This window comes from Oncorhynchus kisutch, unplaced genomic scaffold, assembly GCF_002021735.2.
Source record: "Oncorhynchus kisutch isolate 150728-3 unplaced genomic scaffold, Okis_V2 scaffold3465, whole genome shotgun sequence".
Taxonomy (NCBI): Eukaryota; Metazoa; Chordata; class Actinopteri; order Salmoniformes; family Salmonidae; genus Oncorhynchus; species Oncorhynchus kisutch.
In genome coordinates this window covers 306,418-378,175 of record NW_022265410.1, presented here as the reverse complement: position 1 = coordinate 378,175, position 71,758 = coordinate 306,418, and the positions used below count along the sequence as shown (strand labels likewise).

Genomic DNA, 71,758 nt, shown 5'->3' with positions numbered 1-71,758 from the left:
TTATTCATTATTCATATTTTGACAACTTTTACTTTCACTTCACTACATTCCTGAAGAAAAGAAGGTACTTTTTACTCCATACATTTTCCCTGACACTCAAAAGTACTCGCTACATTTTGAATGGTCCAATTCACACACTTATCAAGAGAACATCCCTGGTCATCCCTACTGCCTCTGATCTGACACACTCACTAAACACCAACGCATCATTTGTAAATGATTTCAGAGTGTTGGAGAGTGCCCCCGGCTATCCGTAATTTAAATTAAAAAAGAAAATGGAACCATCTGGTTTGCTTAATATAAGGAATTTTAAATGATTGATACTTTTACTACTTAAGTATATTTTAGCAATTACATTTACTTTTGATACTTAAGAATATTTAAAACCAAATACTTTTAGACTTACTCAAGTAGTATTTTACTGGGTGACTTTCACTTGAGTCATTTGCCTTCAAACCAGTCAAGGGAAGTGAACATGACGACATAGAATAGGAGCCTAACATAAGGCAGAGTTAATACATCCTGATCAGCCATTCATATGACTGATCTACTGTAGTAGTCTATCCACGCTTCACTACTCGTTTTGCTCCACATACAATAAAAAGCATTCATCTGTGGCCGTGCTGGTCCAGCAGTAATGCTGCAGCCCCCAGCACACATAGGCCTGTCTGCAGTGTTGTCATAGGTCCAGCAGTAATGCTGCAGCCCCCAGCACACATAGGCCTGTCTGCAGTGTTGTCATAGGTCCATCCAGCCTGCAGCCCCCAGCACACATAGGCCTGTCTGCAGTGTTGTCATAGGTCCAGCAGTAATGCTGCAGCCCCCAGCACACATAGGCCTGTCTGCAGTGTTGTCATAGGTCCAGCAGTAATGCTGCAGCCTCCAGCACACATAGGCCTGTCTGCAGTGTTGTCATAGGTCCAGCAGTAATGCTGCAGCCTCCAGCACACATAGGCCTGTCTGCAGTGTTGTCATAGGTCCAGCAGTAATGCTGCAGCCTCCAGCACACATAGGCCTGTCTGCAGTGTTGTCATAGGTCCAGCAGTAATGCTGCAGCCTCCAGCACACATAGGCCTGTCTGCAGTGTTGTCATAGGTCCATCCAGCCTCCAGCACACATAGGCCTGTCTGCAGTGTTGTCATAGGTCCAGCAGTAATGCTGCAGCCTCCAGCACACATAGGCCTGTCTGCAGTGTTGTCATAGGTCCATCCAGCCTGCAGCCCCCAGCACACATAGGCCTATCTGCAGTGTTGTCATAGGTCCAGCAGTAATGCTGCAGCCTCCAGCACACATAGGCCTGTCTGCAGTGTTGTCATAGGTCCAGCAGTAATGCTGCAGCCTCCAGCACACATAGGCCTGTCTGCAGTGTTGTCATAGGTCCAGCAGTAATGCTGCAGCCTCCAGCACACATAGGCCTGTCTGCAGTGTTGTCATAGGTCCATCCAGCCTCCAGCACACATAGGCCTGTCTGCAGTGTTGTCATAGGTCCAGCAGTAATGCTGCAGCCTCCAGCACACATAGGCCTGTCTGCAGTGTTGTCATAGGTCCATCCAGCCTGCAGCCCCCAGCACACATAGGCCTATCTGCAGTGTTGTCATAGGTCCAGCAGTAATGCTGCAGCCTCCAGCACACATAGGCCTGTCTGCAGTGTTGTCATAGGTCCAGCAGTAATGCTGCAGCCTCCAGCACACATAGGCCTGTCTGCAGTGTTGTCATAGGTCCAGCAGTAATGCTGCAGCCTCCAGCACACATAGGCCTGTCTGCAGTGTTGTCATAGGTCCAGCAGTAATGCTGCAGCCTCCAGCACACATAGGCCTGTCTGCAGTGTTGTCATAGGTCCAGCAGTAATGCTGCAGCCCCCAGCACACATAGGCCTGTCTGCAGTGTTGTCATAGGTCCAGCAGTAATGCTGCAGCCTCCAGCACACATAGGCCTGTCTGCAGTGTTGTCATAGGTCCATCCAGCCTGCAGCCCCCAGCACACATAGGCCTGTCTGCAGTGTTGTCATAGGTCCAGCAGTAATGCTGCAGCCTCCAGCACACATAGGCCTGTCTGCAGTGTTGTCATAGGTCCAGCAGTAATGCTGCAGCCCCCAGCACACATACGCCTGTCTGCAGTGTTGTCATAGGTCCAGCAGTAATGCTGCAGCCCCCAGCACACATAGGCCTGTCTGCAGTGTTGTCATAGGTCCAGCAGTAATGCTGCAGCCCCCAGCACACATACGCCTGTCTGCAGTGTTGTCATAGGTCCAGCAGTAATGCTGCAGCCCCCAGCACACATAGGCCTGTCTGCAGTGTTGTCATAGGTCCATCCAGCCTGCAGCCTCCAGCACACATAGGCCTGTCTGCAGTGTTGTCATAGGTCCAGCAGTAATGCTGCAGCCCCCAGCACACATAGGCCTGTCTGCAGTGTTGTCATAGGTCCAGCAGTAATGCTGCAGCCTCCAGCACACATACGCCTGTCTGCAGTGTTGTCATAGGTCCATCCAGCCTGCAGCCTCCAGCACACATACGCCTGTCTGCAGTGTTGTCATAGGTCCATCCAGCCTGCAGCCTCCAGCACACATAGGCCTGTCTGCAGTGTTGTCATAGGTCCATCCAGCCTGCAGCCTCCAGCACACATACGCCTGTCTGCAGTGTTGTCATAGGTCCATCCAGCCTGCAGCCTCCAGCACACATAGGCCTGTCTGCAGTGTTGTCATAGGTCCATCCAGCCTGCAGCCTCCAGCACACATACGCCTGTCTGCAGTGTTGTCATAGGTCCATCCAGCCTGCAGCCTCCAGCACACATAGGCCTGTCTGCAGTGTTGTCATAGGTCCATCCAGCCTGCAGCCTCCAGCACACATACGCCTGTCTGCAGTGTTGTCATAGGTCCATCCAGCCTGCAGCCTCCAGCACACACAGGCCTGTCTGCAGTGTTGTCATAGGTCCATCCAGCCTGCAGCCTCCAGCACACATACGCCTGTCTGCAGTGTTGTCATAGGTCCATCCAGCCTGCAGCCTCCAGCACACATAGGCCTGTCTGCAGTGTTGTCATAGGTCCATCCAGCCTGCAGCCTCCAGCACACACAGGCCTGTCTGCAGTGTTGTCATAGGTCCATCCAGCCTGCAGCCTCCAGCACACATACGCCTGTCTGCAGTGTTGTCATAGGTCCATCCAGCCTGCAGCCTCCAGCACACACAGGCCTGTCTGCAGTGTTGTCATAGGTCCATCCAGCCTGCAGCCTCCAGCACACATAGGCCTGTCTGCAGTGTTGTCATAGGTCCATCCAGCCTGCAGCCTCCAGCACACATACGCCTGTCTGCAGTGTTGTCATAGGTCCATCCAGCCTGCAGCCTCCAGCACACATAGGCCTGTCTGCAGTGTTGTCATAGGTCCAGCAGTAATGCTGCAGCCCCCAGCACACATAGGCCTGTCTGCAGTGTTGTCATAGGTCCATCCAGCCTGCAGCCTCCAGCACACATAGGCCTGTCTGCAGTGTTGTCATAGGTCCATCCAGCCTGCAGCCTCCAGCACACATAGGCCTGTCTGCAGTGTTGTCATAGGTCCATCCAGCCTGCAGCCTCCAGCACACATAGGCCTGTCTGCAGTGTTGTCATAGGTCCATCCAGCCTCCAGCACACATACGCCTGTCTGCAGTGTTGTCATAGGTCCATCCAGCCTCCAGCACACATACGCCTGTCTGCAGTGTTGTCATAGGTCCAGCAGTAATGCTGCAGCCTCCAGCACACATACGCCTGTCTGCAGTGTTGTCATAGGTCCAGCAGTAATGCTGCAGCCTCCAGCACACACAGGCCTGTCTGCAGTGTTGTCATAGGTCCATCCAGCCTGCAGCCTCCAGCACACATACGCCTGTCTGCAGTGATGTCATAGGTCCATCCAGCCTGCAGCCTCCAGCACACATACGCCTGTCTGCAGTGTTGTCATAGGTCCAGCAGTAATGCTGCAGCCTCCAGCACACATAGGCCTGTCTGCAGTGTTGTCATAGGTCCATCCAGCCTGCAGCCTCCAGCACACATACGCCTGTCTGCAGTGTTGTCATAGGTCCATCCAGCCTGCAGCCTCCAGCACACATACGCCTGTCTGCAGTGTTGTCATAGGTCCATCCAGCCTGCAGCCTCCAGCACACATACGCCTGTCTGCAGTGTTGTCATAGGTCCATCCAGCCTGCAGCCTCCAGCACACATACGCCTGTCTGCAGTGTTGTCATAGGTCCATCCAGCCTGCAGCCTCCAGCACACATACGCCTGTCTGCAGTGTTGTCATAGGTCCATCCAGCCTGCAGCCTCCAGCACACGTACGCCTGTCTGCAGTGTTGTCATAGGTCCATCCAGCCTGCAGCCTCCAGCACACATACGCCTGTCTGCAGTGTTGTCATAGGTCCATCCAGCCTGCAGCCTCCAGCACACATACGCCTATCTGCAGTGTTGTCATAGGTCCATCCAGCCTGCAGCCTCCAGCACACATACGCCTGTCTGCAGTGTTGTCATAGGTCCATCCAGCCTGCAGCCTCCAGCACACATACGCCTGTCTGCAGTGTTGTCATAGGTCCATCCAGCCTGCAGCCTCCAGCACACACAGGCCTGTCTGCAGTGTTGTCATAGGTCCATCCAGCCTGCAGCCTCCAGCACACATACGCCTGTCTGCAGTGTTGTCATAGGTCCATCCAGCCTGCAGCCTCCAGCACACACAGGCCTGTCTGCAGTGTTGTCATAGGTCCATCCAGCCTGCAGCCTCCAGCACACATACGCCTGTCTGCAGTGTTGTCATAGGTCCATCCAGCCTGCAGCCTCCAGCACACACAGGCCTGTCTGCAGTGTTGTCATAGGTCCATCCAGCCTGCAGCCTCCAGCACACATACGCCTGTCTGCAGTGTTGTCATAGGTCCATCCAGCCTGCAGCCTCCAGCACACATACGCCTATCTGCAGTGTTGTCATAGGTCCATCCAGCCTGCAGCCTCCAGCACACACAGGCCTGTCTGCAGTGTTGTCATAGGTCCATCCAGCCTGCAGCCTCCAGCACACACAGGCCTGTCTGCGGCGTTGTCATAGGTCCATCCAGCCTGCAGCCTCCAGCACACATACGCCTGTCTGCAGTGTTGTCATAGGTCCATCCAGCCTGCAGCCTCCAGCACACATACGCCTGTCTGCAGTGTTGTCATAGGTCCATCCAGCCTGCAGCCTCCAGCACACATACGCCTGTCTGCAGTGTTGTCATAGGTCCATCCAGCCTGCAGCCTCCAGCACACATACGCCTGTCTGCAGTGTTGTCATAGGTCCATCCAGCCTGCAGCCTCCAGCACACATAGGCCCGTCTGCAGTGTTGTCATAGGTCCATCCAGCCTGCAGCCTCCAGCACACATACGCCTGTCTGCAGTGTTGTCATAGGTCCATCCAGCCTGCAGCCTCCAGCACACATACGCCTATCTGCAGTGTTGTCATAGGTCCATCCAGCCTGCAGCCTCCAGCACACACAGGCCTGTCTGCAGTGTTGTCATAGGTCCATCCAGCCTGCAGCCTCCAGCACACATAGGCCTGTCTGCAGTGTTGTCATAGGTCCATCCAGCCTGCAGCCTCCAGCACACACAGGCCTGTCTGCAGTGTTGTCATAGGTCCATCCAGCCTGCAGCCTCCAGCACACACAGGCCTGTCTGCAGTGTTGTCTTAGGTCCATCCAGCCTGCAGCCTCCAGCACACACAGGCCTGTCTGCAGTGTTGTCTTAGGTCCATCCAGCCTGCAGCCTCCAGCACACATAGGCCTGTCTGCAGTGTTGTCATAGGTCCATCCAGCCTGCAGCCTCCAGCACACACAGGCCTGTCTGCAGTGTTGTCTTAGGTCCATCCAGCCTGCAGCCTCCAGCACACATAGGCCTGTCTGCAGTGTTGTCATAGGTCCAATCCAGCCTCCAGCACACATAGGCCCGTCTGCAGTGTTGTCATAGGTCCATCCAGCCTGCAGCCTCCAGCACACACAGGCCTGTCTGCAGTGTTGTCATAGGTCCATCCAGCCTGCAGCCTCCAGCACACATAGGCCTGTCTGCAGTGTTGTCATAGGTCCAATCCAGCCTGCAGCCTCCAGCACACACAGGCCTGTCTGCAGTGTTGTCATAGGTCCATCCAGCCTGCAGCCTCCAGCACACATAGGCCTGTCTGCAGTGTTGTCATAGGTCCAATCCAGCCTGCAGCCTCCAGCACACATAGGCCTGTCTGCAGTGTTGTCATAGGTCCAATCCAGCCTGCAGCCTCCAGCACACATACGCCTGTCTGCGGCGTTGTCATAGGTCCATCCAGCCTGCAGCCTCCAGCACACATAGGCCTGTCTGCAGTGTTGTCATAGGTCCATCCAGCCTCCAGCACACATAGGCCTGTCTGCAATGTTGTCATAGGTCCAATCCAGCCTGCTGCCCTTTGAGTCAACCTCTTCCCTATTTTCCCTGCTTAAAGATTCATCTATACAGGGTAAACTACATGGTTAACTTCAACACTTGTAATATATAATAACAAATAGAGATGATTAATGTAACAAATCCTACAACGCTCTTCATCTCTCTCCATGTACCTGGGTGCTCTTGGGCCCACAGAAGCTCAGCAGCGCCCCTAACTGCCCCCCCTCCTGGACCTCCTCTATGACCGAACACGGCTGGGTCGTCACAATCCTCTCTTTCACCACCGCAAACACCTCCCTGGACTTCTCACGGGTCTGCTGGATCAGACAGTGGGACATGTCCAAAATCCTGCAGGAGAGACAAATAAATCAGATAGTTGTCATTTGAGGAGGGCAAAGATGATTCAAGTTATGTTTCTTGGATGATTATAAAGTAGCTTGGAGTAACCCAGTCTGTTTGGGACAACATGCCACTCCTCATTGTGCCAAACATGACAAGCAGTGGCAAGGAGTGGAATGCTGTGGGGTGGGGGGGGCTGTGCTTTGGCAAAGTGGGTGGGGTTATATCCTGCATGTTTGGCCCTGTCCGTGGGTATCATCGGGTGGGGCCACAGTGTCTCCTGACCCCTCCCGTCTCAGCCTCCAGTATTTATGCTGCAGTAGTTTGTGTGTTTGGGGGGGGGGGGGGATCAATCTGTTATATCTGGAGTATTTCTCATTTCTCTCATTTCATTTATTTTCTTTCTTTCACTCTCTCGGAGGACATGAGCCCTAAGACCATGCCTCAGGACTACCTGGCATGATGACTCCTTGTTGTCCCCAGTCCACCTGGCCGTGCTGCTGCTCCAGTTTCAACTGTTCTGCCTGTGGCTATGGAACCCTGACCTGTTCACTGTGATTACTATTATTCGACCATGCTGGTCATTTATGAATATTTGAACATCTTGGCCATGTTCTGTTATAATCTCCACCCGGCACAGCCAGAAGAGGACTGGCCACCCCACATAGCCTGGTTCCTCTCTAGGTTTTGGCCTTTCTAGGGAGTTTTTCCTAGCCACCGTGCTTCTACACCTGCATTGCTTGCTGTTTGGGGTTTTAGGCTGGGTTTCTGTACAGCACTTTGAGATATCAGCTGATGTAAGAAGGGCTATATAAATACATTTGAATGTTAGACCAGACAGACTGGATTTCTCCAGGCTACGCATAAAGCGGTGTTCAGCTTCATTAATACATTTACTGGTCTTATAAAACTATTTTTCTTTTTTAACTATAGCATACATATGGTGTTGGGCTGTCAGAATACAGTCCGCCCATATGGTGTTGGGTAGTTAGAATACGGTCAGCCCATATGGGTAGTTAGAATACGGTCATCCCATATGGTGTTGAGTAGTTAATAATACGGTCAGCCCATATGGTGTTGGGCAGTTAGAATACAGTCAGCCCATATGGTGTTGAGTAGTTAGAATACGGTCAGCCCATATGGTGTTGAGTAGTTAGAATACGGTCAGCCCATATGGTGTTGAGCAGTTAGAATACGGTCAGCCCATATGGTGTTGGGCAGTTAGAATACAGTCAGCCCATATGGTGTTGGGTAGTTAGAATACAGTCAGCCCATATGGTGTTGGGTAGTTAGAATACAGTCAGCCCATATGGTGTTGGGTAGTTAGAATACAGTCAGCCCATATGGGCAGTTAGAATACAGTCAGCCCATATGGTGTTGAGTAGTTAGAATACGGTCAGCACATATGGTGTTGAGTAGTTAGAATACAGTCAGCCCATATGGTGTTGGTAGTTAGAATACAGTCAGCGCATATGGTAGAATATAGTCACTGCATATGGTGTTGGTAGTTAGAATACAGTCAGCCCATATGGGTAGTTAGAATACAGTCAGTCCATATGGTGTTGGGTAGTTAGAATACAGTCAGCCCATATGGTAGAATATAGTCACTGCATACAGTCAGCAAAGAAGAAACACTGATCATGAGGAAAGATGCTGTGATATACAGTGCATTCGGAAAGTATTCAGACCCCTTGACTTTTTCCACATTTCGTTACGTTACAGCCTTATTTTAAAATTGATTAAATAGTTTTTTCCCCTCGTAAATCTACACATAATACCCCAGAATGACAAAGCAAAAAGTTGTTTTTTAAATAAAAAATGTATAAAACATTAACTGAAAAATGCACAGTTAAAGGTAATCAGACCCATCACCCAGTACTTTGTTGAAGTACTTTTGGCAGAGATTACAGCTTAGAGTCTTCTTGGGTATGCCACTACAAGCCTGGCACACCTGTATTTGTTGAGTTTACTAGTCTCCCAGTCCCTGCTACTGAAAAACATCCCCACAACATGATGCTGCCACCTCCATGCTTCACTGTAGGGATGGTACCTGGTTTATTCCAGACGTGACACTTGGTATTCAGGCCAAAGAGTAAAATCTTGGTTGTAGCATCATACCCAAGACTCTCGGCTGTAATCGCTGCCAAAGGTGCTTCAAGAAAGTACTGAGTAAAGGGTCTGAATACTTATGGAAATGTATTATTTTTTATTTTTTAAAGTTTTATTAGCAAACTAAATTAAAAAGCTGTTTTTGATTTGTCATTATGGGATAGTGTGTAGATTGATGAGAAAAACAAACTATTTAGAATAAGGCTGTAACGTTTTTAAAAAATGTGGAAAAAGTCAAGGGGTCTGAATACTTTCCAACTGCACTGTACAGTCGTGGCCAAAGGTTTTGAGAATGACATAAATATTCATTTCCACAAAGTTTGCTGCTTCAGTGTCTTTAGATATTTTTGTCAGATGTTACTATGGAATACTGTATAATTACAAGCATTTCATAAGTGTCAAAGGCTTTTATTGACATTTACATGAAGTTGATGCAAAGAGTCAATATTTGCAGTGTTGACCCTTCTTTTTCAAGACATCCTGACTGATGGTAGCCCATTCTTGCATAATCAATGCTTGGAGTTTGTCAGAATTTTGGGGTTTATGTTTGTCCACCCGCCTCTTGAGGATTGACCACAAGTTCTTAATGGGATTAATGTCTGGGGAGTTTCCTGGCCATGGACCCAAAATATAGAGGTTTTGTTCCCCGAGCCACTTTAGTTATCACTTTTGCCTTAAGGCAAGGTGCTCCATCTTGCTGGAAAAGGCATTGTTCACCACCAAACTGTTCCTCGATGGTTGGGAGAAGTTGCTCTCGGAGGATGTGTTGGTACCATTCTTTATTCATGGCTGTGTTCTTAGGCAAAATTGTGAGTGAGCCCACTCCCTTGGCTGAGATGCAACCCCACACATGAATGGTCTCAGGATGCTTTACTGTTGGCATGACACAGGACTGATGGTAGCACTCACCTGGTCTTCTCCAGAAAAGCTTTTTTTCGGATGCCCCAAACAATCAGAGGGGATTCATCTGAGAAAATGACTTTACCCCAGTCCTCAGCAGTCCAATCCCTGTACCTTTTGCAGAATATCAGTCTGTTCCTGATGTTTTTCCTGGAGAGAAGTGGCTTCTTTGCTGCCCTTCTTGACACCAGGCCATCCTGGTGGGTTACTGTATGTACAGGTGAACTGAGTGTAACCTGGGGTTACTGTATGTACAGGTGAACTGAGTGTAACCTGGGGTTACTGTATGTACAGGTGAACTGAGTGTAACCTGGGGTTACTGTATGTACAGGTGAACTGAGTAACCTGGGGTTACTGTATGTACAGGTGAACTGAGTGTAACCTGGGGTTACTGTATGTACAGGTGAACTGAGTGTAACCTGGGGTTACTGTATGTACAGGTGAACTGAGTGTAACCTAGGGTTACTGTATGTACAGGTGAACTGAGTGTAACCTGGGGTTACTGTAGGTACATATTAGAGAGAGAGAGGAACTCACTTGTCTTTGGAGTCGCGCAGCAACTTCTGTACATCCACCTCCTCTTTCTTCAGGCTGCCGAAGGACGACTGGAGTTTAGATGTGTCTTTCCCCTCCACTTTAAGGTTTACAGCAACCAAATTTGTCTCAAAGTTTCCTGATTTGTTGTCACCAAATGTCCCTTGGTACTTTAGGAAATCAGTCTTGACCACAACTGTAGGAGAGGGAAGCAAAAATGTTTTCCAAAATTCTTCTAGCTCTGTCAAATTGGTTTTTGATCATAGATTTTCAAGTAGATTTAAGATAAAAAACGAACTCGGCCACTCAGTGACATTCACTGTCTTTTTGGTATGCAACTCCAGTGTTTATTTGGCCTTGTGTTTTAGGTTAGTGTCCTGCTAAAATGTGAATCTGCCTGTGCTTAGCTCCATTTCGTGTATTTTTTTATCCTGAAAAACTCCCCAGTCCTTAACGATTACAAACATACCCATAACATGATGCAGCCACCACTATGCTGGAAAATATGGAGAGTGGTATTCAGTAATGTGTTGGATTGGATTTGCCCCAAACATAACAGTTTGTATTCAGGACAAAAATTGAATTGCTGTACATTTTTTGCAGTATTACTTTAGTGGCTTGTTGCATACACACTTCCTTCTTTTCACTCTGTCAATTAGGTTAGTATTCTGGAGTAACTACAATGTTGTTGAACCATCCTCAGCTATCTATTATCACAGCCATTAAACTCTGTAACTGTTTTAAAGTCATCATTGGCCTCATGGTGAAATCCCTGAGCAGTTTTCTTCCTCTCTGGCAACTGAGTTAGGAAGGGTGCCTGTATCTTTATAGCGACTGGGTGAATTGATACACCATCCAAAGTGTAATTAATAACTTCACCATGCTCAAAGGGATATTCAATGGCTGCTTTTTTTTTTTACCCATCTACCAATAGGTGCAAAATCTCCCTGGTCTTTATGCTTGAATCTGTGTTTGAAATGCACTACTCGACTGAGGGACCTAACAGATAAACATAATTCCACTGTGACATTATGGGGCATTGTGTTTAGGCCATTGACAACAAAAAAAATCTAAATGTAATCCATTTTAAATTCCAGCTGTAACACAACAAAATGTTGAAAAAGTCAGGGGGTGTGAATACTTCTGAAGGTTCTGTATGTATCATGATAGGATCCTCTTCATAATCTTTCCAGTAGCATGGACAACAGAATCGACGGTCAGATCTTTCACAAGGAACACATTCACACAGTATCACACTGAGGGAGAGAGGAGCCTATACCTGCAAACAAACAGGTAGCAAGTACAGGTGTGCAGCCTATCATTTCAACTGAGGGGCTGATCTTGTGTTTACCTGGGGTTAAGGGTGTGTCTCCAGTCAGCACATCACTGAGGGTAAAATCAGTGGGCAGGTACTTGGGTTTCTGCCAAATCCAAAAACGCTTGCGTTTCACAACCAGTGAGAGAGAGACCAGTTTGTCTGAGTCAATCAGACTGGACACAGGGATCAAGCTGCCATCATCATCAATCTCCTCCACAAAGTTTCTTGTGGCCGTGGAAAACATCTTCAATGGGAGACAGACACAGAAATGATCGAGGATGATGTCTCTGTTTGCAACTGATAACAAACACGACAAGAACACAAGATTAATAATACGATAATATTTACATTGAAAAAGTTCCCATTAATTTACTATCTAAAAAAATAAAACGTTAAAGCCATGACCTATGAGCCATATGAGTAGCAGACTGGATACGCTAAGAAATCAGACATTACACAGAGTCAAAATACTGTGGTTGTTATTCGTAAACGTTCATAGACGTCTATCTATGCGTTCATAATTCACGATGATATGTTCAAAATTGAAACTACTGCTACCTACAAGAGCAATATATTTTACCGTTTATCTTGGCCGAACGCGAAAGCCACTTCCAAGTTAGAGTTACCGGTCTAGATAAAGGTAGATATTTCTGTCTCAACAGCGGAATAAGTACCGTGATAACAAAGAGGTTCGCTCCACCCCTTTCTCCAGCCACGTGCACTGGGAGTGGTTCTATCTTTTGGTTCTATCTCTCAGTGCTTCCATCTCCACCTCCTGTCCAGGGCACCACCAGCTGCACAGTGAAACCAAACATGTTCTCATTGTTCTATCTGTGGTAAAACATTACAAAATAATGTAGCCATGATGATAATATTTTATTACATGTAATGGAACTTTCAATGCATAGATATAGATAGACAAGCTTGGCTCCACGAAGAACCCTATGATACATATTAAAGTATAAGTTAATTACGCCCCATCAAGAGCCCCCTTATTTACATAAGTATTCAGACCCTTTTGCTATGAGACTAGAAATTGAGCTCAGGTGCATCCTGTTTCAATCGCTTGTCCTTGATATGTTTCTACAACTTGATTGGAGTCCACCTGTAGTATATTCAATTGATTGGACATGATTTGGAAAGGCACAAACCTGTCTATATAAGGTCCCACAGTTGACAGTGCATGTCAGAGCAAAAACCATACCATGAGGTCAAAGGAATTGGCTTTAGAGCGCCGAGACTCTGACAGAGCTCCAGAGTTCCTCTGTGGAGATGTGAGAATCTTCCAGAAGGACAACCATCTCTGCAGCATTCCCCCAAACAGGCCTTTATGGTAGAGTTGCCTGGTGGTAGCCACTCCTCAGTAAAAGGTACATGACAGCCTTCTTGGAATTGCCAAAATGCACCTAAAGGACTCTCAGACCATGAGAAACAAGAAACCAAGATTGAACTCTTTGGCCTGAATGCCAAGCGTCACTTCTGGAGGAAATTTGGCACCATCCCTACTGTGAAGCATGGTGGTGGCAGTATCATGATGTGGGGATGTTTTTCAGTGGCAGGGACTGGGAGACTAGTCAGGATTGAGGGAAAGATGAACGGAGCAAAGTACAGAGAGATCCTTGATGAAAACCTGCTCCAGAGTGCTTGGGACCTCAGACTGGGACGATGGTTCACTTTCCAACAGGACAACAACCCTAAGTACACAGCCAAGACAACGCATGAGTGGCTTCGGGACACGTCTCTGAATGTCCTTGAGTGGCCTTGCGAGAGCCTAGACTTGAACCTAGACTTGAACATCTCTGGAGAAACCTGAAAATAGCTGTGCAGCGACGCTCCCCTTCCAACCTGACAGAGCTTGAGAGGATCTGCAGAGAACAATGGGAGAAACTCCTCAAATACAGGTGTGCCAAGCTTGTACCATCATACCCAAGAAGACTCAAGGCTGTAATCGCTGCCGAAGGTGCTTCCAAAAGTACTGAGTAAAGGGTCTGAATACTTACAGTTGAAGTCGGAAGTTTGCATACACTTAGGTTGGAGTCATTAAAACTTGTTTTTCAACCACTCCACAAATGTCTTGTTAATGAACTATAGTTTTGGCAAGTCGGTTAGGACATTTACTTTGTGCATTACACAAGTAATTTTTCCAACAATTATTAACAGAGATTATTTCACTTATAATTCACTGTATCACAATTCCAGTGGGTGAGAAGTTTACATACACTAAGTTGACTGTGCCTTTAAACAGCTCGGAAAATTCCAGAAAATGATATCATGGCTTTAGAAGCTTCTGATAGGCTAATTGACATAATTTTAGTACATTTGATGTGTACCTGTGGATGTATTTCAAGGCCTACCTTCAAACCCAGTGCCTCTTTGCTTGACATCATGGGAAAATCTAAAGAAATCAGCCAAGACCTCAGGAAAAAAATTGTAGACCTCCACAAGTCTGGTTCATCCTTGGGAGAAATTTCCAAACGCCTGAAGGTACCACGTTCATCTGTACAAAAAATAGTACATAAGTATAAACACCATGGGACCAGGCAGCCGTCATACCACTCAGGAAGGAGACGCGTTCTGTCTCCTAGAGATGAACGTACTTTGGTGCGAAAAGTGCAGATTGATCCCAGAACAACAGCAAAGAACCTTGTGAAGATGCTAGAGGAAACAGGTACAAAAGTATCTATATCCACAGTGAAACGAGTCCTATATTGACATAACCTAAAAGGCCGCTCAGCAAGGAAGAAGCCACTGCTCCAAAACTGCCATAAAAATGCCAGACTACGGTTTGCAGCTGCACATGGGGACAAAGATCGTACTTTTTGGAGAAATGTCCTCTGGTCTGATGAAACAAAAATAGAACTGTTTGTCCATAATGACCATCGTTATGTTTGGAGGAAAAACGGGGAGGCTTGCAAGCCGAAGAACACCATCCCAACCGTGGGGGTGCTTTGCTGCAAGAGGGACTGGTGCACTTCACAAAATAGATGGCTTCATGAGGAAGGAAAATTATGTGGATATATTGAAGCAAGACATCAGGCTATCAGTTAAAGCTTGGTTGCAAATGGGTCTTCCAAATGGACAATGACCCCAAGCATACTTACAAAGTTGTGGCAAAATGGCTTAAGGACAACAAACTCAACGTATTGGAGTGGCCATCACAAAGCTCTGACCTCAATCCTATAGAAAATTTGAACTGGAAAAGCATGTGCGGGCAAGGAGGCCTACAAACCTGACTCGGTTACACCAGCTCTGTCAGGAGGAATGGGCCAAAATTCACCCAACTTATTGTGGGAAGCTTGTGGAAGGCTGCCTGAAATGTTTGGCAATGTTAAAGGCAATGCTACCAAATACTAATTGAGTGTATGTAAACTTCTAACCCACTGGGAATGTGATGAAAGAAATAAAAGCTGAAATAAATCATTCTCTCTACTATTACTCTGACATTTCACATTCTTAAAATAAAGTGGTGATCCTAACTGACCTAAGATGGGGAATTTTTGCTAGGTTTAGGATAAACTGACTTTAAATGTATTTGGCTAAGGTATATGTAAACTTCCGACTTCAACTGAATGTAAATTTAATATTTCCGTTTTTTATTAATTTGCTAAAATACTGTCTAAAAACCTGTTTTTGCTTTGTTATTATGGAGTAATGTTTGTAGATTGACGAGGGGGGGAAACTATTTAATCAATTTTAGAATAAGGCAGTAACATAACAAAAAGTGGAATGCATTGTATACACAATTCATGCCTCCGTTGCCTCAAGGGTTGAAAATCAGTCTTATCCTGTCTCCTCCCTTTCATCTACACTGATTGAAGTGGATTTAACAAGTCACATCAATAATTGATCATAGCTTTCACCCGGATTCACCTGGTCAGTCTATATGTCGTGGAAAGAGCAGGTGTTCTTAATGTTTTGTACACTCAGTGTATATTGGATTTATTCTTCTGGGGAGTGCCAATATGGATTATCAGTGGCATGAAAGCCTTTCATTGGCCAATACATAGCATCAGCAATCCAAGGTTTATATACATCATTGGTTGTCCTACACAGCCTAAAGCTAACCAACATCCTGATACAGCCATACTAGTCTAGGACATAAACTAAAGGCTATAATTCTGCTATTTGTAGCATATACCCAATGTTGCTAGTCTAGGAGATAAATCAAAAGCTAGAACTATGCTATTTGTAGCCTGACTGCATGTGTGTAATTTAATGTGAAAGGGACATATGAAAGTCTATATATGCTGTATAATGACAGTCAGCTCACCTCTCAATCTTTTGATCTCTTAGAATTAGAAAAACAGACATTAGGAGCACATCATCGACAACATCATGAAAAAAACTTTACAAAGTACACACGTGTAGATTCAAGTTTTTTTTTCTCTCTCTCTTCTGAGAGAGATTTATTTATTTATTTTACCTTTATTTAACTAGGCAAGTCAGTTAAGAACAAATTCTTATTTTCAATGACGGCCTAGGAACAGTGTTCTTAACTGACTTGCCTAGTTAAATAAAGGTAAAACAAATCAAAAAATATCTCACAGAAGAGAGAGAGAGAAAAAACCTTGAATCTACACTTGTGTACTTTGTCAAGTTTTTTTCATGATGTCGTCGATGATGTGCTCCTAATGTCTGTTTTTCTAATTCAGGGGCAGAACGACAGATTTGTACCTTGTCAGCTCGGGTCAGCTCAACTTGCAACCTTGCGGTTATTACATACAAATGATTATTACATTCTAAAATATGTGAGAATAATGTGGACTTGCCTGACTAAATAGATTGGACGCATGGTGATGTTTCTGTAGCATATGTGGCGGACACAGGTACACATAATAAAGCCATGAATGGCGGTAGCATTAATCTCACCATTTCAATTTCACAATTTCTGAGATCTCTATACAGAAAACTGTCCGATAGGTGCAGTGAAATGTGTTGTTCTACAAGGTCAGCCATAGTAGTGCAAATTAGGGTTGAGTGCTTTGCTCAAGGGCACAGACAGACAGATGCTTGTTGGCTTGGGGATTCAACGCTCTAACCTGCTGCCCCAGTCTTTGTATTAATAGATGATTCAATTCCTCTCAATTCCACGTTTGGGTACATTCCAATAATGGATTCCCAATTCAATATTATCCCCCAGAATTCCACAAATTCAAATTCAATTCCCTCAGACTTTCAGGCTGATCATGCCACTGTTCAGACATCCTAGTTATACTGGAAATATAGAAATACAAATTGAAATGATTTAAAACAAATTTGTCAGTAAAATGTTGCTACTAAGTGCATTAATTCCATTAACTGGAAACACGTGCATCCAATTTCCTTTGATCATCCTTGAGACATCAATTCAATTCCATAATAACATATTTTTAGAATTCCAATTCAATTCCATAATAACATATTTTTAGAATTCCAATTCAATTCCAATTCAAACTCTTTGTCTAAACATTCTAATTCTAAATAAATTCCTTTAACTTGAAGATTGTTGAAATTAGAATTGAATTTAATGTCAATTCTCCACTTCATTAGTGGATGAAATAATTGAATTTTAAATTAAATTGTAATTGACCCCAACCATGCTATGTATACTTATACTATGTAACAGATAAGATAGTAGTTCATTAATTGCACCAGTCAATACATACAGTGCATTCAGAAAGTATTCATACCCCTTGACTTATTCCACATCTTGTTGTTTCAGCCTGAAATTAAGATGGATTAGAAATGGATTGTTTTCATTCAGTCGTTTAACACAATACCCTCTAATGACAAAGTGAAAACGTGTTTTTAGACATGTTTGCAAATGGATTGAAAATGAAATAAAGAAATATCTCATTTACATTAGTATTCAAACCCCTTTACTATGGCACTCCAAATTGAGCTCAGCTGCATCCAATTTCCTTTGATTGTGCTTGAGTTATCACCACAACTTGATTGGCGTCCACCTGTGGCCAATTCAATTGCTTGGACATGATTTAGAAAGAAACACACCTGACTATATAAGGTCCCCCTTATAAAAATAAAATCAGAAATATCTTATTTATATAATAAGTATTCAGACCCTTTGCTATGAGACTCGAAAATGAGCTCAGGTGCATCCTGTTTCCATTGATCATCCTTCAGATGTTTCTACAAATTGATTTTAGTCCTCCTGTGGTAAATTCAAATGATTAGACATGATTTGGAAAGGCACATACCTGTCTATATGAGGTCCCACAGTTGACAGTGCATGTCAGTGTAAAAAATAAGCCGATGAGGTCGAAGGAATTGTCCGGAAAGCTCAGAGGACATTATTGTGTTGAGGCACAATGGGGGTGGAAACTTAATAAACTATGGGGGTAGTAACTCAAACTATGGGGGTAGAAACTCAAACTATGGGGGTAGAAACTCAAACTATGGGGGTAGAAACTCAAACTATGGGGGTAGAAAACTCAAACTATGGGGGTAGAAACTCAAACTATGGGTGTAGAAACTCAAACTATGGGGGTAGAAACTCAAACTATGGGGGTAGAAACTCAAACTATGGGTGTAGAAACTCAAACTATGGGGGTAGAAACTCAAACTATGGGGGTAGAAACTCAAACTATGGGGGTAGAAACTCAAACTATGGGGGTAGAAACTCAAACTATGGGTGTAGAAACTCAAACATGGGGGTAGAAACTCAAACTATGGGGGTAGAAACTCAAACTATGGGGGTAGAAACTCAAACTATGGGGGTAGAAACTCAAACTATGGGGGTAGAAACTCAAACTATGGGGGTAGAAACTCAAACTATGGGGGTAGAAACTCAAACTATGGGGGTAGAAAACTCAAACTATGGGGGTAGAAACTCAAACTATGGGTGTAGAAACTCAAACTATGGGGGTAGAAACTCAAACTATGGGGGTAGAAACTCAAACTATGGGGGTAGTAACTCAAAATATGGGGGTAGAAACTCAAACTATGGGGGTAGAAACTCAAACTATGGGGGTAGAAACTCAAACTATGGGGGTAGTAACTCAAACTATGGGGGTAGAAACTCAAACTATGGGGGTAGAAACTCAAACAATGGGTGTAGTAACTCAAACTATGGGGGTAGTAACTCAAACTATGGGGGTAGAAACTCAAACTATGGGGGTAGTAACTCAAACTATGGGGGTAGTAAGTCAAACTATGGGGGTAGAAACTCAAACTATGGGGGTAGTAACTCAAACTATGGGGGTAGAAACTCAAACTATGGGGGCATTTGGAATGCATCGTTTCGTTGTTGTTGTTGTTTTTGTGAAATATATTTGATTGTATTATTTATGTTAGTTTATGTCTGAATAGATAATGAAAATGATCATGTCATGGATGTGGCTGTTACAGATAGGTGTTTTGTGGCATAATAGAGTCCATGGTCACGGTGAACTTTCCCTCAGCTGGAGAGGAGAGTGACATTGTGGACTACAGTGGGACATTTTGTGACAGCGGAGAAGCCAGTGTAGACATGGAGACACAATTGGTGGCAGATGCAGTGGATTGAAACTTTAACACGTCTTCCACACTCGAGTCGTCCTTTGAAGAAAGAGGAAGTGAGACTGAAGAAAGAGGAAGTGGAAGTAAAAGGGTTACTTAACAAAGACAAGTAAGTTACCCTCTTATAAATGTGGAAGAGGACGTTTAAAAAGAAAAGTAGCATCTTTATAAACACACACTATATGATCGGTGAAAGCTGCTGTGCTGGTTTAAAGTACCAAAAGAGGGTGCATTTTTTTCAACTGAAAGCCGATGCCCAGAGTTACCCATGATGTTACACAGTGATTGAAGTCAATAATTGTCAGACTCAATAGGAAACGGTGAAAAACTGTAAGTATTGAAGCTCTTGCAGGTTATGAAATACTACGATGAAATACTGCTCTTTCAGGTTATGTTTTGGATACATATATACGCTGGATAGCTGTGCCATCATTGATATTAGAATGTTGGAAGTTTAGCCACACACAGAAAAAGGTGCTATCTAGAACCTAAAAGGGTTCTTCGGCTGTCTCCATAGGATAACCCTTTGAAGAACCCTTGTTTGTTTCAGGTAGAACCCTTTTGATTCCCAGTAGGACAGTTTTAGGGTTCCATGTAGAAGCCTTTCTACAGAAGGTTCTACATGGAACCCAAAATGGTTCTACCTGGCACTAAAAAGGGTTCTATGGTGACAGCCTGAAGAACCCTTTTGGAATTTTCTTTCTAAGAGTGTAGATTTATGTGACTGGGTGTAGTCGCACATGCATAACCACAGATGTAGGCTGTCTAAAGTGGTAGGCTATACTTCTGTGGTTAGCACAACGCCTTAGTGTCAAGTCTGTGAGTTCACTAGTAACGGAAGTTGGACTGATATTTTCAACCACTCATTTGGTAGATAAGCCAAATTCAAAGGCGTTATCTTGCATCTTATCTAATCGTACAGTATCTGTTCATTGCTTATTTGAATCAAGATCAAACTATTTTCAACTCTCAAAGTAAAGGGTAAGAAGTGTGGTTATTTTAGTTTCCTCTGCTGGTTTATTTGATACCCTTTGTTGTCAGAGCATACATACAACTTTCATTACCAGTGAACGTTAGATTGTTTGCTTTCTGTTGAATGTTAATAAAAAATTGTTCCTGACTTGAAATCCTAATTTAGGTGTCAGGTATTCAGCAAATTATCTATTAGGAACATTAGATTATGAGGTTAAAAAGTAGTGGCATTCTCCTTTAAGTTTGTACAGGGCTAATGTCAGGGCTCAGATTATAATGGATCCCTCCTGCAGAGTTCTGGACATGTCCCATCCTGTGATCAAGGAGACCCGCGTGAGTCCCAGGGCAGTGTTAGGCATCTTGACGGAGAGGATTATGACATCACTACCTTGGTCACAAAACATTTTCAGAAGCAGTAACTTGGCATGTACCAAGAACCTAAACGTGGATGACAACCATTTCCCCGCACCCTGCATTTTAGACATTCTAGTATGTAATTCTTAATAACAAACTGTATCTTCACAATTTATCAATGTCAAAAGGACCCAGAGGAAGAATACTAAAGCTGATTTTTGCGATATAAAAATGAAGTAAGAAAAATCTACAGCATGCTATGGATAGCCTTGAATGATACACAACCAATGTTTTTGACTGAAATGATATCCTGTTTGTGTTTATATCCTGTTTCCTGTCATGTCAAAAGCAATGCTACTCTGTTCTGATCCACTCTTTTCCCAGGGAAAGTGAACCTTTCAAAGAGATAGTGTTTGCATTATTGAGTGTCTTGCCAACTGTGAAATGTATTTAGAATGCTCTTCAGAAGATGTTGTATTGATTGAGTGTTCATGTGTTCATCTTAGTTTTGTTTCTTAGGCATCTTTGTCATTTGTGTCTTTGTCATCTGCTGCAGCCAGAAACACGATCCATCACCATCTCTCAGATGTTTGCCAAAGCCACAAAAGCCTTCGTGAAGGACACAGATCATGCGGGTCGCCTGATCCCTGTGTCCAGTCTGAATGACACAGACAAACTGAATCTCCGATCACTCATTGTCAAGACCAGGCACAGATGCTTCTGGCAGGAACCCAAATACCAGTCCCCTGGCTTTACCCTCGGTGATGTTCTGGAGCCTGGAGAGCCTGGAAACACACCTTTAAGCCCAAGTAAGCACCAGAGCATCCCGCTAGTGACAAATAACTATGGGTTGTTGTTGTTCTAAAATATCTGACCATTGATTTAAATATTTATCCTACTCTTGTTTTTCTGAGCAGAATAGGAAAATGATAGTGTCATGGATGTGTCTGTTATAGATATGTGCTGTGGTATAATAGCATAGAGTCCATTCAAATGTTGAACTTTCCCTCAGCTGTCAAGGAGTCTGACTTTGTGGACTACAGTGGGACATTTGGTGACAAGAAAGAAATGAATGCAGATGGAAACATGGAGGCAAAGTTGGCTGATTTCAACCTGACCGTGGAAGGGAAATGGTCCACCAAACAGAAGCTGTCCCTTGGCAGCCTGAACAAAGAGAAGGTTGATGTGAAGGACTTACACAACTACTCAAAAAACAGGTGAGTTACCCTATACTATACATATGTTCAATACAGTCATAATACATCATAATACAGTCATAATACAGTCATAATACATCATAATGCATCATAATATATCATAATACAGTCATAATACATCATATTACATCATAATGCATCATAATACATCACAATACAGTCATAATACAGTCATAATACATCATAATGCATCATAATACATCATAATACAGTCATAATACATCATAATGCATCATAATACAGTCATACTACATCATACTACATCATAATACAGTCATAATACAGTCATAATACATCATAATACATCACAATACATCATAATACAGTCATAATTCAGTCATAATAGTCATAGCACAGTCATAATACGTCATAATACATCATAATACATCACAATACATCATAATACAGTCATAATTCAGTCATAATAGTCATAGCACAGTCATAATACGTCATAATACAGTCATAATAGTCACAATACAGTCATATACAGTCAAAATAGTCAGAATACAGTCATATACAGTCATAATAGTCATAACACAGTCACAATACGTCATAATACAGTCATATACAGTCATAGCACAGTCATAATACGTCATAATACAGTCATATACAGTCATAATAGTCATAACACAGTCACAATACGTCATAATACAGTCATATACAGTCATAGCACAGTCACAATACGTCATAATACAGTCATATACAGTCATAGCACAGTCATAATACGTCATAATACAGTCATAATACAGTCATAATAGTCACAATACAGTCATATACAGCCATAGCACAGTCATAATACGTCATAATACAGTCATAATACAGTCATAATAGTCATAGCACAGTCATAATACGTCATAATACAGTCATAATAGTCACAATACAGTCATATACAGTCAAAATAGTCAGAATACAGTCATATACAGTCATAATACAGTCATAATAGTCACAATACAGTCATATACAGTCATATACAGTCATAGCACAGTCATAATACAGTCATATACAGTCAAAATAGTCACAATACAGTCATATACAGTCATAATACAGTCATACCAAGTCATAATACAGTCATAATAGTCATAAAACAGTCATAATAAGTCATAATACAGTCATATACAGTCATAATAGTCACAATACAGCCATATACAGTCATAATGGTCATAATACAGTCATATACAGTCATAAGTCACAATACAGTCATAATAGTCATAATACGTCATAATACAGTCATAATAGTCATAATACGTCATAATACAGTCATAATAGTCACAATACAGCCATATACAGTCAAAATACAGTCATATGCAGTCATAATACGTCATAATACGGTCATATACAGTCATAATAGTCATAATACAGTCATAATAGTCACAATGCAGTCATATACACTCATAATAGACATAATACAGTCATAAGAGTCATAATAGAATAATGTTCATTCATATACAGTCATAATACATCATAATGCAGCCATAATACAGTCATATACAGTCAGGATACAGTCATAACAGTCAACATAGTATTAATACAGCCATAACAGTAATATATAGTCTTTACAGTCATTATACAGTCATAACAGTCATAACAGTCATAATACAGTCATAATAGATCATACAGCTCACCTTCCCAAGTAGTCGAAGACCCAAGACCAGCGAGCAAAACTGGTTGCAATGACATCAGGCAGGTATCTTTTGTGTAAAAAGGAAATTTTCAGGTTGAAGTGATTTCAGACAAGAAAGAAGTGGAACTGTACTGGTTTAGCAACTTCCTTAAACTACCTCCTCACTGTTTTCACTACTAGTTTAGTTTAAAGGTACATCCATGTATTTACTTTTAAAGTAGCTTTCCAGTGTTTCCAGATTTCTATGAAATATGACCTAAAATGTGTCCCTCCTGCAGAGTTCTGGACATGTCCCATCCTGTGATTAAGCAGACCCGTGCAAATCCCAGGGCAGTGTTAGGCGTCTTGACGGAGAGGATTATGACGTCACTACCTTGCCCGGTCACAAACAATGTCCTTAAGCATGGCAATGTAGGAGCCAACGTGAGCGCCTGTGTGTTCCTGAGCGGGAAGGTAGGAGGAAAGATTACCAAGTGTTCTACTGAAGTGAATTATATTTGACTGGTAACTCAGATTTAGATCATCTCTGTTGTAAAATAGATTTTTAATCTCAATAATCTCACTTCATGATAGCTAGGCCTTCATAAATAAAGTCAATGTCAGGACCATATTGACAGATCACAGATGTCTGTTCAGTAGTGGTAATGCTCACAGATGTCTGTTCGGTAGTGGTAATACTCACAGATGTCTGTCTGTTCGGTAGTGGCAATACTCACAGATGTCTGTCTGTTCAGTAGTGGTAATACTCACAGATGTCTGTTCAGTAGTCGTAATACTCACAGATGTCTGTTCAGTAGTGGTAATACTCACAGATGTCTGTTCAGTAGTGGTAATACTCACAGATGTCTGTTTAGTAGTGGTAATACTCACAGATGTCTGTTCAGTAGTGCTAATACTCACAGATGTCTGTTCAGTGGTCGTAATACTCACAGATGTCTGTTCAGTAGTCGTAATACTCACAGATGTCTGTTCAGTAGTCGTAATACTCACAGATGTCTGTTCAGTAGTGGTAATACTCACAGATGTCTGTTCAGTAGTGGTAATACTCACAGATGTCTGTTCAGTAGTCGTAATACTCACAGATGTCTGTTCAGTAGTGCTAATACTCACAGATGTCTGTTCAGTGGTCGTAATACTCACAGATGTCTGTTCAGTAGTCGTAATACTCACAGATGTCTGTTCAGTAGTGCTAATACTCACAGATGTCTGTTCAGTAGTCGTAATACTCACAGATGTCTGTTCAGTAGTGCTAATACTCACAGATGTCTGTTCAGTGGTCGTAATACTCACAGATGTCTGTTCAGTGGTCGTAATACTCACAGATGTCTGTTCAGTAGTCGTAATACTCACAGAGTACCTTTGATATTTTCAGTACAATTTTTCCTTTTGAATAAAGACTTCTAAAATGCCACAATTCAGCATTTTGACTGTGACTTCTGGAAAATGTTTAACCACCTATCCCAACATTTCTCCACGTTTTCACCATCATTGAAAAGGCCCTAGTTCTTTTGTTGTTTTGACAAAGTCATTTCTGATTTTTAATATGGTGAAACTGTTTTCTAAAGAAATATTCAAAATCTAATAGTTAAATCATGGTGTAAAAGCAGGTAAAAACTGTTTCTCCTCTTTTAGTTCATTTTCTGGTGTTTTGTGGTGGAAAACTGAGTGGGTTGAGCGTAACACTTCAAACCTGTTCTCCATAGATTTAAACAAATAAATGGGGAGCTTGCTTTCCATTGCCACTCCCTGCGAACAGGCTTCCATTACCCCTGTCACAAGGATATTTATGGCTGATTTAAAATGGTCAACCCTGATATGGTCAACCTTGTTACTTAATAGGCACTTACTATAATCATTTAAACAAATATCTCTTGAGATGGGAAAACATAATTTTTTACAAAGTTGAACCTTTGCTCTTTATGAGAGACTGTTCAAATTAGGTGAAATCCCAAAATAAATTTGACCAAGTTACACTTCTCAAAAGGCAGCAAATCGTGTTTTTATCATTAGAACCACTTCCTGAAAATGTGGTGGTGTAGAATATGTGACTGTCTGGGTTAGAATCTGGCTCGTCTCTGACTAATTTTAAATGTTCTCCACAGGCCTCTATGAAGCAGATCGGCAGTACTCAGACAGAAAGTGATGTGTCACTGGGTATTCCTGCAAATACTGTCATGGCCTACAGTCTGATTGAGCTCTACATCAAATGCAATGGACAGTTTGGTGAGGAAGTGTATGGTTTGTCAATGTCCCAGGTATAGCTGCATGGTTAAGTACCATGGTAAAGTACACAGCCAGCGTCTATGTTCCTCAGTGTATTTAGTATATCCACTGTATTTAGTATAGCCACTGTATTTATTATATCCACTGTATTTAGTATATCCACTGTATTTAGTATAGCCACTGTATTTAGTATGGCCATTGTATTTAGTATAGCCACTGTATTTAGTATGGCCACTGTATTTAGTATAGCCACTGTATTTAGTATGGACACTGTATCTGTCTGTGAGTGACTGGTTATGACTGTTGTCTGCTCTTGTCCACAGAGCTGTGCCTCATCCGCAACAATGGGGGCTTTGAAAAGGTTACGTCAAAGGATGAGATTGAAGAGGATGGAATTATGGACCTGAGAGGCGACTTTGATGCCAACAGCCCCTTAAATCTGAACGAAGGTAATAATGCCAGTGGAGGGTAATGCCTCCTGTTCAGCGGTCAACATGTAGTCTACTGAATAGAACGTCTGGTCAACATGTAATGTAGTCTACTGAATGGAACGTCTGGTCAACATGTAATGTAGTCTACTGAATGGAATGTCTGGTCAACATGTAGTCTACTGAATGGAACGTCTGGTCAACATGTAATGTAGTCTACTGAATGGAACGTCTGGTCAACATGTAGTCTACTGAATGGAACGTCTGGTCAACATGTAGTCTACTGAATGGAACGTCTGGTCAACATGTAGTCTACTGAATGGAACGTCTGGTCAACATGTAGTCTACTGAATGGAACGTCTGGTCAACATGTAGTCTACTGAATGGAACGTCTGGTCAACATGTAGTCTACTGAATGGAATGTCTGGTCAACATGTAATGTAGTCTACTGAATGGAACGTCTGGTCTACATGTAGTCTACTGAATGGAACGTCTGGTCAACATGTAGTCTACTGAATGGAACATCTGGTCAACATGTAGTCTACTGAATGGAACATCTGGTCAACATGTAGTCTACTGAATGGAACGTCTGGTCAACATGTAATGTAGTCTACTGAATGGAACGTCTGGTCAACATGTAATGTAGTCTACTGAATGGAACGTCTGGTCAACATGTAGTCTACTGAATGGAACGTCTGGTCAACATGTAATGTAGTCTACTGAATGGAACGTCTGGTCAACATGTAGTCTACTGAATGGAATGTCTGGTCAACATGTAATGTAGTCTACTGAATGGAACGTCTGGTCAACATGTAATGTAGTCTACTGAATATAATGTTCCATATTTAAATCGTTCTCTTTGATTAGTAATTACAATGTTTCCACACTTTTGGAATATAAAATGAAATGATTTGCTACATAAAAATAGGACACTTTAACAAAATGGTCTCTGTGTTGTTTGTGCGTTGATAGAACTGGACAAACTGAGTGGTCATTTCCAGCTGCTGTCAGTCCTGCCGGTGGCCAAACGCTCCTCTCTGCTCCAGCTCCTCAAGACAACCATGGAGGACAGAGAGGCAGTCAGTGTGCTGGAGAGTGTGGTGAGTGGTAGAGGTCTTCACGGGTCCAACAGATCTGAAATCCGACCCGGGACCCGAGTGGGTTCGGGTCCTAAATTCTGACTTTTGTCTCGGCTCTGGGTCATGTCTGATCTAATTGCCACAGGTATTTGGGTATGTGTAATTACAATTGATTTACCGAATGGACCTGATTGGACGGCAAAGAGGAAGAGGACGGCTCTTGTTATCTGTTTCAGCCAATTGCAACACAATAAAATGTATAGCTTATGTCCAACTGAAACTGATTCCGGCCGCTCACCTGACATGCCCCTGCTGCTGAGGAGAGGGAGAGAGAGAGCGAGTGAGTAAAAGGAGACATTGTCTAGGCTACTGTTATTCCTGAAGATTGAGGCCTTTTTCAATGGAGTAAAGCGAAAGTTGGAGGAAAAAGCGTGTTATCAGGATAAGGTAAGACCCAGATGCAGACCGAGTCGAAGTAACAATGTTTATTTCAGCAACAGAGGCAAAGGTACAGGACGGCAGGCAGGCTCAGGGTCAGGACAAGCAAGGGTCAAAAACCACCAGGAGGGCAAGAAAAATAGAGGCTGGGAAAAGACAGGATCTGACAGCACAAACGCTGGTATGCTTGACAAACAAGACGAACTGGCAACAGACAAACAGAGAACACAGGTATATGTACACAGGGGATAATGGGGAAGATGGGCGACACCTGGAGGGGTTTGGAGACGAGCACAAAGACAGGTGAAACAAATCAGGGCATGACAGTACCCCGCCCTCTAGGAGCGACACCTGGCACCCTACATGGGCGCATACCTGGTTGACCGGGGTGCCAGCGGTGGAGGTCGGCGATGAGGGCTGGGTCCAGAATGTCTCTAACAGGGATCCAGCAGCTCACCTCCAGGCCATAACCCTCCCAGCCCTATAGTAGTAGTCCTATAGTAGTAGTCCTATAGTAGTAGTCCTATAGTAGTAGTCCTATAGTAATAGCCCTATAGTAGACCTATAGTAGTATTCCTATAGTAGTAGTCCTATAGTAGTAGTCCTATAGTAATAGCCCTATAGTAGACCTATAGTAGTAGTCCTATAGTAGTAGTCCTATAGTAGTAGTCCTATAGTAGTAGCCCTATAGTAGTAGTCATATAGTAGTAGTCCTATAGTAGCCCTTTTGTAGTCCTATAGTAGCCCTATAGTAGTAGCCCTATAGTAGTAGTCCTATAGTAATAGCCCTATAGTAGACCTATAGTAGTAGTCCTATAGTAGTAGTCCTATAGTAATAGCCCTATAGTAGACCTATAGTAGTAGTCCTATAGTAGTAGTCCTATAGTAGTAGCCCTATAGTAGTAGTCATATAGTAGTAGTCCTATAGTAGCCCTTTTGTAGTCCTATAGTAGTAGCCCTATAGTAGCCCTATAGTAGTAGTCCTATAGTAATAGCCCTATAGTAGACATATAGTAGTAGCCCTATAGTAGTAGCCCTATAGTAGTAGTCATATAGTAGTAGTCCTATAGTAGCCCTTTGGTAGTCCTATAGTAGCCCTATAGTAGTAGCCCTATAGTAGTAGCCCTATAGTAGCCCGTTTGTAGTCCTATATTAGCCCTATAGTAGTAGCCCTATAGTAGTAGTCCTATAGTAGTAGGCCTATAGTAGTAGCCCTATAGTAGCCCTTTTGTAGTCCTATAGTAGTAGCCCTATAGTAGCCCTTTTGTAGTCCTATAGTAACCCTATAGTAGTAGCCCTATAGTAGTAGTCCTATAGTAGCCCTTTTGTAGTCCTATAGTAACCCTATAGTAGTAGCCCTAGAGTAGTAGTCCTATAGTAGTAGCCCTATAGTAGTAGCCCTATAGTAGTAGCCCTATAGTAGTAGTCATATAGTAGTAGCCACACACCCACCCACCCACCCACCCCTACCTACCTACCTACCTACCTAATGGCAGGAATGAATATATTCCTCTCTCTCTTGTCTTGTCACAGCTGGATCAGATGTATGCAGGTGAGACTCCTGACCTGGGTGACCTGGAAGAGTCTGAGAGGGAAACAGTCCAGGCCATATTGGATCTTGTAGACCAATGTGATGGGAAGGATGAGGACGAGATCAGATCCTCACTTCTCAGTGCCGTCCACCTCATTGTCAGTGCCATGGATGGTGAGATAGAGAGCAGTTTTCACAGGATTCTCCAGTTATTATTTGATCAGTTCCTGGGAAACTAGGTTCACTACTATGGTTTTATGTGTGTATATTTATTTATTCAGGAATGACAGATGAAGGTCTCTCTGTGTTGGGATCCTGTTGCAGTCCTCCAGTCTTACAGGCCCTGCAGATCCTGGTGAGTTCACACCTGCTTGATTGAGCCTCCAGTCCTGTATGACCTGGAGTTCATTTTTCTAGGTTTTTGTTTATGTAAATGTATTTGAGTTTATGTAAATGTATTTAGGTTTATGTAAATGTATTCAGGTTTATGTAAATGTATTTAGGTTTATGTAAATGTATCTTCCCATGTTAAATAAACTAATATTTCTACCATTATGATAACATTGTACCACCAAATCAAATCAAATCAAATCAAATTTATTTATATAGCCCTTCGTACATCAGCTGATATCTCAAAGTGCTGTACAGAAACCCAGCCTAAAACCCCAAACAGCAAGCAAAGCAGGTGTAGAAGCACGGTGGCTAGGAAAAACTCCCTAGAAAGGCCAATACCTAGGAAGAAACCTAGAGAGGAACCAGGCTATGTGGGGTGGCCAGTCCTCTTCTGGCTGTGCCGGGTGGAGATTATAACAGAACATGGCCAAGATGTTCAAATGTTCATAAATGACCAGCATGGTCGAATGATAATAAGGCAGAACAGTTGAAACTGGAGCAGCAGCACAGTCAGGTGGAAGTTGAAACTGGAGCAGCAGCATGGCCAGGTGGACTGGGGACAGCAAGGAGTCATCATGTCAGGTAGTCCTGGGGAATGGTCCTAGGGCTCAGGTCCTCCGAGAGAGAGAAAGAAAGAGAGAAGGAGAGAATTAGAGAACGCACACTTAGATTCACACAGGACACCGAATAGGACAGGAGAAGTACTCCAGATATAACAAACTGACCCCAGCCCCCCGACACATAAACTACTGCAGCATAAATACTGGAGGCTGAGACAGGAGGGGTCAGGAGACACCACCAGTAGCAGTACTGACACCAATGACGGTAACCAGTGGCAATTTTTAACAAAAATATTGGTGGGGCAAACTCAATGAAAAAAGTGAATATGCATTGATACATTACTACACTAAACATTGAATGCACCATCATAAATAACTACCAATCCCAGAAATTAGTTTTGAGCCACACACAAAAAAAGTTATAGCATAGCATGGAACCCAAACCGGCTGCATGCATGCGCCATCGTGCATAAATGTATTTTGTCTCTCCACACCAAACGCGATCATGACACGCAGGTTAAGATATCAAAACAAACTCTGAACCAATTACATTATTTTGGGGACAGGTCGAAAAGCATTAAACATTTATGACAATTTAGCTAGCTAGCTTGCACATGCTAGTTAATTTGTCCTATTTTGCTAGCTTGCTGTTGCTAGCTAATTTGTACTGGGATATAAACATTGAGTTGTTATTTTACCTGAAATGCACAAGGTCCTTTATTCTGACAATTAATCCTCAATAAAATGGTCAACCGAATCGTTTCTAGTCATCTCTCCTCCTTCTAGGCCTTCTTCTCTTGACTTTATGTTGCGATTGGCAACTTTCATAAATTAGGTCCATTACCGCCACTGACCTCGTTCGTCTTTCAGTCACCCACGTGGGTATAACCAATGTGGAGATGGCACGTGGGTACCTGCTTCTATAAACCAATGAGGAGATGGCACGTGGGTACCTGCTTCTATAAACCAATGAGGAGAAGAGAGAGGCAGGACTTGCAGCGCGATCTGCATCAGAAATAGAACTGACTTCTGTTTTAGCCCTTGGCAACGCAGACGCTCGTTGGCGCGCGTGAGCAGTGTGGTTGCAATAATTTTATAATATAGATTTCTAAATGTATTTTGCAACGCTCGCGCACGTGACGTGAGCGGTGTGGTCAGCTGATTACAGGCTAACTACACCGCTTGCGTCACGTGACGTGAGCGGTGTGGTCAGCTGATTTCAGGCTAACTACACCGCTTGCGTCACGTGACGTGAGCGGTGTGGTCAGCTGATTACAGGCTAACTACACCGCTTGCGTCACGTGACGTGAGCGGTGTGGTCAGCTGATTACAGGCTAACTACACCGCTTGCGTCACGTGACGTGAGCGGTGTAGTCAGCTGATTACAGGCTAACTACACCGCTTGCGTCACGTGCGCGAGCGTTGCAAAATAAATTGGGTTCTGTGGGTTATGACCAGTGTATAGGCTACTGCCCATATCTTTGGCTCCTATTGCAAGGAAGACCACGGTAGTCCAGCATACTTTATAGAGTAAAGTCTATTTGACTTCAGAATCAATATCAGCATCGCTCTGCAATATTGCTAATCACTGTTAGTGATGGGACGCAGCAGAACACCATTCTGAGTGCAGTTGCCTCTGCCTGTCTGTTAACAAGATGCTCAGGTTATGAATAAAGCAACAATGTTTATAAAGCTACTCTCTGCCTCGCTTCAACCATTGCATAGATTCAGTTCCATGGGTTTTTACATTCTGACATCAATCATTAACAACAACACGTAGTAGCTAGCTAGCTACCTCAAACAGCAGCTGTTAGCCACCGCAAGTTCCATCCAAACCACTCAGGTTGAATTATTTTCTAACTTGCTCTATTTAACTGAGGCCTGTTCAGTGGTTGATGAGCACCAAGATGTTTTATCCATACAAGTTTTAAAATAATTTGCTAGGAGATTGTTGACATGATTCATGATGACTTTTCAGCTAGCTAACTAGAAGACGATAAACAACTATGACATTTCTACCAGAGATAAGATGTCTATTTATCTTTGGCAAATGACATCAAGCCTTCTTGGGCGGACACTACTAATGAATCTCAATGGCAGCACCCAAGTGGGCTACAGCTGACTGAGTCCCCAGGCTAGCCTCTCCATAACAGATCACTGAGGGAGGCTGAAACAGCTGCATTAGGGAGCTGCCTTTCCTCAAATCAAATTGACCAAAATAACAGTACAACAGGGAACGAGCATGTACTGTGTGCTTTATTAGCTCAAGCAATTACACATCAAATGTGTTTGAATGAAATCCAGAATTACATGCAGAACAGCGCCATCTCCTGGATAGTGGTGGGGCTGCCCTGAATGATGTATTGCATCAAAGTATATGTGCCAATACAGAGGCAGATGCAAGATGCAAGCAACGATGGTTTAATGAATACAGTTTACAGCAGCAACAGGACAGACAGACTGTACTCAGACGGAATCCGACCCAGGGACTAGGGCGCATCTTCCGATGATAGCGTGCTGAGAAATCCAGGGGAGTGTGTCCGGATGGGTAGGAGGGAGCACAGCAGATAATCCACACAAGGGCGGTGAGAGATGAGCACGGACACACGACACAACCTCAGAGAAGTAACAACGATCTGACAACAAGAACACTGGTTACAGAACATATAAAGGGAAGATAAGTGATTCCAGCTGGCACAGACAATCAGGCCGAGATTGGGAACCACGCCCACCCAAACACGGGAGAGAGAGAGAGAGAGAGAGAGAGAGAGAGAGAGAGAGAGAGAGAGAGAGAGAGAGAGAGAGAGAGAGAGAGAGAGAGAGAGAGAGAGAGAGAGAGAGAGAGAGAGAGAGAGAGAGAGAGAGAGAGAGAGAGAGAGAGAGAGAGAGAGAGAGAGAGAGAGAGAGAGAGAGAGAGAGAGAGAGAGAGAGAGAGAGAGAGAGAGAGAGAGAGAGAGAGAGAGAGAGAGAGAGAGAGAGAGAGAGAGAGAGAGAGAGAGAGAGAGAGAGAGGCAGTGGATTCATGAACCGTGACAGTATAGGTCACATCAATTACACGTTTATAAGTAATTTAGGAGTTTCTTAAATGGAGGCCACCGATCTCAAATCTAAGGTAATTTAACCTTTAAAAGTAATTTACTTAATCATTTACTAAAGAGATTTGATTAATCATTTTGCTCAGTGTAATTTCCCTTAATTTAAACTGAGTAACACCAATTACACGTTTTATTTAAACACACCAAATTATCACTGGAATCATAACATGTGAGACATACTAATTAGCTAACATACAGATTAGCGAATCATTTTATTTAATATAGACCCCTCTCCTGATAACAGTTTGCCACTGGAAAGAATGCTTAAGGTCCTTGTATATCTTTGTAATGAGTGATCTACAAGGCTGTAACACTAATGATTTGAAAGACATTTGTTTATTTTATAGCATTCAAAATAATATATCTCTAAATCTCCAAAATAAGTCTACTCATCAATACTGGGACAAGCCTATTTGCTTCTAAGTATTTTAAACAATGCATACAAATCAGGTTTTGCAGTATAAAGGACTTCCATTATGTTTCACATTGATAAACAGTTCAGTATCAATTAAAACATGCATCATGTCTAACTATTTGTCATTTTAAAGTGTTTTTCATTGTTGCAAATTCTAGGGATGCAGATGCCACATTAATTCCTGTGCTGCTTGTCCTCCAGGTGCAGCATGTGGCAGCAGGGAGTGGGGAGACCCTCTCTCTGAGAGATGCTGGTCTGGCTGTTCTGACTGAGGAGGAGGTGTATCAGAGGACAGAGAGTCTCTTTGGTCACTCTGAAGTTACACTGAAGAGAGAGGAGGACACACTGAGGACAGAGATGAAGGACCAGCCTGGATACCTTCCTCTAGTCATGAGTATCACTGTGAAAGGCCTGGCCTCTTTAGTGTAAGGAGGGAGGGAGAGGGAGAGAGAGAGAGACCATGCAACTTGTAAATCCTGTTTGAACTGATACACTCAGTATTCCATTCCATGTCTTACTCTTGCACTAGTTGAGCCACAGAACCAGTGATCAACAGTGAATGTATCCTTGTAATGTTTTCAGTAAAGTTCAACAAATGATATCAGACGTCCCGACCTCCATTCTTCTAGTCATTAGATAATACAACATAAAGTGGGACATTACAGAGGGGGGAGGGAGGAGGGAGGGAGGGGGGGGGGGGTTAGTTTATTAGGATCCCCATTAGATAATACAACATAAAGTGGGACATTACAGAGGGGGGGGTTAGTTTATTAGGATCCCATTAGATAATACAACATAAAGTGGGACATTACAGATAATAATGATTCTTTTACTCAAAGATACCCTAGACATCCCCAATGCTGAATATGTGGAGTCAGAATGATGGTCCATTCCTGTGATGTCTGTGAGATTCAGTGATTGAAGAACAAAGACATTTTGTCATCAGAAACCCTAGTGAGTGTGGGTGAGAGGGTATGAGTGGGAGTATGTGTGGGTATATGTCTATACATATGAATGGGAGAGTGAAGGAGGGTGAATATTAATATGTGTAGGAGGGTGGGAGAGAATGGGTGTGTGGAGGACTAAGCTATATGTTGTGTGTGAATGAAGGAGAATGAATGAGGAAGTAGAGGGGAGGTGGTGATAAACTGGGTCTGGTGGGTAAGAGGGTAAGGATGGAAGGGTGGGACAAGCTTGGCTTGGGGAGGCAAGGGGGAGTAATGATGGCAGATGGGGTTAAGCGTGGCTTTGGTGGGGTTAAGGGGGAGAACAGGGAGGGGGGGTGGAGAGGGATGGATATTGTTAGAGAGAGAGAAGGAACAACTTAATTATACTACGATGTCATTGTATTTCTTATGACTTGTAAAACCTTTACAACATGAATAGAGTTCAGGACAGATCAGGAAAGGATGTCGAATCATTATTATTCCTTGTTTGTCATTACAACTAAGATGTAATGGTGGTTTATTGGTGAGAATGGAGAGGGGCTATATTCAGGGGATTGGGATGGGGGTGACTGGGAGGGCATTAGGCACTTTTCTGAGGTGAGAGGGTCTATATCCAGGGGATTGGGATTGGGGTGACTGGGAGGGCATCAGGCACTTTTCTGAGGTGAGAGGGTCTATATCCAGGGGATTGGGATGGGGTGACTGGGTGGGCATTAGATACGTCTCTGAGGTGAGAGGGTCTATATCCAGGGGATTGGGATGGGGTGACTGAGACGGACATTAGATACTTCTCTGAGGTGAGAGGGTCTATATCCAGGGGATTGGGATGGGGTGACTGGGAGGGCATTAGACACTCTCTGAGGTGAGAGGTCTATATCCAGGGGATTGGGATGGGGTGTACTGGGAGGGCATTAGATACTTCTCTGAGGTGAGAGGGTCTATATCCAGGGGATTGGGATGGGGTGACTGGGAGGGCATGTAGATACTTCTCTTGAGGGAGAGGGTCTATATCCAGGGGATTGGGATGGGGTGACTGGGTGGGCATTAGATACTTCTCTGAGGTGAGAGGGTCTATATCCAGGGGATTGGGATGGGGTGACTGGGAGGGGCATTAGACACTTTCTCTGAGGTGAGAGGGTCTATATCCAGGGGATTGGGATGGGGTTGACTGGGTGGGCATTAGATACTTCTCTGAGGTGAGAGGGTCTATATCCAGGGGATTGGGATGGGGTGACTGGGAGGGCATTAGATACTTCTCTGAGGTGAAGAGGGTCTATATCCAGGGGATTGGGAATGGGTGACTGGGAGGGCATTAGATACTTCTCTGAGGTGAGAGGGTCTATATCCAGGGGATTGGGATGGGTGACTGGGAGGGCATTAGACACTTCTCTGAGGTGAGAGGGTCTATATCCAGGGGATTGGGATGGGGTGACTGGGAGGGCATTAGATACTTCTCTGAGGTGAGAGGGTCTATATCCAGGGATTGGGATGGGGTGACTGGAGGCATTAGATACTTCTCTGAGTTCGATGGTTCTATATCCAGGGGATTGGGATGGGGTGACTGGGAGGGCATTAGACACTTCTCTGAGTATTGTGGGGCCTCCACTCATCCCATTTCAGTCTCTCAGAGGACCCCCACTCACCCCAAGCAGTCCCACCACCAGCCACTATACTTTCATGTACATGTATAAGGTAATACAAGCTGATAACATACGGAAGTGGAAGACTTTCTTTACATGTATGTACAGTGTATCCACAGTTTTTTGTTGTTGGTACATTCAGAGAGGCATAAAAGGCATAGTGCTTCAAGTACAAAGAGATACTTTGGTTTGTTATGTATTATTTTATTTCTTTGCCCACATNCTGTATCTGTCTGTGGAGTGACTGGTTATGACTGTTGTCTGCTCTTGTCCACAGAGCTGTGCCATCCGCAACAATGGGGGCTTTGAAAAGGTTACGTCAAAGGATGAGATTGAAGAGGATGGAATTATGGACCTGAGAGGCGACTTTGATGCCAACAGCCCCTTAAATCTGAACGAAGGTAATAATGCCAGTGGAGGGTAATGCCTCCTGTTCAACGGTCAACATGTAGTCTACTGAAGAAACGTCTGGTCAACATGTAATAGTCTACTGAATGGAACGTCTGGTCAACATGTAATGTAGTCTACTGAATGGAATGTCTGGTCAACATGTAGTCTACTGAATGGAACGTCTGGTCAACATGTAATGTAGTCTACTGAATGGAACGTCTGGTCAACATGTATCTACTGAATGGAACGTCTGGTCACATGTAGTCTAACTGATGAACGTCTGGTCAACATGTAGTCTACTGAATGGAACGTCTGGTCTCAACATGTCTGTCTACTGAATGGAACGTCTGGTCACATGTAGTCTACTGAATGGAACGTCTGGTCAACATGTAGTCTACTGAATGGAATGTCTGGTCAACATGTAATGTAGTCTACTGAATGGAACGTCTGGTCTACATGTAGTCTACTGAATGGAACGTCTGGTCAACATGTAGTCTACTGAATGGAACATCTGGTCAACATGTAGTCTACTGAATGGAACATCTGGTCAACATAGTAGTCTACTGAATGGAACGTCTGGTCAACATGTAATGTAGTCTACTGAATGAACGTCTGGTCAACATGTAATGTAGTCTACTGAATGAACGTCCTGGTCACCATGTAGTCTACTGAATGGAACGTCTGGTCAACATGTAATGTAGTCTACTGAATGGAACGTCTGGTCAACATGTAGTCTACTGAAGGAATGTCTGGTCAACATGTAATGGTTCTACTGAATGGACGTCTGGTCAACATGTAATGTAGTCTACTGAATATAATGTTCCATATTTAAATCGTTCTCTTTGATTAGTAATTACAATGTTTCCACACTTTTGGAATATAAAATGAAATGATTTGCTACATAAAAATAGGACACTTTAACAAATGGTCTCTGTGTTGTTTGTGCGTTGATAGAACTGGACAAACTGAGTGGTCATTTCCAGCTGCTGTCAGTCTGCCGGTGGCCAAACGCTCCTCTCTGCTCCAGCTCCTCAAGACAACCATGGAGGACGAGAGGCAGTCAGTGTGCTGGAGAGTGTGGTGAGTGGTAGAGGGGTCTCACGGGTCCAACAGATCTGAAATCCGACCCGGGACCCGAGTGGGTTCGGTCCTAAATTCTGACTTTTGTCTCGGCTCTGGTCATGTCTGATCTAATTGCCACAGGTATTTGGGTATGTGTAATTACAATTGATTTACCGAATGGACCTGATTGGACGGCAAAGAGGAAGAGGACGGCTCTTGTTATCTGTTTCAGCCAATTGCAACACACAATAAAATGTATAGCTTATGTCCAACTGAAACTGATTCCGCCGCTCACCTGACATGCCCCTGCTGCTGAGGAGAGGGAGAGAGAGAGCGGTGAGTAAAAGGAGACATTGTCTAGGCTACTGTTATTCCTGAAGATTGAGGCCTTTTTCAATGGAGTAAAGCGAAAGTTGGAGGAAAAGCGTGTTATCAGGATAAGGTAAGACCCAGATGCAGACCGAGTCGAAGTAACAATGTTTATTTCAGCAACAGAGGCAAAGGTACAGGACGGCAGGCAGGCTCAGGTCAGGACAAGCAAGGGTCAAAAACCACCAGGAGGGCAAGAAAAATAGAGGCTGGGAAAAGACAGGATCTGACAGCACAAACGCTGGTATGCTTGACAAACAAGACGAACTGGCAACAGACAAACAGAGAACACAGGTATATGTACACAGGGATAATGGGAAGATGGGCGACACCTGGAGGGGTTTGGAGACGAGCACAAAGACAGTGAAACAAATCAGGGCATGACAGTACCCCCCGCCCTCTAGGAGCGACACCTGGCACCCTACATGGGCGCATACCTGGTTGACCGGGGTGCCAGCGGTGGAGGTCGGCGATGAGGGCTGGGTCCAGAATGTCTCTAACAGGGATCCAGCAGCTCACCTCCAGGCCATAACCCTCCCAGCCCTATAGTAGTAGTCCTATAGTAGTAGTCCTATAGTAAGTAGTCCTATAGTAGTAGTCCTATAGTAATAGCCCTATAGTAGACCTATAGTAGTATTCCTATAGTAGTAGTCCTATAGTAGTAGTCCTATAGTAATAGCCCTATAGTAGACCTATAGTAGTAGTCCTATAGTAGTAGTCCTATAGTAGTAGTCCTATAGTAGTAGCCCTATAGTAGTAGTCATATAGTAGTAGTCCTATAGTAGCCTTTTGTAGTCCATAGTAGCCCTATAGTAGTAGCCCTATAGTAGTAGTCCTATAGTAATAGCCCTATAGTAGACCTATAGTAGTAGTCCTATAGTAGTAGTCCTATAGTAATAGCCCTATAGTAGACCTATAGTAGTAGTCCTATAGTAGTAGTCCTATAGTAGTAGCCCTATAGTAGTAGTCATATAGTAGTAGTCCTATAGTAGCCCTTTTGTAGTCCTATAGTAGTAGCCCTATAGTAGCCCTATAGTAGTAGTCCTATAGTAATAGCCCTATAGTAGACATATAGTAGTAGCCCTATAGTAGTAGCCCTATAGTAGTAGTCATATAGTAGTAGTCCTATAGTAGCCCTTTGGTAGTCCTATAGTAGCCCTATAGTAGTAGCCCTATAGTAGTAGCCCTATAGTAGCCCGTTTGTAGTCCTATATTAGCCCTATAGTAGTAGCCCTATAGTAGTAGTCCTATAGTAGTAGGCCTATAGTAGTAGCCCTATAGTAGCCCTTTTGTAGTCCTATAGTAGTAGCCCTATAGTAGCCCTTTTGTAGTCCTATAGTAACCCTATAGTAGTAGCCCTATAGTAGTAGTCCTATAGTAGCCCTTTTGTAGTCCTATAGTAACCCTATAGTAGTAGCCCTAGAGTAGTAGTCCTATAGTAGTAGCCCTATAGTAGTAGCCCTATAGTAGTAGCCCTATAGTAGTAGTCATATAGTAGTAGCCACACACCCCCCCACCCACCCACCCCCCCCACCTACCTACCTACCTACCTAATGGCAGGAATGAATTATATCTCCTCTCTCTCTTGTCTTGTCACAGCTGGATCAGATGTATGCAGGTGAGACTCCTGACCTGGGTGACCTGGAAGAGTCTGAGAGGGAAACAGTCCAGGCCATATTGGATCTTGTAGACCAATGTGATGGGAAGGATGAGGACGAGATCAGATCCTCACTTCTCAGTGCCGTCCACCTCATTGTCAGTGCCATGGATGGTGAGATAGAGAGCAGTTTTCACAGGATTCTCCAGTTATTATTTGATCAGTTCCTGGGAAACTAGGTTCACTACTATGGTTTTATGTGTGTATATTTATTTATTCAGGAATGACAGATGAAGGTCTCTCTGTGTTGGGATCCTGTTGCAGTCCTCCAGTCTTACAGGCCCTGCAGATCCTGGTGAGTTCACACCTGCTTGATTGAGCCTCCAGTCCTGTATGACCTGGAGTTCATTTTTCTAGGTTTTTGTTTATGTAAATGTATTTGAGTTTATGTAAATGTATTTAGGTTTATGTAAATGTATTCAGGTTTATGTAAATGTATTTAGGTTTATGTAAATGTATCTTCCCATGTTAAATAAACTAATATTTCTACCATTATGATAACATTGTACCACCAAATCAAATCAAATCAAATCAATCAAATTTATTTATATAGCCCTTCGTACATCAGCTGATATCTCAAAGTGCTGTACAGAAACCCAGCCTAAAACCCCAAACAGCAAGCAAAGCAGGTGTAGAAGCACGGTGGCTAGGAAAAACTCCCTAGAAAGGCCAATACCTAGGAAGAAACCTAGAGAGGAACCAGGCTATGTGGGGTGGCCAGTCCTCTTCTGGCTGTGCCGGGTGGAGATTATAACAGAACATGGCCAAGATGTTCAAATGTTCATAAATGACCAGCATGGTCGAATGATAATAAGGCAGAACAGTTGAAACTGGAGCAGCAGCACAGTCAGGTGGAAGTTGAAACTGGAGCAGCAGCATGGCCAGGTGGACTGGGGACAGCAAGGAGTCATCATGTCAGGTAGTCCTGGGGAATGGTCCTAGGGCTCAGGTCCTCCGAGAGAGAGAAAGAAAGAGAGAAGGAGAGAATTAGAGAACGCACACTTAGATTCACAGGACACCGAATAGGACAGGAGAAGTACTCCAGATATAACAAACTGACCCCAGCCCCCCGACACATAAACTACTGCAGCATAAATACTGGAGGCTGAGACAGGAGGGGTCAGGAGACACCACCAGTAGCAGTACTGACACACCAATGACGGTAACCAGTGGCAATTTTTAACAAATATTGGTGGGGCAAACTCAATGAAAAAAGTGAATATGCATTGATACATTACTACTAAAACATTGAATGCACCATCATAAATAACTACCAATCCCAGAAATTAGTTTTGAGCCACACACAAAAAAAGTTATAGCATAGCATGGAACCCAAACCGGCTGCATGCATGCGCCATCGTGCATAAATGTATTTTGTCTCTCCACACCAAACGCGATCATGACACGCAGGTTAAGATATCAAAACAACTCTGAACCAATTACATTATTTTGGGGACAGGTCGAAAAGCATTAAACATTTATGACAATTTAGCTAGCTAGCTTGCACATGCTAGTTAATTTGTCCTATTTTGCTAGCTTGCTGTTGCTAGCTAATTTGTACTGGGATATAAACATTGAGTTGTTATTTTACCTGAAATGCACAAGGTCCTTTATTCTGACAATTAATCCTCAATAAAATGGTCAACCGAATCGTTTCTAGTCATCTCTCTCCTCCTTCTAGGCCTTCTTCTCTTGACTTTATGTTGCGATTGGCAACTTTCATAAATTAGGTCCATTACCGCCACTGACCTCGTTCGTCTTTCAGTCACCCACGTGGGTATAACCAATGTGGAGATGGCACGTGGGTACCTGCTTCTATAAACCAATGAGGAGATGGCACGTGGGTACCTGCTTCTATAAACCAATGAGGAGAAGAGAGAGCAGGACTTGCAGCGCGATCTGCATCAGAAATAGAACTGACTTCTGTTTTTAGCCCTTGGCAACGCAGACGCTCGTTGGCGCGCGTGAGCAGTGTGGTTGCAATATTTTATAATATAGATTTCTAAATGTATTTTGCAACGCTCGCGCACGTGACGTGAGCGGTGTGGTCAGCTGATTACAGGCTAACTACACCGCTTGCGTCACGTGACGTGAGCGGTGTGGTCAGCTGATTTCAGGCTAACTACAACCGCTTGCGTCACGTGACGTGAGCGGTGTGGTCAGCTGATTACAGGCTAACTACACCGCTTGCGTCACGTGACGTGAGCGGTGTGGTCAGCTGATTACAGGCTAACTACACCGCTTGCGTCACGTGACGTGAGCGGTGTAGTCACTGATTACAGGCTGATACACTACTAACTACACGCTTGCGTCACGTGCGCGAGCGTTGCAAATAAATTGGGTTCTGTGGGTTATGACCAGTGTATAGGCTACTCCCATATCTTGGGCTCCTATTGCAAGGAAGACCACGGTAGTCCAGCATACTTATAGAGTAAAGTCTATTTGACTTCAGAATCATATCAGCATCGCTCTGCAATATTGCTAATCACTGTTTAGTGATGGGACGCAGCAGAACACCATTCTGAGTGCAGTTGCCTCTGCCTGTCTGTTAACAAGATGCTCAGGTTATGAATAAAGCAACAATGTTTATAAAGCTACTCTCTGCCTCGCTTCAACCATTGCATAGATTCAGTTCCATGGGTTTTTACATTCTGACATCAATCATTAACAACAACACGTAGTAGCTAGCTAGCTACCTCAAACAGCAGCTGTTAGCCACCGCAAGTTCCATCCAAACCACTCAGGTTGAATTATTTTCTAACTTGCTCTATTTAACTGAGGCCTGTTCATGGTTGATGAGCACCAAGATGTTTTATCCATACAAGTTTTAAAATAATTTGCTAGGAGATTGTTGACATGATTCATGATGACTTTTCAGCTAGCTAACTAGAAGACGATAAACAACTATGACATTTCTACCAGAGATAAGATGTCTATTTATCTTTGGCAAATGACATCAAGCCTTCTTGGGCGGACACTACTAATGAATCTCAATGGCAGCACCCAAGTGGGCTACAGCTGACTGAGTCCCCAGGCTAGCCTCTCCATAACAGATCACTGAGGGAGGCTGAAACAGCTGCATTAGGGAGCTGCCTTTCCTCAAATCAAATTGACCAAAATAACAGTACAACAGGGAACGAGCATGTACTGTGTGCTTATTAGCTCAAGCAATTACACATCAAATGTGTTTGAATGAAATCCAGAATTACATGCAGAACAGCGCCATCTCCTGGATAGTGGTGGGGCTGCCCTGAATGATGTATTGCATCAAAGTATATGTGCCAATACAGAGGCAGATGCAAGATGCAAGCAACGATGGTTTAATGAATACAGTTTACAGCAGCAACAGGACAGACAGACTGTACTCAGACGGAATCCGACCCAGGGACTAGGGCGCATCTTCCGATGATAGCGTGCTGAGAAATCCAGGGGAGTGTGTCCGGATGGGTAGGAGGGAGCACAGCAGATAATCCACACAAGGGCGGTGAGAGATGAGCACGGACACACGACACAACCTCAGAGAAGTAACAACGATCTGACAACAAGAAACACTGGTTACAGAACATATAAAGGGAGATAAGTGATTCCAGCTGGCACAGACAATCAGGCCGAGATTGGGAACCACGCCCACCCAAACACGGGAGAGAGAGAGAGGAGAGAGAGAGAGAGAGAGAGAGAGAGAGAGAGAGAGAGAGAGAGAGAGAGAGAGAGAGAGAGAGAGAGAGAGAGAGAGAGAGAGAGAGAGAGAGAGAGAGAGAGAGAGAGGAGAGAGAGAGAGAGAGAGAGAGAGAGAGAGAGAGAGAGAGAGAGAGAGAGAGAGAGAGAGAGAGAGAGAGAGAGAGAGAGAGAGAGAGAGAGAGAGAGGAGAGAGAGAGAGAGAGAGAGAGAGAGAGAGAGAGAGAGAGAGGCAGTGGATTCATGAACCGTGACAGTATAGGTCACATCAATTACACGTTTATAAGTAATTTAGGAGTTTCTTAAATGGAGGCCACCGATCTCAAATCTAAGGTAATTTAACCTTTAAAAGTAATTTACTTAATCATTTACTAAAGAGATTTGATTAATCATTTTGCTTGCTCAGTGTAATTTCCCTTAATTTAAACTGAGTAACACCAATTACACGTTTTATTTAAACACACCAAATTATCACTGGAATCATAACATGTGAGACATACTAATTAGCTAACATACAGATTAGCGAATCATTTTATTTAATATAGACCCCTCTCCTGATAACAGTTTGCCACTGGAAAGAATGCTTAAGGTCCTTGTATATCTTTGTAATGAGTGATCTACAAGGCTGTAACACTAATGATTTGAAAGACATTTGTTTATTTTATAGCATTCAAAATAATATATCTCTAAATCTCCAAAATAAGTCTACTCATCAATACTGGGACAAGCCTATTTGCTTCTAAGTATTTTAAACAATGCATACAAATCAGGTTTTGCAGTATAAAGGACTTCCATTATGTTTCACATTGATAAACAGTTCAGTATCAATTAAAACATGCATCATGTCTAACTATTTGTCATTTTAAAGTGTTTTTCATTGTTGCAAATTCTAGGGATGCAGATGCCACATTAATTCCTGTGCTGCTTGTCCTCCAGGTGCAGCATGTGGCAGCAGGGAGTGGGGAGACCCTCTCTCTGAGAGATGCTGGTCTGGCTGTTCTGACTGAGGAGGAGGTGTATCAGAGGACAGAGAGTCTCTTTGGTCACTCTGAAGTTACACTGAAGAGAGAGGAGGACACACTGAGGACAGAGATGAAGGACCAGCCTGGATACCTTCCTCTAGTCATGAGTATCACTGTGAAAGGCCTGGCCTCTTTAGTGTAAGGAGGGAGGGAGAGGGAGAGAGAGAGAGACCATGCAACTTGTAAATCCTGTTTGAACTGATACACTCAGTATTCCATTCCATGTCTTACTCTTGCACTAGTTGAGCCACAGAACCAGTGATCAACAGTGAATGTATCCTTGTAATGTTTTCAGTAAAGTTCAACAAATGATATCAGACGTCCCGACCTCCATTCTTCTAGTCATTAGATAATACAACATAAAGTGGGACATTACAGAGGGGGGAGGGAGGAGGGAGGGAGGGGGGGGGGGTTAGTTTATTAGGATCCCCATTAGATAATACAACATAAAGTGGGACATTACAGAGGGGGGGGTTAGTTTATTAGGATCCCCATTAGATAATACAACATAAAGTGGGACATTACAGATAATAATGATTCTTTACTCAAAGATACCCTAGACATCCCCAATGCTGAATATGTGGAGTCAGAATGATGGTCCATTCCTGTGATGTCTGTGAGATTCAGTGATTGAAGAACAAAGACATTTTGTCATCAGAAACCCTAGTGAGTGTGGGTGAGAGGGTATGAGTGGGAGTATGTGTGGGTATATGTCTATACATATGAATGGGAGAGTGAAGGAGGGTGAATATTAATATGTGTAGGAGGGTGGGAGAGAATGGGTGTGTGGAGGACTAAGCTATATGTTGTGTGTGAATGAAGGAGAATGAATGAGGAAGTAGAGGGGAGGTGGTGATAAACTGGGTCTGGTGGGTAAGAGGGTAAGGATGGAAGGGTGGGACAAGCTTGGCTTGGGGAGGCAAGGGGGAGTAATGATGGCAGATGGGGTTAAGCGTGGCTTTGGTGGGGTTAAGGGGGAGAACAGGGAGGGGGGGTGGAGAGGGATGGATATTGTTAGAGAGAGAGAAGGAACAACTTAATTATACTACGATGTCATTGTATTTCTTTATGACTTGTAAAACCTTTACAACATGAATAAGAGTTCAGGACAGATCAGGAAAGGATGTCGAATCATTATTATTCCTTGTTTGTCATTACAACTAAGATGTAATGGTGGTTATTGGTGAGAATGGAGAGGGGCTATATTCAGGGGATTGGGATGGGGTGACTGGGAGGGCATTAGGCACTTTTCTGAGGTGAGAGGGTCTATATCCAGGGGATTGGGATGGGGTGACTGGGAGGGCATCAGGCACTTTTCTGAGGTGAGAGGGTCTATATCCAGGGGATTGGGATGGGGTGACTGGGTGGGCATTAGATACGTCTCTGAGGTGAGAGGGTCTATATCCAGGGGATTGGGATGGGGTGACTGAGAGGACATTAGATACTTCTCTGAGGTGAGAGGGTCTATATCCAGGGGATTGGGATGGGGTGACTGGGAGGGCATTAGACACTTCTCTGAGGTGAGAGGGTCTATATCCAGGGGATTGGGATGGGGTGACTGGGAGGGCATTAGATACTTCTCTGAGGTGAGAGGGTCTATATCCAGGGGATTGGGATGGGGTGACTGGGAGGGCATTAGATACTTCTCTGAGGTGAGAGGGTCTATATCCAGGGGATTGGGATGGGGTGACTGGGTGGGCATTAGATACTTCTCTGAGGTGAGAGGGTCTATATCCAGGGGATTGGGATGGGGTGACTGGGAGGGCATTAGACACTTCTCTGAGGTGAGAGGGTCTATATCCAGGGGATTGGGATGGGGTGACTGGGTGGGCATTAGATACTTCTCTGAGGTGAGAGGGTCTATATCCAGGGGATTGGGATGGGGTGACTGGGAGGGCATTAGATACTTCTCTGAGGTGAGAGGGTCTATATCCAGGGGATTGGGATGGGGTGACTGGGAGGGCATTAGATACTTCTCTGAGGTGAGAGGGTCTATATCCAGGGGATTGGGATGGGGTGACTGGGAGGGCATTAGACACTTCTCTGAGGTGAGAGGGTCTATATCCAGGGGATTGGGATGGGGTGACTGGGAGGGCATTAGATACTTCTCTGAGGTGAGAGGGTCTATATCCAGGGGATTGGGATGGGGTGACTGGGAGGGCATTAGATACTTCTCTGAGGTGAGAGGGTCTATATCCAGGGGATTGGGATGGGGTGACTGGGAGGGCATTAGACACTTCTCTGAGGTATGTGTGGGGCCTCCACTCATCCCATTTCAGTCTCTCAGAGGACCCACTCACCCCAAGCAGTCCCACACCAGCCACTATACTTTCATGTACATGTATAAGGTAATACAAGCTGATAACAATACGGAAGTGGAAGACTTTCTTTACATGTATGTACAGTGTATCCACAGTTTTTTGTTGTTGGTACATTCAGAGAGGCATAAAAAGGCATAGTGCTTCAAGTACAAAGAGATACTTTGGTTTGTTATGTATTATTTTATTTCTTTGCCCACATGCTCTATATACAGTAGATGTGTGTATGTATAGATGCTCTTCAGTGCATTCTGAAAGTATTCAGACCCCTTGACTTTTTCCTAATTTTGTTACGTTAGCCTTATTCTAAAATGGATTAGATAAAAACATGTCCTCATCAATCTAAACACAATATGCCATAATCGGAAAGAAAAACAGGTTTTATTTTTATTTGAGCAAATCTATAAAAAATGAAAAACATAAATATCTTATTTACATGAGTATTCAGAACCTTTGCTATGAGACTTGAAATTGAGCTCAGGTGTATCCTGTTTCCATTGATCATCCTTCAGATGTTTCTTCAACTTGATTGGAGTCCACCTGTGTTAAATTCAATTGATTGGACATGATTTGGAAAGGCACACACCTGTCTATATAAGGTCCCACAGTTCAACAGTGAATGTCAGAGCAAAAACCAAGCCATGAGGTCAAAGGAATAGTCTGTAGAGCTTCGAGACAGGATTGTGTAGAGGCATAGATCTGGGGAAGGGTACCAAAACATTTCTGCAGCATTGAAGGTCTCCAAGAACACAGTGGCCTCCATCATTCTTAAATGGAAGAAGTTTGGAACCACTAAGACTCTTCCTAGAGCTAGCCGGCCGGCCAAACTGAGCAATCAGAAGAGAAGGGCCTTGGTCAGGGAGGTGACCAAGAACCTGATGGTCACTCTGACAGAGCTCCAGAATTTCTCTGTGGAGATGGGAGAACCATCCCGAAGGACAACCATCTCTGTAGCACTCCACCAATCAGGCCTTTATGGTAGAGTGGCCAGACGGAAGCCACTCCTCAGTAAAAGGCACATGACAGCACACTTGGAGTTTGCCAAAAGGCACCTAAAGGACTCTGACCATGAGAAAAAAGGTTATTGGGTCTGATGAAACCAAGATTGAACTCTTTGGCCTGAATGCCAAGCTCCACATATGGAGAAAACCTGGCACCATCCCTACGGTGAAGCATTGGGACGGCAGCATATGCTGTGGGGGTGTTTTTCAGCGGCAGGGACTGGGAGACTAGTCCGGATCAAGTGAAAGATGAACTGAGCAAAGTACAGAGAGATCCTTGATGAAAGCCTGCTCCAGAATCTTCAAGACCTCAGACTGGGGTGAAGGTTCACCTTCCAAGAGGACAACAACCCTAAGCACACAGTCAAGACAATGCAGGAGTGGCTTCGGGACAAGTCTCTGAATGTCCTTGAGCGGCACAGCCAGAGCCCGGACTTGAACCCGATTGAACAACCCTGGACCGAGCTTGAGAGGACCTGCAGAGAAGAATGGTAGAAACTCCTCAAATACAGGTGTGCCAAGCTTGTAGGGTCATACCCAAGAAGACTTGAGACTGTAATCACAACCAAAGGTGCTTCAATAAAATACTGAGTAAAGGGTCTGTATACTTATGTAAATGTCTTATTTTGAAAACATTTGCATTTAGAATACATTTAAAACTTCATGCACAGTGAAGAGTTTGTTGTTTGACTGAGAAGGGTGCAATTGCGGTCTGCAATTCCGGGCATTCCTGCATTTGAGCATTCCTGCATCTGCAGAAACCCCTCTTTATACTTCTGTTGGTCCATATTTAAACCAGGACAGGCAGGAGATGGGGGCGCTCCAGTACAGTAGGTACCATGACTTTGGATGTCAACCACCGCCAAACCCCACAGATGAAGGAACCAATGGGATGCTTGAGGGGGGCGTGCCCACATGGGATGCCCACATGCAGGAACGCCCCAAATTGCGGGCAACAATAACACGCTATTGGAGAGACGAGCCATGTGCAACATGCAATCCCCGTTACAAGCCTGCTAGAGTTTGCGGCAGGGGGACGACCAATATCCATGGATGAAGCCTGAGCTGGAATGTGAAGCTAACTCAAGCTGGTTAGCTTTAGAAGACCCTGAGTAGAACTAGCTTGCTTCGTAGGATACCCCCCCTGGTGTGCAGCCTGCAGCAGCCTATCATTTTAACTGAGGGGCAGCTCTGTGTTGACCTGGGGTTCAGGGTCGGTATGTCTCCAGTCAGAACATCACGGAGGGTAAAGTCAGTGGGCAGGTATTTGGGTTAGGCTGCTGGGTTTGTTTGTTGGCCATATTTATGTTTCATCACCATATGAAAAATTATTATGTGCTTGGACTGGCAGACCAAGAGGACAAGACGGAGATGGCCCTGAAGTCGGTAAGTGGCTGTCTCCTGGATACATGCGCATCCAACATCGTCCTCAAAAGCTAATTTCTCAAGTAAATGCACACATTCATTCAGGTTACAGACCGTGTAACTAGACCTAGGACCCCTAGACATAATGAGTCAGGTTACAGACCATGTAACTAGACCTAGGACCCCTAGACGTAACGAGTCAGGTTACAGACCATGTAACTAGACCTAGGACCCCTAGACATAATGAGTCAGGTTACAGACCATGTAACTATACCTTGGACCCCTAGACATAACGAGTCAGGTTACAGACCATGTTATTAGGCCTAGGACCCCTAGACATAACGAGTCAGGTTACAGACCATGTAACAAGACCTTGTACCCCTAGACATAAAGAGTCAGGTTACAGACCATGTAACAAGACCTTGTACCCCTAGACATAACGAGTCAGGTTACAGACCATGTATCTAGGCCTAGGACCCCTAGACATAACGAGTCAGGTTACAGACCATGTAACAAGACCTTGGACCCCTAGACATAACGAGTCAGGTTACAGACCATGTAACAAGACCATGTACCCCTAGACATAACGAGTCAGGTTACAGACCATGTAACAAGACCATGTACCCCTAGACATAACGAGTCAGGTTACAGACCATGTATCTAGGCCTAGGTCCCCTAGACATAACGAGTCAGGTTACAGACCATGTAAGTAGTTTATGTGTCGGGGGGCTGGGGTCAGTTTGTTATATCTGGAGTACTTCTCCTGTCCTATTCGGTGTCCTGTGTGAATCTAAGTGTGCGTTCTCTAATTCTCTCCTTCTCTCTTTCTTTCTCTCTCTCGGAGGACCTGAGCCCTAGGACCATGCCCCAGGACTACCTGACATGATGACTCCTTGCTGTCCCCAGTCCACCTGGCCATGCTGCTGTTCCAGTTTCAACTGACCTGAGCCCTAGGACCATGCCCCAGGACTACCTGACATGATGACTCCTTGCTGTCCCCAGTCTACCTGGCCATGCTGCTGCTCCAGTTTCAACTTCCACCTGACTGTGCTGCTGCTCTAGTTTCAACTGTTCTGCCTTATTATTATTCGACCATGCTGGTCATTTATGAACATTGAACATCTTGACCATGTTCTGTTATAATCTCCACCCGGCACAGCCAGAAGAGGACTGGCCACCCCACATAGCCTGGTTCCTCTCTAGGTTTCTTCCTAGGTATTGGCCTTTCTAGGGAGTTTTTCCTAGCCACCGTGCTTCTCCACCTGCATTGCTTGCTGTTTGGGGTTTTAGGCTGGGTTTCTGTACAGCACTTTGAGATATCAGCTGATGTACGAAGGGCTATATAAATAAATTTGATTTGATTTTGATTTGATCTAGGCCTAGGTCCCCTAGACATAACGAGTCAGGTTACAGACCATGTAACAAGACCTTGGACCCCTAGACATAACGAGTCAGGTTACAGACCATGTAACAAGACCTTGGACCCCTAGACATAACGAGTCAGGTTACAGACCATGTATCTAGGCCTAGGTCCCCTAGACATAACGAGTCAGGTTACAGACCATGTATCTAGGCTTAGGACCCCTAGACATAACGAGTCAGGTTACAGACCATGTAACTAGACCTTGGACCCCTAGACATAATGAGTCAGGTTACAGACCATGTATCTAGGCCTAGGTCCCCTAGACATAACGAGTCAGGTTACAGACCATGTATCTAGGCCTAGGTCCCCTAGACATAACGAGTCAGGTTACAGACCATGTATCTAGGCCTAGGACCCCTAGACATAATGAGTCAGGTTACAGACCATGTATCTAGGCCTAGGTCCCCTAGACATAACGAGTCAGGTTACAGACCATGTAACAAGACCTTGGACCCCTAGACATAATGAGTCAGGTTACAGACCATGTAACTAGACCTAGGACCCCTAGACATAATGAGTCAGGTTACAGACCATGTAACTAGACCTAGGACCCCTAGACATAATGAGTCAGGTTACAGACCATGTAACTAGACCTTGGACCCCTAGACATAATGAGTCAGGTTACAGACCATGTAACTAGGCCTAGGACCCCTAGACATAATGAGTCAGGTTACAGACCATGTAACTAGGCCTAGGACCCCTAGACATAATGAGTCAGGTTACAGACCATGTAACTAGACCTAGGACCCCTAGACATAATGAGTCAGGTTACAGACCATGTAACTAGACCTAGGACCCCTAGACATAATGAGTCAGGTTACAGACCATGTAACTAGACCTTGGACCCCTAGACATAATGAGTCAGGTTACAGACCATGTAACTAGGCCTAGGACCCCTAGACATAATGAGTCAGGTTACAGACCATGTAACTAGGCCTAGGACCCCTAGACATAATGAGTCAGGTTACAGACCATGTAACTAGACCTAGGACCCCTAGACATAATGAGTCAGGTTACAGACCATGTAACTAGACCTAGGACCCCTAGACATAATGAGTCAGGTTACAGACCATGTATCTAGGCCTAGGACCCCTAGACATAATGAGTCAGGTTACAGACCATGTATCTAGGCCTAGGTCCCCTAGACATAACGAGTCAGGTTACAGACCATGTAACAAGACCTTGGACCCCTAGACATAATGAGTCAGGTTACAGACCATGTAACTAGACCTAGGACCCCTAGACATAATGAGTCAGGTTACAGACCATGTAACTAGACCTAGGACCCCTAGACATAATGAGTCAGGTTACAGACCATGTAACTAGACCTTGGACCCCTAGACATAATGAGTCAGGTTACAGACCATGTAACTAGGCCTAGGACCCCTAGACATAATGAGTCAGGTTACAGACCATGTAACTAGGCCTAGGACCCCTAGACATAATGAGTCAGGTTACAGACCATGTAACTAGACCTAGGACCCCTAGACATAATGAGTCAGGTTACAGACCATGTAACTAGACCTAGGACCCCTAGACATAATGAGTCAGGTTACAGACCATGTAACTAGACCTTGGACCCCTAGACATAATGAGTCAGGTTACAGACCATGTAACTAGGCCTAGGACCCCTAGACATAATGAGTCAGGTTACAGACCATGTAACTAGGCCTAGGACCCCTAGACATAATGAGTCAGGTTACAGACCATGTAACTAGACCTAGGACCCCTAGACATAATGAGTCAGGTTACAGACCATGTAACTAGACCTAGGACCCCTAGACATAATGAGTCAGGTTACAGACCATGTAACTAGACCTAGGACCCCTAGACATAATGAGTCAGGTTACAGACCATGTATCTAGGCCTAGGACCCCTAGACATAATGAGTCAGGTTACAGACCATGTAACTAGACCTAGGACCCCTAGACATAATGAGTCAGGTTACAGACCATGTAACTAGGCCTAGGACCCCTAGACATAACGAGTCAGGTTACAGACCATGTAACTAGACCTTTGACCCCTAGACATAACGAGTCAGGTTACAGACCATGTAACTGGACCTAGGACCCCTAGACATAATGAGTCAGGTTACAGACCATGTAACTAGGCCTAGGACCCCTAGACATAACGAGTCAGGTTACAGACCATGTAACTAGACCTTTGACCCCTAGACATAACGAGTCAGGTTACAGACCATGTAACTGGACCTAGGACCCCTAGACATAATGAGTCAGGTTACAGACCATGTAACTAGGCCTAGGACCCCTAGACATAATGAGTCAGGTTACAGACCATGTAACTAGGCCTAGGACCCCTAGACATAACGAGTCAGGTTACAGACCATGTAACTAGGCCTAGGACCCCTAGACATAACGAGTCAGGTTACAGACCATGTAACTAGACCTAGGACCCCTAGACATAATGAGTCAGGTTACAGACCATGTAATTAGACCTAGGACCCCTAGACATAATGAGTCAGGTTACAGACCATGTAACTAGGCCTAGGACCCCTAGACATAATGAGTCAGGTTACAGACCATGTAACTAGACCTAGGACCCCTAGACATAATGAGTCAGGTTACAGACCATGTAACTAGACCTAGGTCCCCTAGACATAATGAGTCAGGTTACAGACCATGTAACTAGACCTAGGACCCCTAGACATAATGAGTCAGGTTACAGACCATGTAATTAGACCTAGGACCCCTAGACATAACGAGTCAGGTTACAGACCATGTAACTAGACCTAGGACCCCTAGACATAATGAGTCAGGTTACAGACCATGTAATTAGACCTAGGACCCCTAGACATAACGAGTCAGGTTACAGACCATGTAACTAGACCTTTGACCCCTAGACATAATGAGTCAGGTTACAGACCATGTAACTAGACCTAGGACCCCTAGACATAATGAGTCAGGTTACAGACCATGTAACTAGACCTAGGACCCCTAGACATAATGAGTCAGGTTACAGACCATGTAACTAGACCTTGGACCCCTAGACATAATGAGTCAGGTTACAGACCATGTAACTAGGCCTAGGACCCCTAGACATAATGAGTCAGGTTACAGACCATGTAACTAGGCCTAGGACCCCTAGACATAATGAGTCAGGTTACAGACCATGTAACTAGACCTAGGACCCCTAGACATAATGAGTCAGGTTACAGACCATGTAACTAGACCTAGGACCCCTAGACATAATGAGTCAGGTTACAGACCATGTAATTAGACCTTTGACCCCTAGACATAACGAGTCAGGTTACAGACCATGTAACTAGACCTTTGACCCCTAGACATAATGAGTCAGGTTACAGACCATGTAACTAGACCTAGGACCCCTAGACATAATGAGTCAGGTTACAGACCATGTAATTAGACCTAGGACCCCTAGACATAACGAGTCAGGTTACAGACCATGTAACTAGACCTTTGACCCCTAGACATAATGAGTCAGGTTACAGACCATGTAACTAGACCTTTGACCCCTAGACATAATGAGTCAGGTTACAGACCATGTAACTAGACCTAGGACCCCTAGACATAACGAGTCAGGTTACAGACCATGTAATTAGACCTAGGACCCCTAGACATAACGAGTCAGGTTACAGACCATGTAACTAGACCTTTGACCCCTAGACATAATGAGTCAGGTTACAGACCATGTAACTAGACCTTTGACCCCTAGACATAATGAGTCAGGTTACAGACCATGTAACTAGACCTTTGACCCCTAGACATAACGAGTCAGGTTACAGACCATGTAACTAGACCTTTGACCCCTAGACATAACGAGTCAGGTTACAGACCATGTAACTAGACCTTTGACCCCTAGACATAATGAGTCAGGTTACAGACCATGTAACTAGACCTTTGACCCCTAGACGTAACGAGTCAGGTTACAGACCATGTAACTAGACCTTTGACCCCTAGACGTAACGAGTCAGGTTACAGACCATGTAATTAGACCTTTGACCCCTAGACATAACGTTATGGGTGATGGGCTTCCTAACAATACATAAAAAAATCATTATAACAACAATAAGCTATGCAAGTGACTCTGAAAATAGCCTTGTTGTTTTTGAATTTTGTATACTTTTTGAATGGTCTTCAATAGGCAAAAACTTCATTAAAGGCATCTGGCAGAAGTAAATACAACTGCGTTTTGATGAAAAGCCATTAACACGGAAATATGACGTAGGAATGTGTCATTCATTAATGTACAGTAGTGGGAATATTATTTTGTACATTTTTCTTCACACATGTGCATTATCTTGTTTTTGATATGTTTTACTCCTGCTCTAAGTCTCTTTGCAATCATCACCAATATGTTATCAAATGTGACATTTCTGAAATTCTTACCTTACGGTGCAGTTCATATATCCACTTTGTAGCACAAGGAATGTTTCTATTCGGCTCAATCTATCCTAAAGAGGCCAGGCCATTCACAGCGATACTCATGACAAGAGGAAGGTGTCCAGGACACATAACTGAAGTCACTGTGAATTCTGCGTCCTCATTCAATCTGGCAAGTTCTACATTGGAGAGGGCAAAGAGACGCTCTGTCCTCTGATACAGCTCCTCCTCAGTCAGAACAGCCAGACCTGCATCTCTCAGAGAGAGGGTCTCCCCACTCCCTGCTGCCACATGCTGCACCTGGAGGACAAGGAGCACAGGAATAAGCTTACATGCACTCTTTTCTAAAAGGTCATATAGGACTAGAGGCTCAATCAAGCAGGTGTGAACTCACCAGGATCTGCAGGGCCTGTAAGACTGGAGGACTGCAACAGGATCCCAACACAGAGAGACCTTCATCTGTCATTCCTGAATAAATAAATATACACACATAAAACCACAGTAGTGAACCTAGTTTCCCAGGAACTGATCAAATAATAACTAGAGAATCCTGTGAAAACTGCTCTCTATCTCACCGTCCATGGCACTGACAATGAGGTGGATAGCACTGAGAAGTGAGGATCTGATCTCGTCCTCATCCTTCCCAACACATTGGTCTACAAGATCCAGTATGGCCTGGACTGTTTCTCTCTCAGACTCTTCCAGGTCACCCAGGTCAGGAGTCTCACCTTCACACATCTGATCCAGCTGTGACAAGGGGTGGGGGAGGGGGAGAGAGAGTGTGAGAATATGAAAGACAGTGAGAATGTTACAGATATTCAGGGTGAGATATTCATTCCTGCTATTAGTTGTGTGTGTGTGTGTCTACATTGTGTGTGTGTGTGTCTACATTGTGTGTGTGTGTGTCTACATTGTGTGTGTGTGTCTACATTGTGTGTGTGTGTGTCTACGTTGTGTGTGTGTGTGTCTACGTTGTGTGTGTGTGTGTGTGTGTCTACATTGTGTGTGTGTGTGTGTCTACATTGTGTGTGTGTGTGTGTCTACATTGTGTGTGTGTCTACATTGTGTGTGTGTGTGTCTACATTGTGTGTGTGTGTCTACATTGTGTGTGTGTGTGTCTACGTTGTGTGTGTATGTGTCTACGTTGTGTGTGTGTGTGTGTGTGTCTACATTGTGTGTGTGTGTGTGTCTACATTGTGTGTGTGTGTGTGTCTACATTGTGTGTGTGTGTGTGTGTCTACATTGTGTGTGTGTGTGTCTACATTGTGTGTGTGTGTGTGTGTGTGTCTACATTGTGTGTGTGCGTGTGTGTCTACATTGTGTGTGTGTGTGTCTACATTGTGTGTGTGTGTGTGTCTACATTGTGTGTGTGTGTGTGTGTGTCTACATTGTGTGTGCGTGTGTGTTTGCGTGTCTACATTGTGTGTGTATGTTTGTGTGTCTACATTGTGTGTGTATGTTTGTGTGTCTACATTGTGTGTGTGTGTGTGTCTACATTGTGTGTGTGTGTGTGTCTACATTGTGTGTGTGTGTGTGTTTGTGCCCTGTTTCTGTACGTCTCACTCACCACACTCTCCAGCACACTGACTGTCTCTCTGTCCTCCATGGTTGTCTTGAGGAGCTGGAGCAGAGAGGACCGTTTGGCTGCTGGCAGGACTGACAGCAGCTGGAAATGACCACTCAGTTTCTCCAGTTCTGTCAACACACAAACAACAGACAGACCATGTTACTTTGTCAAAGTGTGATCAACAGTGTGGTAACTTCATAATTACTAATCAAAGAGAACAATTTAAATATTGAACATTCCATTCAGTAGACTACATTACATGTTGACCAGACGTTCCATTCAGTAGACTACATTACATGTTGACCAGATGTTCACTTCAGTAGACTACATTACATGTTGACCAGACGTTCCATTCAGTAGACTACATTACATGTTGACCAGACGTTCCATTCAGTAGACTACATGTTGACCAGATGTTCCATTCAGTAGACTACATGTTGACCAGACGTTCCATTCAGTAGACTACATGTTGACCAGACGTTCCATTCAGTAGACTACATGTTGACCAGACGTTCCATTCAGTAGACTACATTACATGTTGACCAGACGTTCTATTCAGTAGACTACATGTTGACCAGACATTCCATTCAGTAGACTACATTACATGTTGACCAGACGTTCTATTCAGTAGACTACATTACACGTTGACCAGACGTTCCATTCAGTAGACTACATTACATGTTGACCAGACGTTCTATTCAGTAGACTACATTACACGTTGACCAGACGTTCCATTCAGTAGACTACATTACATGTTGACCAGACGTTCCATTCAGTAGATTACATGTTGACCAGACATTCCATTCAGTAGACTACATTACATGTTGACCAGACGTTCCATTCAGTAGACGTTGACCACTAGACAGGAGACATTACCATCCACTGGCATTATTACCTTCGTTCAGATTTAAGGGGCTGTTGGCATCAGAGTCGCCTCCCAGGTCCATAATTCCATCCTCTTCAATGTCATCCTTTGACGTAACCTTTTCAAAGCCCCCATTGTTGGAGAAGAGGCACAGCTCTGTGGACAAGAGCAGACAACAGTCATAACCAGTCACTCACAGACAGATACAGTGGCTACACTAAATACACTGAGGAACATAGACGCTGGCTGTGTACTTTACCATGGTACTTAACCATGCAGCTATACCTGGGACATTGATAAACCATACACTTCCTCACCAAACTGTCCATTGCATTTGACGTAGAGTTCAATCAGACTGTAGGCCACGACAGTGTATTCAGGAATCTTCAGCGACACATCACTATCTGTCTGAGTACTGCCGCTCTGCTTCATAGAGTCCTGTGGAGGAAATGTCAAATCAGTCAGAGACGTTTGGTGCCCAGACGACCCAGATTCTAACCCAGACAGTCATCTATACTACACCATTACATCTTCAGGAAGTGGTTCTAATGATAAAAACAGGAAATGATCTATGTGGGAATTCAGGGCTACAGTATTCATCACTCCTGAACAGACATCTGTGATCTGTCAATATGCTCCTGACATTTATTTTATTTATCATAAAGTGAGATTATTGAGATTAAAAATCCATTTTACAACAGAAAATCTAAATCTGTGTTGTCAATTATACATTATGAATGATTTTCCACTCAAAATGATGAAAACATCATTCACTTCAATAGAAAGCTTGGTAATCTTTCCTACTACCTTCACACTCAGGGCCACGCAGGCGCTGATGTTGGCTCCTGCATTGCCACGCTTCCGGACTTTGTTTGTGACCTGGCAAGGTTGTGATGTCATAATCCTCTCCGTCAACACCCCTAATATTGCCCTGGGCTTCTCCCGGGTCTGCTTGATCACAGGGTGGGTCATGTCCAGGCGTCTGCAGGAGGGACCCAAATAAATTATACAAAATATAGAGTGGGCAAGGAAATATTATTTAAAGCTATTAGCTGTGTTTCTTACTAGAGGGTTATTCTTGAACTGCATGTATAAACTGAACTGCCTCCTACTCTGTCCCAGATTCTAATATATGCATATTATTATTAGTATTGGATAGAAAACACTCGTACCATAGCTCAGAACGAGAGTCACTTCATGTGTACCTTTTGATAGAGGCGCGTAAACAGAAAAGTAGCATCAGTTTGTTTTGCTCCTGTATTGAACACAGATCATCCCGTCTTCAATTTGATCGATTATATACGTTTAGAAGAACCTAAAGTTGTATTACAAAAGTAGTTTGAAATGTTTTGGCAGCGGTGTTTTTCTGGATCAAACGCGCCAAATAAATGGACATTTTGGATATATATCGACGGAATTAATTGAACAAAAGGACCATTTGTGATATTTATGGGACATATAGGAGTGCAAACAAAAGAAGCTCATCAAAGGTAAGGCATGATTTATATTTTATTTCTGCGTTTTGTGTTGCGCCTGCAGAGTTCAAATATGCTACTCTCTCATTGTTTACTGTTGTGCTATCATCAGATAATAGCATCTTATGCTTTCGCCGAAAAGCCTTTTTGAAATCTGACATGTTGGCTGGAGTCACAACGAGTGTAGCTTTAACTTGCTCTCTTGCATGTGTAATTTAATGAAAGTTAGATTTTTATAGAAATGTATTTGAATTTGGCGCTCTGCATTTTCCCTGACTATTGGCCATGTGGGACACAAGAGTCCCGCCTACCCCAGAGAGGTTAAAGGCTCTCTTCAATCTGTAACACTGACGCCTTAGACTTTTAAAGGTAATTTCTCTTTGAGCCGACATATGCAATGCTTAATGTGAATGCTGTCTCTGCCAAATACATTTTTTACAACTTACCTGGGAAAATAAGGGTCAAATAAAAAATTGCCTTTACATGTCAATCACACTGTAAAGCTGAATTTCCACGATGTGGATTGAGTACAGCCCTAAAATGACAAATAGTTAGACATTATAATAGTTTTAGTTGATATTGAGCTGTTTATCAATGTGAAAACATAATGGAAGTCCTTTACATTGCAAAACATTATTTGTATGTATTGTTTAATGAACTTAAGGAAAGCAAATAGGTTTGTCCCAGTAGTGTGTAGAGTTGTAGTGACATGTTTCAGGGATTTAGAGACATCGTTCTATTATTTTGAATGATAGAAAGTAAATAAAAGTATTTGATATATTGTATAGATCAATAAAAACAAAGAAGGCTATTAAAATACTTTTTATAACAAATATAATGTGTCCCTAAGTTTCATGTCTTTAGTGTTCCCACCTTATAAATCACTCATTAAAATAATATAAAAGGACATTAAGCATTCTCTCAAGTGGCAAGCTGTGGGTCTAAATATTGACTCCTTGGGCAGGTGAACCATATGATTGTAGTTAACATACCAACCTGGACTCCTTGGGCAGGTGAACCAACCTGGACTCCTTGGGCAGGTGAACCATGTGATTGTAGTTAACATACCAACCTGGACTCCTTGGGCAGGTGAACCAACCTGGACTCCTTGGGCAGGTGAACCGTATGATTGTAGTTAACATACCAACCTGGACTCCTTGGGCAGGTGAACCATATGATTGTAGTTAACATACCAACCTGGACTCCTTGGGCAGGTGAACCATATGATTGTAGTTAACATACCAACCTGGACTCATGGATTGAAGTGAACGTAAATCTGTCTCTCTCCATTTAGTGTAATATGTTACGTTTCGTATGTATTCATTTGTGGATGTCCATCATTAATTTCGTATGATATGTTACGAATTACTATTCGTATGATATGTTACTAATTGCAATTCATAAAATATGTAATGAGTTTGCAATACGTATGATATGTTAAGAATTTCACTTTGTTGTGGCTAGGTGGGCAATGTTAGCTAGGCGCTAGGGTTTAGGGGTTAAGGTTAGGGTTAGAGGTTAGGGTTAAGCTTAAGAGTTAGGGCTAGGAGAAGTGTTAGCTCACATGCTAAGTAGTTGCAAAGTAGCTAAAAGATAGTGAGCAGTTGCAAAATTGCTAATTAGCTAAAGTTGTCCATGATGTGATTTGATGCGTACACTTTAGGTTGCTAGACATTTAAATAGGAGGTGGTTTTCAAATTGTCTAATTAGCTCAAATGTTAAATTTGTCCATGATATGATTGAAACACACAACCTTTGGGTTGCTAGGCATTCGTGTTATACGTCCTCCATCCCACCCTCTTTTTGTTTTTTTCTTAAGTAACCATACATATCATACTAATTCCACAAATTAACTTTTAAAAAGGCACACCTGTTCATTGAAATGCATTCCTGGTGACAACCTCATGAAGCTGGTTGGGAGAATGCCAAGAATATGCAAAGCTGTCATCAAGGCAAATGGTGGGAATTTGAAGAATGTCAGATATTTAAAATATACTTGGATTTGTTTAACACTTTTTTGGTTACTATATGCTTCCATGTGTGTTATTTCATAGTTCTGATGTCTTCACTATTATTCTACAATGTAGACAATAGTAAAATAAAATAAAACCCTTGAATGAGTCGGTGTTCTAGAACGTTTAACTGCTAGTGTATACTTCCGGCCCTTCTTTGGTCACTGTGTTAACAACCCTCCAGGCAAGCTTCAATGCCATACAACTCTCCTTCCGTGGCCTCCAATTGCTCTTAAATACAAGTAAAACTAAATGCATGCTCTTCAACCGATCGCTACCTGCACCTGCCCGCCTGTCCAACATCACTACTCTGGACGGCTCTGACTTAGAATACGTGGACAACTACAAATACTTAGGTGTCTGGTTAGACTGTAAACTCTCCTTCCAGACCCATATCAAACATCTCCAATCCAAAGTTAAATCTAGAATTGGATTCCTATTTCGCAACAAAGCATCCTTCACTCATGCTGCCAAACATACCCTTGTAAAACTGACCATCCTACCAATCCTCGACTTTGGCGATGTCATTTACAAAATAGCCTCCAATACCCTACTCAACAAATTGGATGCAGTCTATCACAGTGCAATCCGTTTTGTCACCGAAGTCCCATATTCTACCCACCATTGCGACCTGTACGCTCTCGTTGGCTGGCCCTCGCTTCATACTCGTCGCCAAACCCACTGGCTCCATGTCATCTACAAGACCCTGCTAGGTAAAGTCCCCCCTTATCTCAGCTCGCTGGTCACCATAGCATCTCCCACCTGTAGCACACGCTCCAGCAGGTATATCTCTCTAGTCACCCCCAAAACCAATTATTTCTTTGGCCGCCTCTCCTTCCAGTTCTCTGCTGCCAATGACTGGAACGAACTACAAAAATCTCTGAAACTGGAAACACTTATCTCCCTCACTAGCTTTAAGCACCAACTGTCAGAGCAGCTCACAGATTACTGCACCTGTACATAGCCCACCTATAATTTAGCCAAAAAAACAACTACTTCTTTCCCTACTGTATTTAATTAATTAATTAATTTTGCTCCTTTGCACCCCATTGTTTCGATCTCTACTTTGCACATTCTTCCACTGCAAAACTACCATTCCAGTGTTTTACTTACTATATTGTATTTACTTTGCCACCATGGCCTTTTTTTGCCTTTACCTCCCTTATCTCACCTCATTTGCTCACATCGTATATAGACTTGTTTATACTGTATTATTGACTGTATGTTTGTTTTACTACATGTGTAACTCTGTGTCGTTGTATGTGTCGAACTGCTTTGCTTTATCTTGGCCAGGTCGCAATTGTAAATGAGAACTTGTTCTCAACTTGCCTACCTGGTTAAAAAAAGGTTAAATAAATAAAATAAATAGTGTACACAATCCATGTGTCAATTGTCTTAAGACTTAAAAATCCTTCTTAACCTGTCTCCTCCCCTTCATCGACACTGATGGAAGTGGATTTAACAAGTAACATCAATAAGGGATCATAGCTTACACCTGGATTCACCTTCACCAGTCTGTGATGGAAAGAGCAGGTGTTCTTAATATTTGTACAATCAGTGTATGTACAGTATAGGGCAACTCACTTGTCTTTCGAGTAGTTAACCACCTCCTTCACTTTCACCTCCTCTTTCTTCAGTCTGCCAAAGGACGACTCTTGTTCGTTAGAGTATTTTAAGGCCATGTTAAGTTTTAAATCAGCCAACAATCCCTCCACATTTCCTCCTGCCTTCATTTCTTCTATGTCACCAAATGTCCCACTGTGGTCCACGAAGTCAGACTCCTTGACATCTGAGGGAAAATTCAACATTAAAACCTTATGCATTTATAACACAGCACATATCTAAACTCAGCAAAAAAAGAAACGTCCTCTCACTGTCAACTGCGTTTATTTTCAGCACACTTAACATGTGTAAATATTTGTATGAACATAACAAGGTTCAACAACTGAGACATAAACTGAACAAGTTCCACAGAATTGGAATAATGTGTCCCTGAACAAAGGTGTGGCCACCAGCTGCATTAAGTTCTGCAGTGCATCTCCTCCTCATGGACTGCACCAGATTTGCCAGTTCTTGCTGTGAGATGTTACCCCACTCTTCCACCAAGGTACCTGCAAGTTACCAGACATTTCTAGGGGGAATGGCCCTAGCCCTCACCCTCTGATCCAACAGGTCCCAGACTTGCTCAATGGGATTGAGATTCGGGCTCTTCGCTGGCCATGGCAGAACACTGATATTCCTGTCTTGCAGGAAATCACGCACAGAACAAGCAGTATGGCTGGTGGCATTGTCATGCTGGAGGGTCATGTCAGGATGAGCCTGCAGGAAGGGTACCACATGAGGGGGGAGGATGTCTTCCCTCACAGCTTTGAGATTGCCTGCAATGACAACAAGCTCAGTCTGATGATGCTGTGACATACCGCCCCAGACCATGAAGGACTCTCCACCTCGAAATCGATCCCGCTCCAGAGTACAGGCCTCGGTGTAACGCTCATTCCTTCGACAATAAACTCGAATCCGACCATCACCTCTGGTGAGACAAAACCGTGACTCGTCAGTGAAGGGCACTTTTTTGCCGGTTCTGTCTGGTCCAGTGACGGTGGGTTTGTGCCCATAGGCAACGTTGTTGCCGTGATGTCTGGTGAGGACCTGCCTTACAACAGGCCTACAAGCCCTCAGTCCAGCCTCTCTCAGCCTATTGCGGTCTGAGCACTGATGGAGGGATTGTGCATTCCTGGTGTTGCTCAGGCAGCTGTTGTTGCCTTCCTGTACCTGTCCCGCAGGTGTGATGTTCGGATGTACCGATCCTGTGCAGGTGTTGTTACACGTGGTCTGTCACTGCGAGGACGATCAGCTGTCCGTCCTGTCTCCCTGTAGCACTGTCTTAGGCGTCTCACAGTACGGACATTGCAATTGATTGCCCTGGCCACATCTGCAGTCCTCATGCCTCCTTGCAGTATGCCTAAGGCACATTCACATAGATGAGCAGGGACCATGGGCATTATTCTTTTGGTGTTTTTCAGAGTCAGTAGAAAGGCCTCTTTAGTGTCCTAAGTTTTCATAACTGTGACCTTAATTACCTAACGTCTGTAAGCTGTTAGTGTCTTAACAACGGTTTCACAGGTGCATGTTCATTAATAGTTTATGGTTCATTGAACAAGCATGGGAAAACCCTTTTTTACAATAAAGATCTGTGAAGTTATTTGGATTTTTACGAATGATCTTTGAAAGACAGGGTCCTGAAAAAGGGACGTTTCTTTTTTTGCTGAGTTTATTTGTTAATGAATTAAAATCAGTCCGTGCATGATATAGCCTAGCTGTTTGAGCCTAAATGGACTAATTTGCCATGATGCTAGATTAGCATACTTGCTTGAATACTGACTAATTTCACAATAACACCATGTATTCTTGTAGGCTAAATGTTTTAGCCTAGTTCACATTAGGTTTCCATTGTATTGCTAATTGTTCTTGTGGTTGTGTGATACATTCATCCTGTTGGTTACAGCCCCTTAAGGGAGTGGATGTCCTGCTTGCAGACATTTGCCACCACAGGGGTTTGGCCTGTCGATGCGGCAACATGCCAGCTCCGAGGAAGAAAAGGTGGCATGACCTCTTTCAGAAGGTACTGTATGTATTATGACGAGAGATAATGGCCATGCATAGGCCTATGACATTTGAACTTTGTGTTCATCTAGAAAACAGACTGTATGACTAGAAATACCTGTCATTAAATGTAGGTCTTAAATACTAATGAACAGAAACTTTACAATATTAGGCCATCAAATTGTCATGGCATATTGTTACAAAGAGACTATACACAGTATCAAAGTCTCAGGCTGTGATCTTATCAACCAATCATGACAGGTTAAGGAAAGTTCCAGAGAGAGCTGGAGATCATCACCCCTTGACTCCTGGATTCGGGTGTGGGAGAGGCGTAGTGGGGCGAGCTGCTTGAGAGTGGTGTGAGATGGTGAAGTCACCAGCAGAGGACTTCCTAACACATGCTTCCTTACGTATTGTTACAGGTAGAGAATTGCCCAATGTAGGTCTGTGGACAACTCTGCTTGTGGGGCTTCAGAGAGGGGCTTCAGAGAGAGGCTTCAGAGAGGTGTCTGTGGACTTCACCCCAGGAGGTAACATAAAGCTTTTAAACTAAAACAACATTTCTTTTTCTGATTTACTGAAATTAGATACCATATGGTAGTGTATTTTTGAAGCAGGTCTCTACCTGTGGACCTGCTGGGCCAGCACCTACAACTCCACCTGCACCTGCAACTCCACCTGGAACTCCATCGGCTCCTACAACTCCTCCGGCGCCTACAACTCCACCTGCACCTACAACTCCACCTGAAACTCCACTGGCGCCTACAACTCCTCCGGCGCCTACAACTCCACCTACAACTCCACCAGCGCCTACAACTCCACCTGCAACTACAACTCCACCGGCACCTACAACTCCACCGGCACCTACAACTCCTCTGGTGCCTACAACTCCACCAGCACCTACAACTCCACCAGCACCTCTCTGCTTGAGGGGGAATGTACACAGCTGTGACTATAACTGCCGAGAATTCTCTTTCTTGGTAGGTAAAAAATGGCTGGCATTTGACTGTAAGGAATTCTAGGTCGGGTGAGCAGAAGGACTTGAGATCCTGTATGTTGTTATGATTACACCATGAGTCGTTAATCATGAAGCATACACCCCTGCCCTTCCTCTTCCCAGAGGTTTATCTAATACCTATTTTTTACTTAAAAATTGCACTGTTGATTAGGGCCTATAATGTAAGCATTTCACTGTAAGGTCTACCTGTTGTATTCGGCTTCCTTATAACAACAACCTGATTTTCACTGTACCCTACAATTACATATGTTACATGTTACTTATAAACTCAATCTATCTAAGCCATTGTTATTGTACCATAAAATGTAAATTGTTAGCCTGGGTGTTTATTTGCTTATATCACTGAACACAACAGGTGCTTATTAGAGACAGGCCTTTTTTTGCCATGTGTCTATTTCCTTAATGCAAACAACTTTTGCTAGTTTGCATACTGATAGTTAATTGTTTAATTCCAGTATTCAGTTCCAGCATTTTTATCAATTTCTTAATTTTCTGCAATAATGTATTGTCATTTACACACTGTTACATTCATTTTGTCTTAGTATGCCACTATTTCTATTTGTTTTCTTATTTTCCTTGACAGAATCGTTATTTTCCTCTTTGACTGTGCATTGTCGTCAGCATTTTCGCCAGTTCTTTTTTCGTCAATGAATGGCAATCGGCCGATTTCTGGGGGTTTGTACTCCTAAAGTTCTTGCCAGTTATCTTGCAGTTCTCAGCTGTTGCAGGCAATGACTAGCCGTTTCTTACTGGCAATAAAAACGGATGATTGCCACCATTTCCCCCCGAGTCATTACTGAATTATTTAATGTAACAAATCAAACATAACACCTTGTAAACAATTCATTTATATTACACTTGGCGTCGTTTTTTTCTGAAATGTGTGCCATTGCCAGGCTATTAAAGCTATTTCAGACCGCGTTTAACTAAAGTTTTACGATAATACAAAGAGGATATTGTAAGCAAATTGTTCCCGGAGGTCAGGGTTGCCATGTCCGTTATTTCCATATGAGGACGGCGGTTGCTGAGAGAGTGGTGGGGAGGACCGGACAAGTGTGTGTGGGTTGAGAGAGAACTGCAGCAGGCAGCTTAGTCTACTATTGGCTGAGACGTGAGTGAAAGGAGACAGAGCAGCACTCACGTCGTGACAACGTTTTACTAGTTGTAGGTTGGCTATTTAGAACGTCATTATTAGAGACAACAATTTTTCTATATTAACACGCTAGAACTGATGCAGACCAAAAAATAACGGCGACAAACACTGGAAAGGACTTTGGGAGCACCAGAGCGCCATGGAAGCAAGTCGGTCGGGGGTGGTTTAAACTCGATTCTAATGTAATCTTTGCTTATGGAAAACGGTATCAAGCATCGCGTTTTACACATGCTCAGTTCTAGGGTCTCGGGGGCTGCGTGAGTGGAAATTTGAAATATAAGTTATGGAACTGCCTCGCGTGATTCTGTTGTGGGGAAAATTCCACAATGAAACTGGCATTAAATGTGGAGAATTACACATTTGCATCTGTTTGCCATTAAGTAGCCTATTAATTGATATGCCATTGCTGGCTACTGTAGAATATAATTTGAAAAAATAAATATGTTGAAATTGAGTTGCTGGAGTCAATGCAAATCAATTTGTGCCACTTGTGCAGCCTACTTGGAGCTGGAACACGGATTTAATAAATAGCCTGTAACTTCAGTGTATTGTTGTTATAGCCTTGTGTTATTATGAAGTTATTAATGGCCATGTTTAGTTTATTAAATTGTAAGTTATCAAAGTTCTATCGCAATTGTCATCAATTGTTAGAATGCATTAGATTGACAGTAAGAGTCAGTCAGATTAGGCTACAGGTAACAAACTCTGGCTGTTGTTGACAAGCATATGCAGTTCATTACATATTATTCATATTCAATTCAGTGATTGAAATTATGACCTCATCCCCAGTAGCCTATTCCAGCAGGCTATTGGTTAACACAAGCACCCTGCCCGAGGGGTTGCTCTGGTGTTTACCTGGGTTTAAAGGTTCGTCTTCAGGTTCTCCGGGTTTCAGCACATCACTCAGGGAAAAGCCTCTGGACTGGTATTTCGGTTCCTGCCAGAAGCATCCACATCTGGGCCTGGTCTTCACAACGAGTGAGAGGAGATTCAGTTTACCAGAGCTGTCGTTCAGACTGGACACAGGAATCAGGCTACCGTTAGAATCTACTTCCTTCAACATGGATTTTACGGCCTTGGAAATCATGATGGTGGTGGATCGTGTTTCTGGCTGCAGCAGATGACAAAGACACAAATGACAAAGATGTCTAAGAAACAAAACTAGGATGAAAACATGAACACTCAATACAACAGCTTCAGAAGAGCATTCTAAATACATTTCACAGTTGTCAAGACACTCAATAATGCAAACACAAGGTTCAATTTCCCTGGGAAAAGAGTGGATCAGAACAGAGTAGCATTGCTTTTGACAAGACAGGAATACAAACAGGAAATAATTTCAGTCAAAAATGTTGGTCATTCAAGACAATCCAAAGCATGCTGTCTTTTATTCTGATCGCAACACTGCTTCAATACCTGGTTCCCACTGCTTCTTCCTCTGGGTCCTTATGACTTAGAGATACGTTATGAATGAAATAGGAATATGTCTGAAATGCATTAGCTAAGAGTTCATTACATACTAGTAGGAGGAGTCTCTTTTACTGGGAAACTGTCCTGTTCCACTCTTACATTCCTGCTCTTCAGGAATGTAAAAGGAATGTTATTTCATGAGAAAATAACTTCTCTAGAAGCAGTTAGAGCTACATGCCACATTACTGGGAAGTATATTCTGGTTTGATGTGTTGTCATCCTCATGTCAGTGAAGCAGTTTTGGGGAGTAGTTCCTACATGCAATTCAACAAAGCACAGTTTAGTTCGTACAAGTACCTGGATGTTCGTATTGTTAGGTTCTAATTCTCAGAGGAAAAACTCGATGGACACTATGAAAGGTTAAACCAAGTTTATTCATCCCAAAGGATCAAACAGCTGTACAGACAAAGACATGGTATCACCCATTGTAGTATACATACCCCACTTTGAGTGGTCTCCTCCTTATCGCTAAAAATGGCATGTTTATTTCTAGGCAGGATGCTAAGTGATATGGGCAATACACGGTTCCTCCCCTTATCAGTACTGACACATATGAACGTGTTCCCTGCACTCAGCCCCTCCCAAGCGTACTTATGGCACCCCTCATGTCTCTATTATAACTGATGATTCATAATATAACTCATGATTCATGATATAACTCATGATTAATAATATAACCAACGATTAATAAAATAACTAATGATGAATAATACAACTAATTATTAATAAAATAACTAATGATGAATAATATAACTAATGATTAATCATTTAACTAGTGATTAATAATATAACTTATGATTAATAATAGTTAATGTTCAGAAATCCAAATCCATCAATATGAACAATGTGCTTAGCTGGAAAGTCCAAGTAGAGTGTCTGCTCCAGTGTCCAACAACACCTCTATTTCCTACACAGACTCAGGGTTATTAGAGTTACCAGAGAATAATGCTCCTGGTCTTCAGGGGAAAGCCCTCATTGATCTACTCTGGTTGTGCGCAATTGGCGCATTCACAATGGTTCAATGGATGAGTGAATTCATTGGGACAGTGCAACAGCCGTACTGGGATAGTCAGTCAGCTGTAGCCCAACAGCACGTACTGGGGGACTCAGTCAGCTGTAACCCAACAGCATGTACTGGGGGACTCAGTCAGATGTATCCCAACAGCACGTACTGGGGGACTCAGTCAGATGTATCACAACAGCACGTACTGGGGGACTCAGTCAGCTGTAGCCCAACAGCACGTACTGGGATACTCAGTCAGATGTATCCCAACAGCACGTACTGGGATACTCAGTCAGATGTATCCCAACAGCACGTACTGGGATACTCAGTCAGCTGTATCCCAACAGCACATACTGGGATACTCAGTCAGCTGTAGCCCAACAGCACGTACTGGGGGACTCAGTCAGATGTATCCCAACAGCACGTACTGGGGGACTCAGTCAGCTGTAGCCCAACAGCACGTTCTGGGGGACTCAGTCAGCTGTAGCCCAACAACATGTACTGGGGGACTCAGTCAGCTGTAGCCCAACAGCATGTACTGGGATACTCAGTCAGATGTATCCCAACAGAACGTACTGGGGGACTCAGTCAGCTGTAGCCCAACAGCATGTACTGGGATTCTCAGTCAGATGTATCCCAACAGCACGTACTGGGGGACTCAGTCAGCTGTAGCCCAACAGCATGTACTGGGATACTCAGTCAGATGTATCCCAACAGCACGTACTGGGGGACTCAGTCAGCTGTAACCCAACAGCCGTACTGGGATACTCAGTCAGCTGTAGCCCAACAGCACGTACTGGGGGACTCAGTCAGCTGTAACCCAACAGCACGTACTGGGATACTCAGTCAGCTGTAGCCCAACAGCACGTACTGGGGGACTCAGTCAGATGTATCCCAACAGCACGTACTGGGGGACTCAGTCAGCTGTAGCCCAACAGCATGTACTGGGATACTCAGTCAGATGTATCCCAACAGCACGTACTGGGGGACTCAGTCAGCTGTAACCCAACAGCCGTACTGGGATACTCAGTCAGCTGTAGCCCAACAGCACGTACTGGGGGACTCAGTCAGCTGTAACCCAACAGCACGTACTGGGATACTCAGTCAGCTGTAGCCCAACAGCACGTACTGGGGGACTCAGTCAGATGTTTCCCAACAGCACGTACTGGGGACTCAGTCAGATGTTTCCCAACAGCACGTACTGGGGACTCAGTCAGATGTTTCCCAACAGCCGTACTGGGACACTCAGTCAGATGTTTCCCAACAGCCGTACTGGGACACTCAGTCAGATGTATCCCAACAGCACGTACTGGGGGACTCAGTCAGCTGTAACCCAACAGCAGGTACTGGGGGACTCAGTCAGCTGTAACCCAACAGCACGTACTGGGATACTCAGTCAGCTGTAGCTCAACAGCACGTACTGGGATACTCAGTCAGCTGTAGCCCAACAGCACGTACTGGGGGACTCAGTCAGCTGTAGCCCAACAGCACGTACTGGGGGACTCAGTCAGCTGTAGCCCAACAGCACGTACTGGGGGACTCAGTCAGCTGTAACCCAACAGCACGTACTGGGATACTCAGTCAGCTGTAGCCCAACAGCACGTACTGGGATACTCAGTCAGCTGTAACCCAACAGCACGTACTGGGGGACTCAGTCAGCTGTAGCCCAACAGCACGTACTGGGATACTCAGTCAGCTGTAACCCAACAGCACGTACTGGGGGACTCAGTCAGCTGTATCCCAACAGCACGTACTGGGGGACTCAGTCAGCTGTAGCCCAACAGCACGTACTGGGGGACTCAGTCAGATGTTTCCCAACAGCACGTACTGGGGACTCAGTCAGATGTTTCCCAACAGCACGTACTGGGGACTCAGTCAGATGTTTCCCAACAGCCGTACTGGGACACTCAGTCAGATGTTTCCCAACAGCCGTACTGGGACACTCAGTCAGATGTATCCCAACAGCACGTACTGGGGGACTCAGTCAGCTGTAACCCAACAGCAGGTACTGGGGGACTCAGTCAGCTGTAACCCAACAGCACGTACTGGGATACTTAGTCAGCTGTAGCTCAACAGCACGTACTGGGATACTCAGTCAGCTGTAGCCCAACAGCACGTACTGGGGGACTCAGTCAGCTGTAGCCCAATAGCACGTACTGGGGGACTCAGTCAGCTGTAGCCCAACAGCACGTACTGGGGGACTCAGTCAGCTGTAACCCAACAGCACGTACTGGGATACTCAGTCAGCTGTAGCCCAACAGCACGTACTGGGATACTCAGTCAGCTGTAACCCAACAGCACGTACTGGGGGACTCAGTCAGCTGTAGCCCAACAGCACGTACTGGGATACTCAGTCAGCTGTAACCCAACAGCACGTACTGGGGGACTCAGTCAGCTGTATCCCAACAGCACGTACTGGGGGACTCAGTCAGCTGTAGCCCAACAGCACATACTGGGGGAACTCAGTCAGCTGTAGCCCAACAGCACGTACTGGGATACTCAGTCAGCTGTAACCCAACAGCACGTACTGGGGGACTCAGTCAGCTGTAGCCCACTTGGGTGCTGCTATAGAGATTCATTAGTAGTGTCCGCCCATGAAGGCTTGATGTCATTTGCCACAGATAAATCGACGTACCAATTTCATAGTTGTTTATCGTTTTCTAGTTAGCTAGTTGAAAAGTCATCATGAATCTTGTCAACAATCGCCTAGCAAATTATTTTCAAACTTGTTGAGATAAAACATATTGGAGCTCACCAACCACTGAAGAGGCCTCAGTTAAAATAGAGCAAGTTAGAAAATAATTAAACCTGAGTTTGGATGGAACTTTGGATGGAACTTGTGTGACAAAGTGAAAATGTAGTTTCCATCAACCTCACGCGCAATGTAGATATCAAAGAATGCCGCAGTTCGTGGGTAGAGTAGTGGGTGAAACCATTCACTTCAGGAAAAGG

At 43.9% G+C, this 71,758-nt stretch overlaps 4 protein-coding genes across 7 annotated transcripts in view; 2 read left to right on the top strand and 2 right to left on the bottom strand.

Moving 5' to 3' along the window:
* The window catches only part of LOC109877993 (gasdermin-E), a 19,087-nt gene extending 6,784 nt beyond the window's left edge, over nt 1-12,303 (bottom strand). Inside the window, exons 1-4 of one of the 2 annotated variants that reach the window (XM_031820540.1) lie at nt 12,168-12,303; nt 11,621-11,831; nt 10,273-10,465; nt 6,561-6,735 (exon numbers count right to left, since the gene is read on the bottom strand). In XM_031820540.1, coding sequence (XP_031676400.1) covers nt 6,561-6,735; nt 10,273-10,465; nt 11,621-11,831 — 579 coding nt within the window. In that variant the 5' untranslated portion in view covers nt 12,168-12,303. Of the gene's footprint in view, nt 1-6,560; nt 6,736-10,272; nt 10,466-11,620; nt 11,885-12,167 lie in introns of both variants that reach the window. The other variant, XM_031820541.1, reaches the window with a different exon arrangement.
* Nucleotides 12,304-19,090: 6,787 nt separating this feature from the next.
* Nucleotides 19,091-34,011, top strand: LOC116371656 (gasdermin-E-like). 3 transcript variants are annotated; one of them, XM_031820547.1, is made up of 10 exons: nt 19,091-19,193; nt 20,967-21,219; nt 21,423-21,627; nt 23,527-23,701; nt 25,351-25,471; nt 25,795-25,920; nt 26,872-26,999; nt 28,950-29,121; nt 29,229-29,302; nt 33,612-34,011. In XM_031820547.1, the coding sequence occupies exons 2-10, from the start codon at nt 20,997-20,999 to the stop codon at nt 33,837-33,839; spliced, it is 1,452 nt and encodes a 483-aa protein (XP_031676407.1). In that variant the 5' UTR covers nt 19,091-19,193; nt 20,967-20,996; the 3' UTR covers nt 33,840-34,011. The 3 variants fall into 3 exon arrangements, with proteins under 3 accessions (XP_031676407.1, XP_031676405.1, XP_031676406.1); XM_031820545.1 differs by having other exon boundaries at nt 19,156-19,414; XM_031820546.1 differs by lacking the exon at nt 19,091-19,193 and adding an exon at nt 19,903-20,065.
* A 3,428-nt stretch (nt 34,012-37,439) lies between these two features.
* LOC116371658 (gasdermin-E-like) lies at nt 37,440-44,486 on the top strand. Its single transcript, XM_031820549.1, has 4 exons — nt 37,440-37,467; nt 39,418-39,589; nt 39,697-39,770; nt 44,087-44,486. The coding sequence occupies exons 2-4, from the start codon at nt 39,427-39,429 to the stop codon at nt 44,312-44,314; spliced, it is 465 nt and encodes a 154-aa protein (XP_031676409.1). The 5' UTR covers nt 37,440-37,467; nt 39,418-39,426; the 3' UTR covers nt 44,315-44,486.
* A 9,989-nt stretch (nt 44,487-54,475) lies between these two features.
* LOC116371655 (gasdermin-E-like) lies at nt 54,476-67,885 on the bottom strand. The gene is made up of 10 exons (XM_031820544.1): nt 67,750-67,885; nt 67,189-67,444; nt 62,144-62,348; nt 57,880-58,054; nt 57,390-57,510; nt 57,103-57,228; nt 56,208-56,335; nt 55,216-55,387; nt 55,035-55,108; nt 54,476-54,940 (listed from the first exon to the last, which is right to left on the bottom strand). The coding sequence occupies exons 2-10, from the start codon at nt 67,418-67,420 to the stop codon at nt 54,707-54,709; spliced, it is 1,467 nt and encodes a 488-aa protein (XP_031676404.1). The 5' UTR covers nt 67,421-67,444; nt 67,750-67,885; the 3' UTR covers nt 54,476-54,706.
* Between the last annotated feature and the right edge of the window lie 3,873 nt (nt 67,886-71,758).

What these genes read in the sequence shown, in the direction of transcription:
- LOC116371656 (XM_031820547.1), top strand. Translation starts at nt 20,997, where the DNA reads ATGTTTGCCAAAGCCACAAAAGCCTTCGTGAAGGACACAGATCATGCG. An exon ending in CAAATGCAATGGACAGTTTG is followed by an intron (nt 25,472 to 25,794) that starts GTGAGGAAGTGT and finishes TCTTGTCCACAG; the next exon opens with AGCTGTGCCTCATCCGCAAC. An exon ending in TACAGGCCCTGCAGATCCTG is followed by an intron (nt 29,303 to 33,611) that starts GTGAGTTCACAC and finishes CTTGTCCTCCAG; the next exon opens with GTGCAGCATGTGGCAGCAGG.
- LOC116371658 (XM_031820549.1), top strand. Translation starts at nt 39,427, where the DNA reads ATGTATGCAGGTGAGACTCCTGACCTGGGTGACCTGGAAGAGTCTGAG. An exon ending in CATTGTCAGTGCCATGGATG is followed by an intron (nt 39,590 to 39,696) that starts GTGAGATAGAGA and finishes TTATTTATTCAG; the next exon opens with GAATGACAGATGAAGGTCTC. An exon ending in TACAGGCCCTGCAGATCCTG is followed by an intron (nt 39,771 to 44,086) that starts GTGAGTTCACAC and finishes CTTGTCCTCCAG; the next exon opens with GTGCAGCATGTGGCAGCAGG.
- LOC116371655 (XM_031820544.1), bottom strand. Translation starts at nt 67,420, where the DNA reads ATGATTTCCAAGGCCGTAAAATCCATGTTGAAGGAAGTAGATTCTAAC. An exon ending in GTTAACTACTCGAAAGACAA is followed by an intron (nt 58,055 to 62,143) that starts GTGAGTTGCCCT and finishes TCCCTCCTGCAG; the next exon opens with ACGCCTGGACATGACCCACC. An exon ending in GCGTGGCCCTGAGTGTGAAG is followed by an intron (nt 57,511 to 57,879) that starts GTAGTAGGAAAG and finishes TTTCCTCCACAG; the next exon opens with GACTCTATGAAGCAGAGCGG.